At 41.4% G+C, this 68,616-nt stretch overlaps 2 protein-coding genes across 6 annotated transcripts; both read left to right on the forward strand.

Moving 5' to 3' along the window:
- The first annotated feature begins 3,162 nt into the window (after positions 1–3,162).
- Positions 3,163–22,759, forward strand: SPP1 (secreted phosphoprotein 1). 4 transcript variants are annotated; one of them, XM_075090379.1, is made up of 8 exons: positions 3,163–3,298; positions 4,371–4,465; positions 19,584–19,650; positions 19,755–19,805; positions 20,709–20,813; positions 20,965–21,009; positions 21,274–21,525; positions 22,014–22,759. In XM_075090379.1, the coding sequence occupies exons 3-8, from the start codon at positions 19,597–19,599 to the stop codon at positions 22,419–22,421; spliced, it is 915 nt and encodes a 304-aa protein (XP_074946480.1). In that variant the 5' UTR covers positions 3,163–3,298; positions 4,371–4,465; positions 19,584–19,596; the 3' UTR covers positions 22,422–22,759. The 4 variants fall into 4 exon arrangements, with proteins under 4 accessions (XP_074946480.1, XP_074946481.1, XP_074946479.1 ...); XM_075090380.1 differs by lacking the exon at positions 4,371–4,465; XM_075090378.1 differs by lacking the exons at positions 3,163–3,298; positions 4,371–4,465 and adding an exon at positions 18,133–18,349.
- Positions 22,760–23,165: 406 nt separating this feature from the next.
- On the forward strand, positions 23,166–51,083 carry PKD2 (polycystin 2, transient receptor potential cation channel). Of its 2 annotated transcripts, none has more exons than XM_075090382.1 (15): positions 23,166–23,611; positions 30,208–30,321; positions 33,166–33,299; positions 33,671–33,921; positions 34,654–34,878; positions 35,421–35,649; positions 37,727–37,936; positions 39,059–39,240; positions 40,289–40,409; positions 42,900–42,998; positions 44,014–44,135; positions 45,339–45,456; positions 45,729–45,892; positions 46,728–46,875; positions 47,898–51,083. In XM_075090382.1, exons 1-15 carry the CDS (start codon positions 23,209–23,211, stop codon positions 48,129–48,131), a joined length of 2,754 nt encoding a protein of 917 aa, XP_074946483.1. In that variant the 5' UTR covers positions 23,166–23,208; the 3' UTR covers positions 48,132–51,083. The 2 variants fall into 2 exon arrangements, with proteins under 2 accessions (XP_074946483.1, XP_074946484.1); XM_075090383.1 differs by having other exon boundaries at positions 23,167–23,611; positions 37,727–37,897.
- Positions 51,084–68,616: the final 17,533 nt, after the last annotated feature.

Raw genomic sequence — 68,616 nt, forward strand, 5'->3', positions numbered from 1 at the left:
TTCACCTCTTGGATGTTTCTCCTGCTAGAGAAGCCTGCTGTCTGCAGGTCCTGCATGCATAGCTGGTTTACACTCCTCCCCCACCACAAAAAAATTGATCCAAGGACAATTTCTGGGCATGAAAAGTACACGTTTAAGGTAACCTGGATGGAGGGCAGTCATACTTGGCTTGCTTTGTGAATAAACATCAGGGGTGTGTAATGTGATAGCATGCATACTTGGCTCCAGATGGGTTGTTTATCTATAGCATGTTGTTTTGGGGTGTGTTCTGGATCAGAAATCTGCAGGTTTGTTTTTGTACCAGCGACTCAACCACTGAACTGCTTAACCTCCTCTGCAGTCAGTGCCTCAGAAAAGCCAAGCATGAGCAACTCAGACTGTATGAAAACATGAGCTGCAGACTGGCCTGAAAGCCAAAAGAAAGCTGTAATTTACTGGAAGGGAAGGTCCTCTTTAAATTTACAGAAAAGAGCATATATAGAAGTCTAACAAAAGCATGTAATGATTGTCTGGGAGGGACCAGGGATGCTGCTGTAGGAAGTGATGATGTGGATCAGCTGTCACATGTTAAACACTGTTTTGGTCAGGTCATGATCTCACAACCTTGCTGAGGAGCATCTCTTCCTACTTCTGCCACCTGCCTTACCCCACCCGTAGCCAAAAGCTATGCACAGAGTAGTTAGCATTGCTGGCCACAACATACTGCATTGACATGCCTGCAGCCACTAATTCCTGCATTAAACACCTGACTTTTCTCTGAGCTGCAGAGCATACTTTGGGAATATATATTAAATACATATGTTTTTTAGCTGGAGTGTTAACTCTTGAAGGCCAAAGATTTAGCAGTGCAAAGCACCACTGTAAAAAGTATCTTGCTCAACTGAAAGTAAAGAGGGGGTTGAATCTGTAGGGCTGGAAAAAGAGACTTGGCTAGAAAGGGGATGCTTATGCTTGGGCAGGATCAGTCACATAGCTGGCTTTTCACTCTTTCCTGTTTAATGTACACATTCAGTTACTCTAATAGAAAATAATGGCAGCAAAGTGCTGATCATTGCTGTGTCCTGAGCAAAGTTGGGCTGGTCTGCCTCCCTGCAGGCAGGCAAGGGCAGCTGGGGGCACCCAAGAGGGTTGGCAGGAGGTGGTGCGTCCCCAAGAGACTGTGCAGAAATGAGGTGATGCTCCAGCACAGGGTTTGCTGGCATATGGCAGAGGAGCTGGAGGGAGGGTGCTGGTGTGTGTGGAAAACACCTTGGGAGAAATCAGATAAAATAGTCACTGTTGGCAGTGTATTTGAGTGGAGTCCTGCTGACAGTGTATGTCATTCGGTGATGGTGGGGACATCTGTAGGTAAGCTATAGAAATTCAGCATACTGTGTGAGCACCAAGATTTGTGCCACAAACGGCAGTGAAGTTTACACTCTAAATTTTCTCATGCGGATCACACCAAGCTCTGTGGCAGAACTTGCAGGTTGATTCCCTGAGGATAGTATACAATTAAGTGATTAGGCTCATGAAAGCAGAGCTGATACGGGAGTGTATATGCTGATGGACCTGCCCCAGCAGGGACCATTGCCACAGACTTGGACAGAAGCCTGTGTAGTACTGGTGGGGACAGGATGGTTTGGGCCACGCTCTTTCCCTCTGCTTCAGCTCTGCCTTTTGGCGTTGATTCCTCTTTGTCATTTTGCTTTCTATCCCCTGCCTTTCCAGATCAGTTTCCTCAGCTACCTGTGCTTCAAATGTTCTCCCCTGCCAGCCTGCTGACTTTTCTCCTCTGTTTGCATTTTTTCCCTTAGGCCTTTTTTCCACTCCTGTTTCTCCAGCCTTGTCTTTTCTGATATGCATTTCCACTGTAGTGCTTCATTTCTCCCTGCTCTGTTCTCTGTCAGGGCTTGTGTCCTCTGCTCCATCCAGAGTAAACTGGTGCTGGCTTCCTGCTCCAACTGTCCAAAATCCCCAGCCAAACAGAAGTCAGGGGATTCCTTAGTGAAATTCCATATATATTGGTTTTGTGATAGTCTCCTGCTTATTCAGGTGGTTCTATGCTTCCAAGCTTCATTTTCTGCTTTTTGAAATGAGCCAAAATAGGAGTGAAAGGAAGATGCTATGGGGGACACTCAAGAGGCCCAGTACTACTGTGGCCTGGCAGACCTCATTGGAGTCTCATTTGTTACCTGGAAAATCTTTGCCTTTATTCCTGTTTGTTATTAACGTGTCTGAATCAAGATCATTAGTTCAGAGGAATGGTTCTTGCTCTGAAATGGTCACCTGTAAAAAAGTAAATAACTGTTATACTGGTGATGAGAGAAGTTGGATGTTGAAGCTGTGTATGTTAGTTTGCACAGGTCCTGTCTCCACTTAGCAGAGGGAGGCTTGTGCTGCAGATGATAAGGGACATCTCAGGCTGGCTTTTCCTGCATGGGCTTGCTGGGTTTCACAGACAGCTCCCATGCAAGGAAGTTAAGGTATTATGAATGTAAATTACGAACAGGCAGGTATACTGCTCTCCAAGCTAATTGCCTGAAGCAAAGTTGCTTGAGGTGGGTCACAAGCAGCTGTTGGTTCCAGCACTTTGTTTGGACCCAGTGACTGCCCTGTTGCCTCCTGGCTTGTGTGGGTTTCTTTTGGTTGCTGGAAACTAGCCCTGACACACAGCTGGGGGCAAGGTGGGATTTGCTGTGCAAGAACTGGGGAACAGCTGCTGCTCTCAGCACTTCCCAGCAATGAGTAAGTCATCCTGGAAATGGATGGCAGGAACCTCTGCCTTCCTCTTGGGGGAAAAAGTGATCTCTGTCCCCCCAGGTGTTCTCTCCTTTGTCAGCAGTGATGGCTGTGGTGGGTACAGAATGTGTTTAAGGCAAGATGCTGTTCTAATGTCTAAGGTCTAACGTGTCCTCGCCCTCTCCCTGAGCTTCAGTTCCCTGTTGCCACCCTGCACAGCCCTTCTCTGTAAGCCCTGGATGCTTCCACCCCACCCCCGTGCTGTTCTGCCTGCCTTTACTGGTGTGCCCTACAAAAGGGGCTATTGTGGAGGTATGCTTGAGGGAGGTAGTTAATTTTTAGCTTCTTATTTGCTGGGCCAGGAGTAAGATTTTAACAGGGACTGTGCTAGACCAGAGCTGTTTTGCTATTGCTTAAGTAGTGCTGCCTGGCTCTGGGCCACTTAAAACAAAAGGCCAGACCCCAGAAAAGAGCATTGCTACAGTCAATGGAAAAACAAAACTGGGCCTTTTCTCTATGCGGCTCAAATGCTGCCCAGGCCTGGAGTTTCAGAACTAGAGAAGCGTCCCCCAAATTGGTAGGTGGAGGCGTGTGTTGGGGTAGGGGCTTGTGTTTCTCAACTCAGGGATGTGGAGGGGAACTGGGGGTGTGTTTGTGTCATCCAGCAGAGTTTTGCTGTGAGGGAGGAGCTTTCATCATCTTTGCTGCAGCCTGTGGCCACTGCATCTGCTTCTTGGGTGGGGAAGCTGAGGTGCTGATGCCCCAGGGACTGAGCTCTGTGGCCAGGCACTGTCCTGGGTTGTGCTATCTGGGTAGTCTGCTCTGGCACACTTAAAGGGAGGGGAAGGTACTAGCGGGGTTTGGCAGTAGCAGGCTATGCATAGTACTTCATCCCTGAAAGTCCTGTTTGTTTAAAGGCATGAATGCAGTCTGAGAGTTCATGACTAACTAGAAAATGAGATTAAGTTAGCAAGGTATGCATTAGGATGCCAGTGAGATTAAATCTCTGGATTTTTTTAATGACAGCAATAAAATACTTCTGCCTCATGGTACAAAAGCCTCACCAGTAGCTGATGTTAGCCTTGTTTTTTCAACTGTTTAAAAAGCATGCTGTAAGGGACAAAGTCACTAGTATCCAACTTCTTGTCAGGGTCTTACTCAGGACACTGTAAAAGTGAAAGCAAGGGGGCCCCTTCACAGGGATGCTGGGCTCAGGAGGCATTGCTATGCAGGGCTCTCACATGGACTTGCTCTGTCAGGCTGTTTTCAAAACAGCTATTCTGCTTCTCAGAGTTTGCAGAAGACTTCCAATAGCCAGGAGGACCATGGAAAAGCTTTTAAAGTGCTCAGAGATATAGGAGGTGCAAAGGCAGAGGTCAAAAGATAACCTCTTTGAGAAGAGATAAAGCCCTGAGGCTGTAAATGGCTCAGCATGGGACAGTGGGTCTGTGCAGGTGACAACCCAAGTACCTAGAGCAGCTACTGCGAGTGCTTTTCCAGGAGATGAGAAACAAGGGGGGGGCAGGCAGGAAGGTATTTTACTTGTTTCTTTCTCTTTGATCCTCCACTGTCACTAGCCAGTCCCTTGGTGTGACTATATCAGAAAGGGAACAGTGATGTTGCATGTTTCTTACCCTTTCTGCATGTAGGATCTGTATTTCCAGAGCCTGCCACAGGCTGTGACCCCTAGCAAGGGCGGGTGACCAGTCAGCATGCCAGGCAAGCAAGGAAAGTTTTGCTCAAGGTATGTGCATGGCATGCTCTTTTTGCCACCCCTTCTTGCAGAAACCATAAAAGAATTAATTTGTGGTGTAGGTAGCAAAGTGCTGGTATAATTCAGTTCAGTTCATACACAAGTACCTACTGATAGCTACTTGTGTTTTCCTGACACAGCTGGATATTCATTGTCTGTGTGCTTGAAAGAGACTTTTACTTGGGGTTGTTATTGTCTTGTAATGGTGTGCTGTCATTAAACCCCCAGGAAGGCAAAGCTTGTACTGGAGAGATGCTCTGTGGCTGGTGTGAGCATCTTTGTCTTTCTTTAGAGTAAAGCACTGCTCAGCCTGGAGCCTGTTCTCATTAAAGACAGCAACAGAGAGCTTTATTCCCCTTCGCTGCAAGAATTGGCACACTTACCTTGCTGATATGACATATAAAACACGATTCATAGACCACCAGCCTGACACAGGACGGCTGCTGGAAAAATCCCAGTTTAAAAGCTTCAGGTGTTACTGAAACAAAGCAGTCTGACACCTCTGGAGTTGCTCAGAATTTATTTGCATTTCTTTGATACACAAAGGGGCAATTTGGACCTCGGCTTCTCCTGAAGATCAGGTTGTTTCTGCAAAGCCTGCAGGTGTACCAGGTGTTTGGTCTGGGAGTTGTGTACCTGCGATAGGTTTCAAGAAAACAGCCTGTGGATGGGGGTCATGAGCAAGCAGAGTTCCTCACATGCTATGCACGAGGCAGAGCCCTTACACTGGCATATGCATGCAATGGTTGGCTTAAACCACCTCCCCACAAGTTGACTAGCTCTGTGATTTGCCTGACAAATTTTATGTGCCTTTCTCTTCTTGGTTTTGCTCAAAAAACCCCCAAGTCTCTGTACACCCTGACAGGCCATGGGATGACATGCTTGTGATTGTGACCCTGCAGCAATCCCGGTGATCACTGTCAGCATCAGATTAATTCTAAATCCATGCCCATGCTGTGCCCAGCACACCCACCCTCCTCGGACCTGCTTGCCTGTGTTATCCCCCAGGCCAGGCAAGGACTACCTGGGCCACCAGGACCCTGGGTGTTACAGATGCATCCTCTGCTGTCAGCACCCTGCTTGAGTCAGTGCAAAATGCAGCAGGACCTTGAAGCCTTGCTGAGTAATGGGGCTGGCTTAGGATTTGGTGCCTCACATGTGTGGCTAAGGAAGGAAGTGACTTACATGCTTGTGATTGGATTTTCCTTGCAGGTTTGTGCTGGCAGGAAAGGGTGAAATGCATCTGATGTCTCAAGCTGTGTGCAGCTTGCCCAGCCTTTGGTGGCCAGAATTGGGGTAGATAGGAGAGCAGCTGCTCACAGCAGCACCCTGATGGTGTTTTGGGAGGGTAGGGGTATGCACTGGCTGCGGAGATAAACAGTCTCAGCATCTATCCTTGGCATGTGCTCCTGATGCAAGACTAGACCTGTCACAGGCTCCACAAACAGAGCTAGAAGAGTAATCTGGTACTTAAATGCTTACTGGAAGTGTCAGGTCTCTGGGAAAACCCTTGCTGAGCCATAGAATCACACACAGAATCACGGGTTGGAAGGGACCTCAGGGATCATCTAGTCCAACCTTTCTGGGAAGAGCAGAGTCTAGACAAGATGGCCCAGCACCCTGTCCAGACAACTCTTGAAGGTGTCCAACATGGCCAAGTCAACCGCTTCCCTGGGGAGATTATTCCAATGGGTGACTGTCCTCACTGTGAAAAATTTTCCTCTGGTGTCCAATCGGAATCTCCCCAAGAGCAACTTGTGTCCATTCCCCCTTGTCTTCTCCATGTGACTCCATGTAAAAAGGGAGTCTCCATCTTCTTTGCAGCTACCCCTTAAGTACTGGTACATGGTGATGAGATCCCCTCTGAGCCTCCTTTTCTCAAGGCTGAACAAACCCAGTTCTCCCAGCCTATCCTCGTATGGCAGCTTCCCAGTCCTCTGATCATCCTGGTGGCCTTTCTCTGGACCCCTTCCAACCTGTCCACATCCTTTTTGTATAGAGGGGACCATCAATGCTGTGTTGTGACAGAGTAAGTCACCACACCAAATGGGCCAAAGTATTTTAAAACAAGGTATGTTGGCTCAAAGATTTATAGTAATGACTATTGAGCCCAGGTACTAACAAGTTCAGTAAGTGTTATACATACTTATACTAGTGAGGCTTTCCACTGACAGAATGTAATTTTTCATTTTTGTTTAATGATTGACCTTGTTTGGAGAGCAGGGGAAAGTAAACCATTTGTTATTTCAGTCTTCTGCTTCTGTCTTGGATTATATGTTTTGCATGAGAGGACGTATTGCAGGGTATTACCCATCTGTGTAAAATGACCTCCGGCCAGGACGTGCCTTACCACTGCTATCCTAGGATGTGACCATGCAGCCACGTCATGCTGCACTCCACTTCTCCCCACAACTCATGGGGCTTAGCTATGCACATGTTTAAATGGCTTGCCACCTCAAGACCAATAGCAAATACCCAGTAAAACATGAAAATAGTCCCATGTTTGGTCATGTTCTTCCATGGTTAGGAAATGCTTTTGCAGAGGAAAGTTTGACTCATTTCTTTGAAGGAATGTTCCACAGTTTTGTATGTATAAGAAAGTCTATGTATCAGGTCTGTCAGAACTGAGTATTTCTATGTAAGTTTTAATATTACTTGAGATTGGAACAGGGTTTGGCATGTCAAACAGGATCACAAAGCATGTGCATGTTGTGGCATATGTTCAAACTTTGGAAAACTGCATTTATAGATTGAGGGAAACTAGTTGCTTTTGGCAAGCTAACCATCATTATAGGTTACGGCAGCTCTTCCCAGACCACTGGCTTAAACAGGAAGGGAGAGAGACATCTGCCCTGTCTTCAGTTTGACAAACCAAACTTGTCACAGTATTTTGAAATGCACAAACCATTGCCCAGAATAACCCCATTCTTGTGCTTTGGTTTATATTTACAATTATACTTTGCAACAGGAAGAAAACTATGTTAATTACATTTCGCAGAAGAAACATTTCTCCCATGCTTTCCTAGAATGTTCTGTAGGAGGGTTACTATGTTGAAATAAAAAAATAAATAAACCAATAGCTGTTTTCATTGGAGAACCTAATTTCTGCCTTGCTGCTTATCAGAGTAGGGCCTATATTGATTAAGAGATTTCCTGGAGACTAATAGCTGAATAACCTGCACAAAGAATTGCTCCTGCTGGGCACAGGCCCTGCATGATGACAATGTACAGAAGTGTTGGTAGAATCAGCATGACAGTTGCTGACCCTACCAGGTCCTCCCTGAGAAGGAGCATGTGGGCACCTTGCACAGAGCGGTTTGGTTACATCATGCTGAGTAACCTGAAAAGCTGTGACATTGCTTCCTATGCAGAGGTGTCAGACACGAAAGATCCTCCCCCTGGGGATTTCTCTCACACTTCTGCTTTAATTCCATTGAATCCAGAAAAGCTATTCCCCTGGATTTCTATGACAAAAACTTGCAGTAGGATAAAAAGACAGTGGACAACAGGGAGTTTGTACGGCTTTGAGAGAGGAATGGAGAGGTACTGTCATTGGTCACTGCCAGAACTAATTTCCAGGTTTTCAATACCTGTGTGTTTCTGATGCCTTTCCAACAGTGCCTCAGCTACTTTGACCATCTTGCTGTCTTTCAGAGTTGATCACTGAGAGGAAAAAAAATCTTATTTCCAGAAAGCCAGGAGATGTGCATGCAGCCTAAGGGAACTGGGGGAGCTCCTATTTCCCTAGAGGGCACAGACCTGTTTGCCATACAGTAAAGCACAGGCTTACTGAGCTGCAAAGTCTGAAACTGGAGTAGGATGAGAAGCCAGTGCTCTGGCAAGGCTTTCTCAGCTGTGAGCAGAAGGGTGCTGGAAAAACTTCACCAGTATTGCCATAAGGGTTATCTCTGTTAAAACCAGAATATAACTTGTTAATACCAGTACTGAAGAGGCTGGAATACAACTGATAAACACAGCAGCCTTGCTCACAATTATTCACAGCTGAATTGTGTTAATGGCATGAATAACCTCTTGACCACAAAAAACAATGGGAAAACCTGTGCATGATTTAATTCTTAGAGTTACAGATGTAGTGTAGGGCAGTGTAGTTAGCGCTCATCAATGTGAATTTATGGAAAATGGCTTTAACACAGAATAACCCCAGTTCAGGAGGAATAACTGCATTTGCTGTAGGCAAATGTAAGCTGTTAGGCTCAGTAGGCTCTAGAGTTGCTCCTTCAGTCTGATTTGTGCAGGGGCTCAAAGTAGAAGATGGTCTGTTTTAGCTTTAAAAATCCACAAATCCTCACCCTCTGTTGCATATCATCTGTACACTGGGGTAATTGACTCTCTTTGTCTGTCTGTATTAAAAATTCAGACCTGGAGAAGTTGTTGGCTTTCCAGGAAAGATCATCTGGATATTGACCTGGACCCCTTGGACAGCCCAAACAGCAGCTCCAACATGTAACAAGGGAGCACACAGGATTGCTTTCACCCCTGCTAATTGCTATTCAGGGATGGGACAGGGAAGGAAAGCAGGTCAAGCAGACAGGCTAATTGTCGGGAGGCTGTATCGCGGTGAAGCAGGAGCAGCCCTGATCTCTTAAGCTTCAATTTGCAGTGTCTGTGTAGCCCACATAATAAAAAAAGCTACTGTCTTTCCCTGTCTCCAATGCACAATCTGTGTATGTGTGAACATAGCTGCTTTCCACTGAAGTCTATGAGGAAGACTTCCTGTTGAAGAGATATTTAAAGCCTAGAGCCGGAGAATGCAATTACTTGGCCAGGTTTTTTTTACTTTTTTCTTTTTTCTTTTTATTTTGCCTCTGTATTGTTCTTGCTTTCCATGATGACAATGATGGAAAATCAATGCGTTAAGAGAAATGCTAGGATAATTGTGAGTTCAGAGTGAGATTTTTTAGTATGTCTCAGGCATCTATGCCTTGTCTAATGTATGGGCAGTATCAAGCCAGAGCATCAATAAAAAAATTGGCAAATTATTATTGCATTAAGTCTTATAGTTAAAAAAGGGGGTAACAATATTTAATAGTTTTTACCCAATAACTCTATGATCAATAAGAGAAATCTTGTGTCCATACAGTAGCTTGGCAAGATAAAAGCCGTAATGAATATTATTTTTGCTGAAAATTAAAGTCACATGCTATAACATGAGCGTGGGAAGGGCAGGTATGGTAGACGTGAAGTTAAATGAAAGGCTACTTAAAAAAAAAATCTTGCCATGTAGTTTACATTTCTTAACACTTTGATGCTACTGGTTTTTTAGTTATCATTGGAAAGTCTACATTATGCCTACCATCTTAGGACCTCAGACAAGACAGCAAGCATGCCTTGTGACTTGCCTGTAAAAGCGGTAGAGTTATATCCCAGCGATGACTCTCCTGGCACTGGCCAAAAAAAGCCATAGCAAGTGTCTTCTAGAGAAGCGTTTTTTTTTTTTTTTAAGGAGTCATTTATCTAAGCAGCTTTGCTAGCTGAATGCTGACCTGCAGCCAACTCTGCTTTTTGCTGTAGCCACCACACTATTTATTTTCCTCTGTTTAGCACACCCAGGGAGATGAGTAGTGTCGCTGAGTTGATATGCAGTTGCCTGCACTATTAGGGTAGTTCAGGAGTGGGAAGTGTCAGCAATGCAGGCAGCAGCATGGTCCTGCAGGGCTCAGACAGACAGATTCCTGTGGGCTGTGACTGTGTTGGTGCCAATGAAGGTGAAGTGCCAGAGTTTCTGTAGCGCTTCATTCAGGGACTGGGTGCCATAATAAATGCTTTTCAGCAGTCTGCTGAGGGCATAGAGTTATCTGTTGACAACCTGCCTCCTTAGATCTGGAATTTCCAGTCTGGCTCAGGCCATGTGTCTGCCCTGTTACTGCCCTGCTGCCTGAGGTGAGACTGACACAGTCCTAGCAAGCAGTTGTGCTTCCTCATTTTTGTCTAATCAATTGCTTAGATGAGATTTAGCCTGTGTTTCAACATCAGTTATTTTGGGTATAGCAGATCAAGTTTCCCCATACAGAACGGATGTTGCTTCCCAAAATTGCTTGTCATACTCTGTGTTCATATTTTCCATGGATGAGAAGTCATTTGACTTCTCTGTGATAAATAAGACTCAGTGAGCAAAAAGCAGTTCTGGCTTATTATTTTTTGACTGATAATATTCTCCCTAATGCAAAAAGCCCTGATGCTGCATATGCTCCTCAAGAGTTAGTTGACTCATCAGCTGCCCCCTCTTATTGTTTACTTCAGAGCCTGCTGATTACCCAGTTTCTTAGGCTTTCCTTTCCACTAGTTAATGTATAGCTGCAGTTTGCTTCCTGCTTTGCATCCGTATGCCAACCACAGTTTGCCATTTATTCTGCCAAATTTATAGCTACATGCTCAACTAATAATCTGTCTATGTAGCCAGTATGAATTATGTGCAAAATGTTATTTCCTAAATCTGGATGTGATTATCTCTCAACTGTGTATTTCAAAAAAAGCATCTCCCTTCCAAAGAGAGCTGGTAAGCAAGAGAGCAGGGGCTTGCCAAAAGTTTTAGTGCTGCTGTGCTCCTGTACCTAGCAGGCTGTCTGTCCTCCTGGCTTGCCAAGTTCACTGTGCCTCTGCACAGTTCCCTCATATCACAGGCTGCTGGGCTCCTAGTCCTCAGTGCTGGGCAGGGTCAGGGACTCACTGGTCCCTGGGAGTAAGGAAGGGCACCTGCCCCATGTGCATGAGCTGCCAGTTCAGCAGATAGTATACAGCTACTTTCCAAAACAAAACATTTTTGCATTCCAGTCCCACTAAAATGGAGGCTGTGAAGGAAAACTGACTGAATGAGAGAGGAGTGGGGTGGGATGGGGTACGTTTCTAATGAAAATAAACCTTTTTTTTTTTTTCCCAGACACTTGTATTTCCTATCATCTGAACTATTCAGTATATCAATTTATCCTATTTACTTGACAAATCATATCATTAGGAAAATTAACATCTCCTTTGACTTGCTGATCATAATACATGTCAAATGTGAGTCACTACTTCCCATTCAATCAAAAAAACCCTAATTTTTTAAAATTGAAAGGATTAATACAATTTTAATATGCAAAACACATGGAGAAATTGCCGTGTTTGAGTGATATTCTCTATTGGCACACTGATTGCTAGTTGTACAAGAGGTGGCTACCCCAATACCAATTAAGATGAAGTATCCTGACATGCAGGAGAGGTCCTGGCTTTCCAAGCCAGAGCCAAAATGATCCATTGCTGCAGTGAAGCTTGGTTCCTGCAGAGTTTCTGCCTGGATGGGCTTTGAGGGAAAACAACCTCATCACCTCTGAGCTTGAGCAAGCTGTGCGGAATCTCTCTGACTCAGTCAGGACAGCAGAGGCCTTGACCCTAGCCTGCTGGTTTTTGGTTACCCCCCCAAAATCAAATCAGCTTCTCGGCCAAACAACTTCCTCCAAAAATCCAGTCCCCAGCTCTTTAATTTCCCTTCATCAGGTCACAGATGGGTTTTTCCTCCCACTCCACCGGCAGGGGCTCCACACCCCAGTGCACAGTGCCTGGGAGGTATTTGCTTTCATACTGACTCAGTTCTGCATCTGTCCTACCTCAGACCACAGCAGCCCCTAGACTGAGAGTTAAGAAAACTGCTGACAACAAAACCTGAAGCTATGTGAAATCTGAAGGATTTCTGGTGTGTAGCACAGTCTGGGTCTGAGGTCAGGTTTACTGACAGGGTCACAACCCATCCTAGCAGTCCTGCATTGCTTGTACAGCATGTGTTTCACCTTCCCCAGACCTTCTGAAGATAGAAAAGTAAGGGCAGGCTGCAGAAAAAGATGCCTTGTGTACAGATAACCACAGATATGCAGGCTGCGATCCTGCCTTGTGTAATGCCTGGCACATCTCCAGATTATGTTTTGCGCTGGCCCCTTCCAGGAGGCACTCATAAAGCATGCCTTGTAAAAGTTTTGTCTCTCAGAGCGGTAGCAACCTTTTTTTGGACTCTCTGCTCCTCATGCTGTGAGCCTTGTGTGGTTGTGTGTAGAAACACGACGTGAGCTCAACACAGTGTATGTGGAATGCAAAATCAAGGCTCCTGTACAATAAGGATTACCAGGGCACAGTTAGGACTTTCCCTCTGTCATGCAATGTAGGGTTGCAGTGCTCATCTCAGTCATGCACAGAAGCAGTGTGCAAGGTGACTGCAGAGGAAGACTTGGACCATCATTTTCCCTGTCCACCTCTTCTCCGTCATGCGGTACTGTAATCTGTTCTGTTTCTTGCAGCGAGGGGGTGGCTTTCGCACTTTGCCAGTGGGGCTTAGTGAAGATGTAAGTGGAGAGGTGCAGGGTGTTCAGAATCATTCCTGTGGTGCCCTGCCAGAAGTCCCTGTACTAGGTGGAACCGGCATCTTGTGACTTTCCAACAGTTTCACAATGTAGAGCAGGAAGATGCTGTTCTTTCCATACCCATTTTGCATATTCAGACGTTTCCATTAGTGTCCTTTCTTGCTGGGAGGAGAAAATTTTGCAGTAGGATAGGAAACAGGGAACTAATATAGCAAGGGGGAGAGAGGGGGAAACAACTTGTCACAAAGTTTTTGCAATGCCTGTCCAAAAAGCAATTGTCTGTGAAACTATTTCCTACCATCAAATTCCCCTCGGTACTCAGACTGTAAGTCCCAAGCTGCCAAACTGATGGTTACTTTCTTATAAACATAGAGAGGATTTAGGCACAGACACCTTGTGTGCTTTCCTTCATCCTGGGGCGTTATCTCTGCAGCAGTGTTTAGGCTTCAGAGCCAGCATCTTAAGAGAGCGGACTGAGCTCATCTCCCATTTAGATGCTGAAAATCTCATTCTCCTGTTCTCAGACAATGGCTTTTTGAGGGTTACGTACATCACAAAAGGGTACAGTCATGAAAACATGATGTACACCATATATAATATACTTTTGTTGGTTGCTTTTGTTTCTGGTAGTAATTCAGACTATTAATGTGTTTATTAAATTTTCCAACTGAAAAAAATGCAATTCTTTTTCTGTCAATTCAGAGCTGAAACACAGCCACTTTTGTGGCTGGAATATCTGTGCCAGCACTGGAATATCTGGTGTTTTGCTCTTCGCACTGGTAACTATGATGACCTGAAAATAACATAATATTTCTGTGCTGGTTTAATTCCTGCTGCTCCATGGACTTCAGTATTAAAATTCATTAATTTCAACAGGAAAAAAGATCCAGAATATGTGGGTTTTTTTTCTAGCTGGCTGCAAAAGCCAAGGAAGAAATGTCAGTAGGGGTCCATTTTAGGAAGCTGGACTGTATGCTGTAGTAGGAGCAGTCACTCTGCTCTGTGAGAGCTGGGATCTGACTGAGGCTGTTCAGCCTCCAGGATTTGTGGGCCACAGCTGTATGGCAGTTTCTCAAATATTTATTCTTTCCAAAGCTGTTCCTCGCATTTGAAAATGTGAACAGGTAGCAGCTAGTCTCAGAATTCAGGGGAGACAAGCAAGCGGCCTCACTTTATGCAGAGGGAGATAACGACAGACCAAAAGACTGTGCTACCTGTCAAACACTGGTACCTTAGAAGGTATATAAGCTGCCGCTTATGGCAGGGTTGTTTTCCAGAAAGTCTGTTCTGCCCCAATTAATCATCTACTGCAGTCCTAGATCGGTGTTGTGCCTAGTTCTGCAACACCCCCCTATGCCCCTTCTCCAGGAATGGCTAGGGCCGACTAGGGGAAGTAAGATATCATAACCCCCTTATTGCCTGAATGAACATTAAACAGAGCTCCCCTTGCCAACTAGTCATCTGCGCTGCATTGCAGATCAGAAGTGGCAGGGAGACTGGAAGGTCATGGACCCCACATTGCTCTGAACTGCCCTGTCACTCCACAAGAGGTTTTCATTGGGAGAAACTTGCTGTTGCTTGTTTGATTGCTGCTCTGCTTTGGAAATGCTGTACTTGGCGCAAAGCAAAAGATATACAGCTGTGCTGCACAGCATGCGTTATCAGGGTGCCCTGCTCACACACTCAAGGAGCAAATCTCTCTTGTAATTTCTTTTTCGAGCAGGTCTGACATCTGTATCCCTTCTGCATACCAAGTACTCTCCTGGGCCTGGACACAAATGCTATGGTGGTCTGTATAGTCTATTCAAGAGGCAGAAGGTTTTTTGAAGCCTACTGACAGCTGAATGTAAGCTTTAACTGTGAAAACTTAAGGGCTGTTGGGGATATATTGGCTGACATGCTGAGTTTCCAAGGTACTTTTCAGGAGCATTTTACAGTAGCAATGCAAGAAAGTTTTGGGTTTTATCTGTTTTTCACAGAAACCACCATTTACTAAGTCCGCTTTTCTTTGGGACATTCTAGTTGTAAAACAGTTGTTTCCAAGAACACTGCCAAGCTGGGATTTCCTGGGGCTTTTACTTGATAACATTCTTAATGCTGCTGAAAATATTGATATCTCTCTCCCAGTCTCAGTCTTTGCCACCCACAAGATGCTGTTCTGGTCTCCCCTGAACTTGCTTTTTTGTGAACAAATCTAAACAAACGCCAGCTCCCCTGAAAGATTGGGAATTACAGGTCGCAGGCAGGCTGGGATTTCCTGGACCGGCCAGAGATATTGCTGGGCATCGTGCTGATGTCTCAGCTCAGGGTCTTAGGTACGTGTTGGAGGTTGCACAGGGAGGCACTGATAGTGCTTCTCAATGGCATGAAACATCAGCCTAACCACATATTCCTAATCCAGCCCAAGATGGAAAAAATTGTGGTCAAAAGCTTTGTTTGACAGGACAGCCAAGTAGTAAATGTCACCTGTGTGCAACAAATTACAGCCTGTCACCGTCATGCTTTGCACAGACCCTGACAGCTCCTGAAATCTGGAACCATGTACCCTCCCACTCATACAAATTCGAGCAAGTTTCTTCTGCTGTGCTGCTGCCATCCAAGTGCTCTCTCCAGAATTAGGCATTTTAATGTGGGAAGTGAAAACGGTGAAAGTTCCCCCCCTTTCTGCCCTGCTTGTTCCTTATCTCTGAAAGGATGAGAAGCATTATCTCCTACCAAGGCAAAGGATTTCTCAGCTAGATGAAATGATTTACAGGATGAATAACCACATAATGATGGGCATGAGACAAGTGCTAAATTTACTACAGCTCTGTACTGGCTGATCTTGCATAAAATGAAGCCATTTAGTAATAACTGTCGCTTCACGTCCTGCTTCTGGATTACTGCAAAACATCGGTTCCTTAGTTCTTACAAAATCAAACATATAGCTTTGGCAACTGTACTCAGAAACACTGTCATCTTCCAGCACGCTGGAAATATCAGTTGTTTGCCAGAAACAATTCCCTGGGGGTCACATAGCATCTCTGCTGGGAGACAAGTGTTCCAGGCACTTGCAAAACGTTTGTTTTGAAAAGCCACAGTGAAAATTGACCTGTACAGGAAGGTCTTTAACAAACTGCAGAAGACACTGTACAGATAACTGCTGCTGAATTTGGTGAAACAGGTTGTTTACAAGCCCTGACATACTATGTATTTTCCTGAAAGTCTGATAGACAGTAATATGCCATTATGCAAATTGCAGGTGCCGGGAGGTTCTTGTTTTGGCCAGACAACAGCTCTGGAGGATTTTTCGGTATAATGTTGCTTTTCAGTTCTGTGTCTCTTGATGAATGGTTGGTGGAGAAAGTAGGGTTTTGCAGACTTAAAAGTTGATCCAGTGTATGTGGACAGGAGAGCAGGACCCAGTATACCCAGTCCCACATTCAGTGGTGTGAGCCACTGAGCTTTGCTCTCAGTTTCTCTGTCAGATGGACGTAGTTTTTTCTTAACATCCAGGGAAGCTGCAAGATGCACTGTTCGTTCATTTTGGTGTTTGGGATCAAAGATACTCAGCTACCTAAGGGCCTGGTTTGAGGTTCCTTGGAGTCAACAACAGGGGCCTTTTGAAGCAGTCCTCATTACTAAATAATAGCGATGTATTAAAATCTGGGTGTTGTTAGCTACTACATAATGCTCGACCTGAAACTTCTAAATAGCACCCACTTACAGCTTGAGTCCTGCATCTGTATTCAAGGGCTTCAGTAAACTGCCTGGTTTCCAGAAGCGCTGAGCTGCAGATATGATGGGAGATGATAAAAGCTTTCTAAATCTGCAGATCACACTGCTGAAATCCTAGTTACTGAAGGCTTTGTTGCTTGAAAAGTCTTTCCTGAGTTAGTAAATAATAATGATCATGTAACTCTGAAAATAAAAGCTAGGATAGTCCTCATTCAGGTGGATGCATATATGGGTTTATGGACATGCAGAACTATTAATGATATGCTATCTTTTTATACAGTTCTCTTCCTAGGATATTAGACTACTCTATTAAGCAGACTAAGTTAAACTCCTAGCTGTTGCTGCTCTCAGCTCAAAACCATAGTTAGATAGGCCTGTGAGATGATGTGATTGCTGACCTAACTTGGGTATGCTGCTCATGGTGTTTATAAATATACCACAGAAGTGTTAGTAAGCACAGGATAGCAACATGTTAGTAACATGGATTGGGACAACAAGGCATCTGTTTTGTTGCTGCTTGACTAAGGACACATCAGGCATTGGCTGGGTATCAGAAATGAGGAGAAAAATAAATATTTTGAAACAGAAATAAATATTCTGCCTTCTAAAAGGGCTCTTTGGAACATTTTCCTGTGTTTGAATGACACCTCATTGTCATTTTAAAGAAACACCAAATAGAAGATCGTCTGAGAGTCTTACAGCACAATGCAGATGAGGCAGAATCTATCCACAGCTATGGCCATCCAAGCGAGGCATTGCCAGAATAGATCTGTCGTCCATCAGCAGGGCTGATGCATTGCTCCGTAGCAGACATGGAATTTCATCCCATGATGTCCTTTGCTTCCCAATGCTAGTCATGGCACTCCTCATATTGCAGCTGCTTTTTTTTTTTCCTTTTTCATTTTTTTAAGCTTGAAAAATGTCTGGCATCTGGTCCCTTAAAAGGACTCTTGAGCAGGTTTGGTGCAGCAGACAGCTGTAGCAGGTGACTCAACCTGAGTCACTGAGAGAGTGAACGAAACTAGAAAGGATCCAGAAGGGATACAAATTAAGAGAAATAGAGTGAGACTTTCTGATAATGGTGCACAAAACCTTTTTATTTAGACTATCAGTGGCTCCTGTATACCTTTACAAACAAGTTTCTGGACGCAGAATGCCTATTGAGACAGTGTTTTGTTTGGGCTTTTTTTTTCTTTTTTAACCCAGTTCAGACTGAAAAGTCAAAAGGCCATACTCTGTACCCTGTCTTTACTGTTCCCATTGCAACATGTGTACCCTCAAGACTAAATCTACAACTTTGTGGAAGCACTAACACCTTTTTGGGGATTTTGTGTTCAGATCTCTTCCTGCACATGTGATGCATTCTTAGCCCCTACAGAACAGGGCATGAAAGGTTTCTGGGAAACTGGGGCTCTGTCTTTTCACAAGAGGGCAGACATGCCCTGAAGTCCTCCTACATGATACCAAATGCTGTGCATTCAACAGACCTGCTGGTTAATGATCTTGCCCATAAGTAATGTTTTAACCATAGAGTAGAATTTGTTTGCTTCAAAAGCCACAAAGCCAAAGAGGAAGTGTAGGAGAACGTGGGCAGGACGGTGGCCAGGAGCCTCATGACCTCATCTTTTTCCGCCACAAGGGGATTGGTGGCCATGCCTGGGACAGGGTTTAAATTCCCCGAGGTTAGAGATGTCAGGCAGTTGGGGACAAGGGGAGAAAGCCAGAGCTGCTGGGATCCACTGCCTGGAGGTGCTGCTGGGACCCACTAAAAGCACCCTCGTCACAGCTGACTCTTCCAGCACCAGAAAAGGTATTCTTTTTTTTTTTTGCTTTTTTACCTGACATGTGCCATTCTGCCTGCAGCTTTAGTCACGCCAGCATTGGGCAGGGGATCTTTGAAAAGTGCTTCACTGGACAGGGACATTTGATGTTTCTCTGTGGAAAAAGGTGTCTTTTTATAAAAGCAAGGTTGCTTTAGCAATGCAAGGTATTATACATAATCATAGGTTTAGACCTGTGTGCTAACAGATGTCAGAAGGAGGTTACTGAAAACTCTGCCACTGAATGAAGTGCTGGAAACTCAAAGCTTCCTCCCTCATGTAACTGCTGCCTGGCAGTGTCCCTGTTTTTCCTGGCAGGCTTACAGTTCATGCTGCACACTACCGAATGGATGGGACATGCACCCTTCTCTGTGTAACTCTTGAAATTGCAATACCTCTAACAGAGTTTCCTGTCTCACGGCCAGCCTTAATAATGTATTTTAAATATGCTCTTTTCTTTAAATGTGCTTTTCTTTCCTGCTATGAGTTTTAAATGTGTCTTATTCATCAGTAAATCAGTTTAATTTCTCAGGGATGTTCCTTATCCTGAGAACTGGTCTGTCAGGACCAAAAGCTCAGCACTTTCCTAATTTCAGTAGGAATCACTTATTTATTAAATTGTTAAAACTGCAATGTGAGCAGATATTTCACTTCATCTCTTGCCTGGAAGCACAGGTTATTCTGTTGAAACTTCTGGAGGGAGAAATAAAGGTCTATCAATAAAAGCTGTTTATGTTCACATAAACTGAGTTTACTCACTGTGACTTCAATTAATAACCCTGAAAACTAGTTTTAAAATAACTAAAAAGAGAATCCAAGCTGAGTTTGTCCTGTCCTCTGACAACATGATGTTAAACGAACAAAGATAAACCAAAGCTGATCTTTACAGCACTTTGTTTCTCGCAAAGGTTTTCACTTGCCAGTGCAAGTCAATAGATAACAGGAGTCTGCTCGCTTTCTCAGTGTGGCTATTCTCACCACTGCTCAGCATTTCTCAGCACCTGGTTTTAAAATTCTTGTAGCTTTTGAGTTGCTAAATCATCACAAAACCAGCTGGGTGTGGGGTAGTGATGGAGGACAGAGGAAAAAGATTGTCATGGGCAGGTTGAATCCTTAGCAGAGAGCTGGTCTTCGCATGGTAAAGTACACGAGGAGAAAGAAAAAGTGTATGGCATTTTTGTGGTACTTTACCTTTTTGACTCACCATTCCAAAATATTTTCTAGGTAAAACCTCACAATGAAGGTGGCAGTTCTGTGTTTATGCCTTATCAGCATCACCGCTGCATGGCCAGTGAGTAAATCACAAATACATATCAGCAATCACTTGCATGTTTTCTTTGCGTATTAGCAAGAAATTAATACTGACAAATGCTTTTTCTCTTTTCTCCCTTCAAGGTGAGTAAATCAAAGCAGCATGCCATTTCTGCCAGCTCCGAAGAAAAATATGTAAGCTCCTTTTGTCTTTCTATTAATTTTCTTTAATTTTTTTTTGTTTTTGTTTGTTTGTTTTTTCCTCTAATACACATTGTTTGATACCTCTTTTATAATTGTGGCTGCTTGCAGAACATATCCTCACCTGGCTGTTATGAGACAGTTTTCAGGTAGCCAAAGCTGAAAGCCACTGATGTCCGTAGACTTTTGCCATGTTAGGCATCCTGGCTGGACTTTCATTAGTTGTATCTCTGGTCCAGCACTGGAAACCTTTTTTTTCTTAATGAAAAATGTGTAAGCTGTCAGTTAAAAAGAGAAAAAGACTGTAGCATGGCACAAATACTACAACCCACATTCAGTAGCGTGGATCAGATAACAATATTTGGTGTTGGAAGAGCACTTTGATCTGACTCCTATGATTTTTTTTGAGTAGTGTGAGTGAACAGTATGTGTCTTGTATATAGCTTTTTGATTGATACTCCATCACCAGCTACTACCCATGTAAAATCAATTCTTTGCTCTGAGAATCAGCTACTCATTTAGTTTAGAGTATTCATGATGTGGGAGACAAATAATTCTTGGGAAAAGGACCTGAGAATTTGCAGAAATTATGTTCATTAGGTATAACTCCAAATTTCAATCAGTAAAAATCAGCCGGAGAAACTGCTCTGAAATTTTCCAGGCTCTGCCAGTGAGAGGGGCACATCTTGTCTATTATATTTTTTGGGTATAATGTTCATCTGGGATCACAGCTTGTTCTCAGCCCTCTTCCTACTGCAATGAATTGCTGAGGACACATCCTGTACATATTGCAGATGCCACATCTGCTTGAAAACAGGCTGTGATGAAGGCAGCTTTGCCTGCTCCTGTATGCTCCTTTGTGGATTAAAACCCCGTTTTATTTTTTTTCTCTTTAAGGACTCCAAGGACCATCATTCAAACAGGTATCACCACCACCATGTGAATTCTCAGTCTTGGGAGAGTCTGCAGCACCCACAGAATGACCTGGCATCACCTCAGCAGGTATGGGTAACTAACTGGAAGAGAAAGCAGAGCATCTTTCAGTGCCAGGATTTGCAAGTTAGGATTAAGTGCTTAAAGAACAGTCACCATGCTGATCAGCTCTACTGTATATGCCTTTGTGTGCTAATAGTGAGTTTTATGTTGCTTTCAGACTCTTTACTCTTCAGAAGAAAGCATGGATGTCCCAGTAAAACCGGTAAGTGTTTTGAAGAGCAAAATGTCAGGTGACTGCTGCAGGGCAGCCAGTGTGTAGCAGAACTCATTTTCCTCAATCAAATACAGTTCTTGTGGTAACATCTCTCCCTAAATAAAACAAAGCTTCAGGCAGGGTGAGGTGAATTCAGAGCAATTTTTGCATGTAGCTCCTCAACAGTGCATAAGCCCCGGGTGAGCAGGACAGATTCCAGTCTGCACACCTCACACATGTTCATTTGCCTGATCCATAATAAATGTTTTCCAGCAGTTTCCTGATGTGTCAAGCAAGAGCCATGAAAATGGGGATGATGACGATGATGATAATGATTCTGATGACACGGATGAATCTGATGAAGTTGCCACAAGTTTCCCCACAGACATTCCAGTAACTGTACCCTTCCCTCCTTCCCCTTTCACCCGGGGAGACAATGCTGGCAGAGGCGACAGTGTGGCCTACAGGGTGAGGGCAAAAGTCACAGTGGTGAAGTCTAGCAAACCCCACAAAGCTGCAAAAAAGGTAAATAGTGCTGAGTGGTGGTACCAGGTTTTTGGAAGAGGGTAGTGAACTTGAAAATGGACACATTATTTTATGGGAGTCAGTTTTGAAAAGGACTGGTTGGGGGAAAGCAGGTATAAGTGAAGGAATGTGTTTCCTTTCTCTGGATACCCCAAATCAGGGGGTATCAATGGCCTTGGCACATTGACAGCCCTCTGGCCAGAGTGTAGCCTGCTGCTGCAAGCTATGCAATACTGCAATTTTCACTATCGTCATGTACTTGCACACATGAAATCTGAGGCCAGGATCAAACGTGAGTGTCTTATAATGTGAAAGGTTTATGTAATTCCATAAAAGACCACAGTGTCTCCAGGTAGAGAGGTATCATGAAGGCTTTGAGTGTCCCTGCAGCCAACGCAGCTTGTTTTGGTGCAGTACGGCAGCACCTGTTAACGGATCAGTTCCTCAGGAGTGACAATGGCTCTTTTTTGTTTTGTTCTCTAACACAGCTCATTGTGTATGATGCTACCGAGGAGGATGAGAGTGCCCTGGATGTAGACAGCCAGCAAGCAGGGCTCTCCCAGGAGGAACCTGCTGCCCACCGTTCTCTGAGGAAGCATCCTATTAGTGGGGAATGGGCTGACAAAAGCCGCAGGCAGGACAGCAACGAGCTAGATAGCAAGCATCGTGACCAGAGCATGGAAAATGACAGCCGACAGAAATTCGATAGCCATGAGGCAGAAGGAGATGATAGCAAGGCTGGTGTCAGAGAGGGCAGCCACCAGAGCATGGAAAGCAGGGAGAGCCAGGTCCACGTTTCAGCTGAGATCCCTGACGATAACAGCAATCAAACATTGGAGAGTGCTGAGGATGCTCAAGATCATCACAGCATCGAAAATAACGAAGTCACCCTTTAAAGGGAAACAAATGTAATGTTTCCCCTCTTTTTCAATCCCTACCTAAGGGGAGGGGGGAGTAGCTTCATTTTGGGTAACTGTTTGTAAATGTAGAGTGCATGGTCACTTTTCGGGTTTGGGGTAGCTTCTTTACCCGGTGGCCTCCCCTCGGCTGCCAGCAGCCCTCCGCACTGCACATCGTGCTGGCCTCACGGGATGCAGTCGCCAGCGCTGCGGGGAAGCAAGACAAACGCTGTCGGACGCACAGGGTGAGCGTTACCTCTCTGGCATGCTGCTCCCTGTACTGCCAGCCTGTATTTTGCTGTAACTGTATTAAAATAAAAACACAAAACCCTGTACCTCTGGGCTGCATTACTGCTTGCTGGGTCGAGGCAGGGGGGAATTTTAATACCTCTCCTTAAAGCTATGTGAAATAGCTGTTCCCTATTACGTGGATTAAACCCCGGCGCGGGGCCTCCTTCTGCTTTTACCGAGGGTGAGCGGCGAGCTGGCCCAACATACCCGCCGGCACCCGCACCGCTACTTCGGAGGCGCCCCACGGCTTCCCGCCTCACGGCCTGACTCGGGCCTCCGAGCCCCGGCGGGGGCGGGGGCGCGCAGCCTAACGGCAGCCCCAGCCGCCGGGCCTCGCTGTGAGGGCGCCGGCCGGGGGGGAGGGGGGCAGGCTCCGGCCGGCAGGCAGGGCTACTACATCTCCCTCCCTACCCCGGGCTTTCCGGGCTGGCGCCGGAGGGCGGGCAAGGGGTGGAGGCGGCGGCGCCCCGCCCCGGGCGGCGGCGGCGGGCTGATGGCGGGCCGCGGGGGCTGCCGGCGCGGGCGGGAGCAGCTGGAGCTGGAGCGGCTGGGTGAGGCGGCGCGGGCCGGCTCCTGCCCGCCGTCGCCGCCGCTCTCCGCCTGCTCGCGGCAGGCCTGGAGCCGGGACAACCCGGGCTTCGAGCCCGAGGAGGAGGTGGAGGCGGCGACGGCAGGGCCGGTGCTGGAGATGGACGTGGAGTGGGGCAGCCCGGCGGCCGGCGCTTCGTCGTCGTTAGGCAGCGGCGCGGCGGGTCAGAGTGGCGGCGGGCGGCGGCAGCGGCGGCTCCCCTCGGGGCGCGGCGGGGCGGAGGCGCCGAGCCGCCACCCGGTGCCGCCCGACGGCGCCGCACCCCACCGAGCGGCCTGGGCCAAGCGCCTGGCGCGGCGACTGCGAGGTGAGAGCCCGTGCCCCGCTCCCCGCCGCCTTCCTGCCGGGCTGGGCTCCGAGGCTTGCTCGGCTCCCTTCCTGCGGATCGCTGCCGAGAGGAGCGTTCATGAGTTGTTTGTAGTCCCTTTTGCCTTTTCTTCCACCCACCCCTTTGCTACCTGTCCTCTTTCTCCTTTATACGTGTTCTCTTCCACTCTCCCGTCTGTCCATCCGTACTTGCCCATGTCTGTGTCCCCACCTTTTCATGCACATCCATCTTCTGATCTCTGTCCTGGTTACGCCCCCCCAGCACAGACAGATGCACGCACACCTCTCTTGTCCTTTCCTCTGGAGCACAGAGCTCTCTGCACCCCAGGTCTTAGTCCTGGATGCTGTCAGTGTAAGAGTAGGTTTTGCATACATGCGGCTTTTCTGACCGGAAACCAGGTCTTTGGAGGGTTGGAGCAGAATACTTGTTTTTCCCTTTCAGCATCCTACAAAAGAGGTGGTTAGGATGGCATTTGTGGGATTGTTCGGAGGGTGTTTTTTTTAGTTTTTGCTTTTCTGTAATATTGTGCAGTGCCTTGGAGCTGCCCTCAGTTGTTGAGAGCTCCCTGTTGATGGCTGGTGACTAGGGGCATAATTTGAAGCACAAGCGGGAGCACATCAAATGAGCATTTGGAGTGTTGTTCTAAGCTTACTGCATTAACTCTGTGCTGAGCTGGTCCTGTACAGGGTTGATTTGACACAGCAGAGAAAATGGTGGCTCAGAAGTTCTTTGGATTCAAGGTTGTCTGAGGACCCACCCCCTTTTCAGAGAAGCTTAAGATGTCAGCATCAAATCGTTAGGATTTTAAGCATAAGAAATGTCAGAAAAAATCTTTATAGTTATAAAGCTGCAGGAAAATTAAACCATATTTAGAAAATACTATAAATATTTGAAATATAGAGAGAATGTTAGAAAATATTCTTCTTTTAGAGGAAGAAACCTAGTGTTGGCAGTGTTAGGTTTATGGTTGGACGCAATGGTCTTAAGGGTCTTTTCCAACCTAAATGATTCTATGATTCTAAAATCAGAATTTTCTGAAGTGATAAGATAGTACTGTTACTGGCTGGCACAGCATCAGCAGAGGTGTCAAAACAAACATGATTTTAAGCAGGGACTTGTAAATTAGGCTATTGTATGTCCTGTATGTCTTCACTTTGATTTTCACGTGCATTCAAAAGTCATTTGCTGTAATTGTTTCTCTGACTTCAGCTGTCTTGCACCAAAACAAATCCCTCGTGATCATTGCAGTGTTTTACTTGGATGCAAATCAGACTTGTAGAGATTGTGGAATAGAGCATGTTTTCTTTTCAGCAGATTTTACTGGGAGAGTGTTCAATGAACTAAGTCATTTCATCACAAGAGACCAGAGTGGCCAGGAAAAAATATCAATTATAATTATGTGCTATGCATGAACTAGCACTGCTCTGTTTGGAGTCTTCAATGGAGTGTTTCTTTTAGTCTGTTGCTGAGGTATGTAAATACTTAGGAAAGGAGCTGCTTCACGTGGAGAAAGTTAAGTCCTTTTATAAAAATTCTTATCTAAGTAGACTGTTCAGACGCTCCCTTCGTACTAGTTGATGCTAAGAAGGAACCTCCTTGTATGTGCTTTTAACAGTGGTGAAAAATAGTGGTGTTTGAATGTGAGGCAAGCGTGAGAGTGACTTGTGATGACCTGGCATAAGTTGCTACTTTTCATCTCTGTCATGATTTCTGCAGTAATACTCAAAACAGATTATCCACACTAGGTGGATAATCTTGATGCTGGTTTCTGAGCCTTTCTGAACCTGAAGGCAGAGCTTAATAAGAACACGTGATGTATAAGGTCAGAGTATTCGCAGATGGAAAGAAAGACCATCAGGCAGACATCTTTCCCCCTGCCATGAGATACCATTCTAACAAAGGTTTTGTAAAATGCTTTGTTGAATCATCTATAGTTCATCTGCATCTAGAGCTTAGGCTTGGTTTTGTGTGGAGAAATGTTGCTTATTTTTAGTATGCTTTTTTCTAACAGTTTTTTTTTTAAGCCTATATACGTATTTTCACCTTGTTCAGCTAAGCGAGCAGACAAGCCAAGAGGAATTGGTTTTTGGTGAAGCTGCATCCTGTGCTGGGCAGAATGTGTACAGCTGAGCCTTCAGCTTCAGGATCAGGCAGATGATGCCAGAGATGTTCTGGCCCTGCTCTGATAGACAGATCCCTTGCCTCTCCTGCTGCTTAAAAGCAATGTATCTTAAGCTAGAATAACCATTTGGGGAGCTGATGCACGTCGTAATTTGAACTTTTAATTTCTGCTTTCAGGCTGAAAGATGAGGACCACCTTTGACATGGTAACATTGCATCCTTTCGATTGGTGTGGTTCTCTTTACTGGCTGTGAGCCTATTAATGAAGTGTGCGCTGTGTGGAGGGTGGTGCAAAGTTACACGTTCTTGCTGTGCAAGGAAACAAAGAAATATTTTCAATAATGGCCGTGGACCAAGCTGCCTCTTGCTGTTCGAGACAGTCAATATACACTGGTAGTATTCTATTTTTAGCTGTAAAATGAAAAGACTTGGTTTCATGTTCTAGGAATGTTCAGAGTGGGTTTATCCCTGTGTTACTGTCCACAGTTTCTGTTGATTTCTGACCTGCCTACATTTTGCGTTTATAGGCAAGTGTAGACAGATGCCTTTCTGGCTCTTTCATGCAAATGTTGTCATTAATTCATAGGCACAGTAAATGGCTAGGTGTGACTTCCATGCTGCGGAGGTAGTGCAGGGTGCTGTACTTGTCTGCTGCGTAGGTTAACTAACCTTCTTTGAAGAATGTGATTGCTGCAGGCTACACAGTGAAAGGGCTGATTTCAAGCCTGAAATTAACATAGGGCACTTGAAGGATAACGGAGGTTTTAATACTGGAAAGAGCGCTCACTAGTTCTTCTGACGTTTCATGGATAACCATGAGGATCTTTGAAGACTGGAAGAAGGCATACTCAGTTTTGTTTCAAGACAACTAGAGTAAAGTAAGCATAGATTTATTTAATGAAATTCCATTTTGCTAGACAGAATTCAACAAGAGGGATTAATCTTTTGGCTATCAAAAGTGATTGCGTTACCATGGCTAAACAAGTTGCCGCTCATTGACTGAGGACTATTGAATGACAGCTTACACTTTTCTCATTGTCAGTCCTGAAATAAAAACTCAGGATTTAAGGTAACGGGATTGTGGTAACTGAAACTATCGGAGGGACTGTAACAGGAGTTACTAAGCAAACAGAAAGTCAGCTACTTTGGACTATCTGTATTTTAGGTTATTCTCTTTGTGGATTCTTTTCAGATTCTAATGTGAGCCTCTCAAGTAGCTTTAGTCCGTCTAGTTTTGCAGACCTCTTCAGCAAACATCTCAGATGCTGAGGGGAGAGGAGGGAATGACTCTTCAGCTCTCTTAAGGAGAAAGTAGTCAAAAGTTTAGATGGGTAAGAGCAAAATCCATTTCCAGAGCCAGGCTGGAAAGGTAATCTGCCCCTCAGAGCTGTACTTGGTCACCCAGTGCTACTGTCTCCCTGTGTGTGCCAGTACTAAGGTGTGTATGTGAGGTATTTCTTGAAAGATTTTCTTAGTTACTGTTAAATGGAAGTATCAAATATAATTTCCAGTCACTCATTAACTGTTACATTCATGAAGAACACATCATGACATTTTTACTGAGTGGAATTAGTGCAGGCTCCGATTGTACCTTACTAAGGAATGTGAACTAAGGATTGTGAGGCTGTGTTTTGTTGTTTTGGGACAAAGCATCTTTGCCTCAGACTTCTTAACTTTCTTCTCCTTTCCCTAGCCCCATTCTTTCCCCAGCATCTGAATTTCTGTGTAGGCAGATCAGTTAGTGCTGTGTGTCTGGGCTTGAGCGCTTTCAGAACTGAAGACATTTGCATAAATCTGAGTTACTTTATATGCATTCTGTACCTTATAAACTTGGCTTCGTGATTATGTAGGCATATGTGTATTTATAAGTACATATACATTATATATATTACATGTATATGTATTTATTACAACATTTTACATATGTAAAGATTTTAATTTCCTGTGTTACCTAACAAGCTAGACTTTTTATTGTAAGATGAAATTTAATCTATTTTTTCATTTGCATTTGGTCATTATTTTTTGACAACTCTTCTGAGTCCGTATACTCTTTGGGTAAGCTGTTTGGGTTACAGAATGAATATGAGAGAATTGTGAGTTGCAAATTTGTTTGATAAATGAAAGAGTACATAGATTCTGTCAAAAAGTTAATAGCAAATTTATATAAGGAATGAACTGAAAATGATTAATCGAGGCTAGAAACAAAACGTTTTTGGAGCTTTCAGTAGATATCAACTTAAATCCAGCGCTGCTTACCACCACTGTTCTTGATGCATCTAAACCAACATTCTAATAAGGCAAAAAGAGGAATAACGTACGTATCCTGTAAAAACGTGGCAACTAATGAAGGCTTCACGCTAGCTGGTGGGCAAATCTAGAGTTCGTTTAACACAAAGATCGTTGTATGATCTCTGGTGCTGGGTGGTGGTTGGTTTTTTTGTTGTTTTTTTTTCCCCTTCACATGTAACTTTCTGTTCCTTACTGACTCCTAACAATATTCTAATATGACAGAATTTGAGCTTGCAAGCATTCTGCTCACCACATTTCTTATTGGTGAGTAATGTGCTGACAGCTGGGACTCAGCTCACTTGCCAGCTTAGCTCACTGGCTGTTCCAGCCTTTTCTTCCTCTCTTCCGTAATGTTTTCCTGCTTTTATTATGAGGGTTGCTAGTGCAACGTAGTGCTGTGTTAGAGGCTGAATTTGTTGAGTTCTTCGTTATTAATGACTCTGTAAATGTTGTTGTTTTTTATTTCTGTCTTCAAGAATGACCTAATGGTGAGGATTTGGCATTCTGTTTAGTAAAGCTGCAGTCTTTATGTGTAAATTTTCAGACTTAGCCTTAAAGAGCAGCTTTGGAAAAGCTCTTGTTTTGGGGGCTGACACTAGTGAAGGTTCTAAGTTGCTAATTAAGCAGTGTGAAGAGAGAGTAATGCTGAGAGTGTTAGTGCTTGCTGTGCCTGTGCAAGAGAAATTTCCTGGTTGACTCTGTGGTTAGGTCACAACTTAAAAATGTGGTAGCTGAAAGGCTTCTAAAAACATCTAACACGTTATTTTTTTCTGACTAAACCTTGTATTTGCAGGTAGAGGGAAGAGCTTCCTTATTTCCATGTCTCTGTTGGCTGTTAGCAACTGGAGTTCTGCAGCAGGGAGATGAGCCCTTTGTCTTAGTCTTACAGCAGTAGTTGCAAAGCAACTGAAGTCTCACTTCAGTGTCAGCTTTATAACCTGTTTTGGCTATCCTTTGTTGCTGTTCCATTTGACTTCAAATTACTGTGGTATGTTTGATGGATCCAAGACTTTTTTCCTGGGGAGTTTCAGGTTACTTCATTTCCGTCTACTGGGAACATAAAGGATGTTTTAACAGGTTGGCCATTTAAAATACCTGAAAAGCAAAAGGGTGGAAGTTGGGTGCACTTCTGTTAAGAGTGAGTTTTTATTTTTATATGCTTTCTCTCCCATCATAAACTAAGGTCAAATCACCTTGCTTTATTTAGGCTTAAATGAAGAGAAGTTCCTTGAAAGTAGCAGTTCTGATCTGAGCATCAGCAGCTGTTCCCAGCTTTTTTTCTGTTCTGTATTAGGCACAGGAAATAAATATGGTGGTTACTAACTGCTTTCTGTTCTCAGATGGTTGTTTCTTTTAGTGACTCAATTTAAAGATCCTTTTGCTTTTCTGTTACCCTTTTGGAAGGGATCACCAAAGTTCAATAATTCTCTTACGCTGTATTCTTGAGAATGTCAAGTATAACATGAAGCAGAAATAGTTCAGATCGTGCAGTTGCCCAGTTTGGCAGCTAGAGAGCAGTTGCTCATTTAGGCCGCTGCTAATGTTGCAATGGTGACTGTTGTGCAGGGAAAGAAATCCTGAGAAATACCCACCAAGATCCCTGCTGTGTCTCTGTTGGAAATGCCTTGCCTATTTGGGAGAGGAAGGTTACGATTTGTTTTCTTTAAAAATGTTTGACTGACATATCCTTCTTTCAAGAAGAAAGTTAGTTAAGACTACTAATGAAGATTTGATACTGAACATGCATTTTCATTCATCTAACAATGCTTTTTGTATTTAAAAAAACCCCTAAAACACTGCACTGTGTTTCTTGAAGGATGACTATCCGCATCTTTGTATGCTTGCAACTGTTTTCATACCATGTGGCTTTAAGTGACAACATTTCTGGCAAATCTTCAGCAGATTCTGTTAGAGTTCTGCTGAGCTGTTATTAAATTATTATGGTATCTTATGAATAGCTAATACTGCCTTGGGCCCCATTCAGCCTATGGAAGGGTAACCAAAGAAGTTCTTCTTGCTTGAACTTACGTAAGTTTAAAATCCATAGAAGAACCTGCAGCAGATGTGACATAGGTTAAACTTTCAAAACCACTTAACTTATTTTGTCATTTGTGTATCTAGTATAAGACATCTGTGTATATCATTATATATGTTTTCTTTTTAAGGTCTGTGGGGGACAAGACTCATGGAAGAAAGCAACACCAGCAGAGAGCGATATCTGAAAAGTGTTTTACGGGAGTTGGTTACGTACATGATTTTCCTTGTGGTCTTGTGTGTCCGTAAGTACCGTTCAGCATTAGTACAGAACTGGATGCACTATCTGCTTGCTATCTTTGATTCCAGGATGAAGGTTGTTTCAGTGATGTGGGAGGAGAATTAATGGGCAAGTGTGTAGGCAAATATTTGGAAGTAAATCTTTCTCTTGTTTCTGTGTTTGGATTGTTGCTTGAGATTGAAAATAGTGCAACTTTCTGTGCCTTAACAAGTTTTGAGCCTTTAAGCAAGATGATAATATATTTATACTTTGTTTTCAAGGAGCATTTTTTTAATGTAGCTGTAGATGTGCAATGTACACCACATTGCAGTGTAATGCTTCTTCTGCTACGCATTTTGAAATCACTGAATGGAACTGTTAAATGTAAAAAGTAGGAGTTAGTCATCTAGGACAAAAAGTTCAATTAAATCACCGAGTTTCAAATTTATCACCAAGCTTATGTACAGATCATTCTGATAATAACAGTTCTTGATAGTAGCTGGAAAAGCAGAGATAATGCTAGCTGCTTAGAAATATCTGATAACATATGTTTGCATGATGCTGGACATTTTAAACACATCTGCAGCCTATATATACTCAAGTGTATATGGATCACAGCTGGAGACTTCCATGATTTAAGTGTTTAGTTTGTTTTGTTGTGTATGATATGAAGTGTTGTAACAATACAGAACACAGAACAGAGTAACATTCAACCTACTTTTTTTTTTAATTCTTTTTTATTTGGCTTTTAAGTGCATGACTCCTTTGAGGTAGGTGCTCTAGAGTCAACACTGAAGATAGTATTAGCAGATTCTACTAAATACAGACCTAGTACAGAAGTGAGGAGCTTGATGGATCTCCAGCCTCATACAGAATATTCCTGGATCCAAATGCAATTTCAGAAAGCAGCCTGAACCGAGTTTGTTGTTCTTTTCTTAGGGTGAAGAACCTTAGCGACCCTGGAGTACAGAAAGTACAGGATGTTTAGCACAGGCCTTACACAGCACCATGAACAGCTGTGGCCAGTATAATATAACAGTTCTGAGAGCAGTGTTCTTTTCTGGCCTTGGGACCTTGAAGCCCTTATACAGTTCTATTTCAAGATTTCTAGGGGGTTTTAAGTTAATAGTCAAAACAAAGCATGTTCATATATTTTCATAAAAATTAGCAAGACAATCCAAAGTGGAACTTCCTATGGAGTAGTGAAATAGATGTTTTATTTGGTTACTAGGGAGAATAACAATGAAATCTCTATGCATTAAGTTAGTATATCTTCGGAAGGCCAATATTTTTCAAGCCTCCAATTTTTATTGTGGGCAGTTCTGTTCTAAATGCCTGAAATGTCAGTGACACTTCACTTGTCATTTATGATCAGTTGGAATAGGACAGGGTGATGTTTTTATTTTTTATGAGAGAGAATCTTGGAGTAAAAAAGAAATGCAAAACTGTATTGGTAGTCTGGCTCTGAGAGCTAGTCTGCCTTGCTTCACTGAGCAGAATTACTAAAAAAACCCCAAACTATACTGTTGACACAACTGTTCTGGTGTTGTACTGCAAGCATGGTTATATCCTAAATATCATGGTTTTTTTCTTTCCCAAGTATTTTAAGAATGCTTAGTGCTGATTTATGGATAAAGTAGTGTAAGACTGCTTGTGGCTTGTATGCTGTACCATCAGGAGAGATGCAGCAGTGAGGGATCTGAATTAAAATAAAGTGAAATTGGTCTCAGCGGGAAGAGTTTGACTGCAGGCTGTTCACAAATCATTTTGCTATAGAAGAAGATTCTTGGTAATAATAAAAGAAAAGTATAGCGTATTAAATATCTACAGATATTGCTAACTCATTAGTATTTTTTCAAGTACTATCCTTTCTCATTTTACACGTAAGCAATAACTATGGGGCAGACTGGTGTGTGGTTTGGCATGCCGTAGGAGAGAGCTTTCCAGTGCAGGCTAGACGCTATGGCCATTTCTTGTGCTCTTGTATTTTTGTGAGTGATACATTCCATGTATCACAGCAGAAGTCTATTAAAAATAGTTGCTCTCCAGTTGCTAAAGAAAACAGATTTTCTTCCCTGTGACAAAATATTTTTATAAAATTGTCGAAACTGGTGGAGATTGTTCAGTGTAGACTTAATATTTCAGGCTTCTCTGAGTTTTAGCCATAAAATGGTTTTAAGTATTTGTAGGCAGTATCAGTGCCAGAGACTATTCTGTCAAGCCATCTTGGCTTTGTACATAATTTTATAATTTATGCTCTGTGGTCTTCAGCCAAGTGCTTGGCCCGGTGTGAGAAGCAGTAACACACAGTCATTTATTTTCTGTGGGGAGATTCTCTTAGAAGCACTGCACATCTTGGGTGAAGTTTCATTATCTAATCGTAGGTGGCTAATGTCGTTCACAGTGCCCTGCGATGTCCTGGTTATCTGCTCAAGCAGGGCATAGTTCTCCTGAGGTCTTGTGCCATACCCGCCAGTTCTCTATGTATGGCTTGGATAGCACAAGTCACCTAAAAAGGCACTAGCTGCCTCTCTTCAGGCTCCTGAATTGTGCCTTTGTTTTTATTGAAGTTGGCTTTTGTTTGAGAATAGGATGAGGTGTGGGAAGGAGAACTGAGTATTTTAAACTGATTGATCAGTTTATTCTTCACTGCTTTTTGTATTTTAATCACAGTTGACAGACAAATGCTGCTTGTGTGGAGTTTGTTTTGTTCTGAAGCTTAAACTTTTCAGTGCAAAATCTGTATCAACATGACCTGATGTATTCAAAACTAAAAAAGCAAAGTACTGAGCTTTTTTCCCCCCTTTCTTTTTTTCTCTTCTCTTTCCCCCACCCCTTTACCTCTCACTCCTTACCAAATCTTTTGCAGTGACTTATGGGACAGTGAGTTCCAGTATGTACTACTACACAAGGGTTATGTCGCAGCTCTTCCTGGAAACACCTGTATCAAAAATGGAGAAAACTGATTTCAAAACTTTGTCCACGATGGATGACTTCTGGAAGGTAATCTAAAACCAGTTTTTTATATCTCTGTTGCTGTGATTTGCTTGTCCTGTCATGGCCTGTAAATTTAGCCTGCAGAATCCTTTCTAATGTGGTGGGGGTTGTACATGAAGGTCTCTGCGCACAGTGTCGAAGCTGTGGAACAAAGTAGACCTTTCATATGTGAAAGTTTAGAACCTAGGTAATGCTAATGGGGCAGGGTAGGGCAATGTTGTGGCACGTCTTTGGAGGACAGGTAACAGTAAGTGACTTACTGTAAGAAAGGCCTTATGTCACAAAAATTATCAACGGCAATTTTAACACATCCAGGGAATGCAGATCTATAAAAACAGTGCTGGCAACATGCAAACTAAAATTGTCTTCCTCCCCAGTTTACAGAAGGCCCTTTGCTGGATGGTCTTTACTGGGAGATGTGGTACAACAACAAAACCATGGCAGAAAACAAAAGCTTCATTTATTATGAGAACCTGCTCCTAGGGGTGCCTCGCATTCGGCAGCTGAAAGTGAGAAATGGTTCATGCTCAATACCTGAAGATTTAAGGGATGAAATCAAAGACTGCTATGACGTCTACTCTGTGGCTAATGAAGATACCGCTCCTTTTGGACTTCGAAATGGAACAGCGTATGTAGTAATCCCATAGACATGGGGGTTTTTTTTCTGACCTGGGTTATACTGAATTGAACACTAAGTCACTTGGCAGAGGCAACTCTGCATTTGCTGTATGTTCTGTCCATTAAGCCAGGTAAATCCAGAGCAGCTGCCAGTTCTGCTTGTGGAGAAACCTTGCCAGACTTGGAAAGGGCTGTGGTCTTGATATGCTTTTTAGGTGCTGTCATTGTGCCATTCGTAGCTGTTACACATGGGAGACACGCTGTGGTCTGAGTGCAGCACTGCAATTCATGAGCACCTCTTCTGTAATTCCAGATTGTATTACTGCAGCAGGTTTCACTGAGTTGTCTTTCCTGGCTAAACATGGGAATAGCCCTGCGTCTCTTAGAGGACAATGTTTGTGGAATTGTAAAAGGTTTTGGAGGTGCAACATAACTTTGTAAATGCTGATTTTCTTTCTTTCCCTGAGGATAGAAATTCTGTGTGAGAGGATTGATGTGTTCTCTTTTCACAGTTAATATACTTGTGACCCATCTTTCTATCTTAATTTTGTTGTGTTAGTCAAAGGAACTTTGTAAGCTCTTTCTCCAGGGTACAAGCATCAAAACTTTCTACAAGTACATCTTTAATGAGCTTTAAGTAACTGATACTTTTTTTGGTCAGGTTTTGTTGGTGTCTGTTTTGTTAATTATAAGTTGAAAGTAGGAAGACTAATGTGCACTGTTTCACTTACTTCTGAACTAGCTGGACGTACACCAATGAGAAGGATTTGAATGGGAGCAGCCACTGGGGCTTGATTGCCACATACAGTGGAGCTGGTTATTACCAAGACCTCTCAAGGACCAGGGAAGTGACAGCTGTGCAGATTGCTAGCCTTAAGAAGAACCTGTGGCTGGACAGAGGGACCAGAGCAGCTTTCATTGACTTCTCAGTATACAATGCAAACATCAATCTATTCTGTGTTGTCAGGTATGAACAGAACCATGCCAGTGTTCAAACTGGACAGTGTATTTTGTAGACTTGGGAGGGTTTTCTTGTAATTGCCTTGAGGACATGGGTAAGTGTATGTTTTGTATAAAAGAGACAGACAACTAAAGTGCCATGCCTCCCTGTCAAAGAAGTGAGACTCCACATGGAGGCTGCACTCACCATCTGGAGGCAGTTCAGATTCTCCTGATGCCACAGTGGCTTGGGTGCAGTTTGCAGACGACTTCTCTATTAGGTTCAAACAGCATGAAACACACGCAGGTGAAAACAGGTCTTTCGTCTCTGTTTTCTCTCTGTTCCTGAAATGCTTTGGGTTTTAGTCAAAATTGAGAGCAGTCAGTTTTGCACTGGACAGGTGTACACTGTATACAGGTTGTGTAGTGTCTTCTCTGAATCATATGTGGGCTTTTGCTTGTTTCTATTATTTAAGTAATTACATAAATAAAACCACGGATCTTTTCGTAGTGCTTTTCATCAACGCAGTTTAAATGAAATATTTTTTCTTTGCCTTTTTTTAAATGCAGGTTGTTAGTGGAGTTTCCAGCAACTGGAGGCCTTGTTACATCTTGGCAGTTTCAGCCAGTGAGGCTGATTCACTACATCTCCACTTTTGATTTTTTCCTGGCAGCCTGTGAAATGGCATTTTGTCTTTTTGTTCTTTATTATATGGTGGAGGAGATCTTAGAAATTCACATTCATAGACTGCACTACTTCAGAAGTCTCTGGAATTGCCTTGATATCCTTATCATTGTGGTAAGTAATCTTTGTAATAAGACTAAAATTGCTTTCTGGAATGCACTTTGTGGGAGACATTAATGACACAGTATTCCTGTTGTGTTTTTAAGGGATAGGACCATCATTGGGAAGGATACTTAGACTGTTGGGCTATTCAGTCTGAATAAGACAATTTTTTTCTGTGTAGTAATGTTGGTGTGTTTTGCAAACTTGTCTGTTCTGTCTTCAGTGGTTTCAATCTTCGTGTCCTGGTGAAACATTTAGAGTATTTGTCCAGTATGTTTTTTCACAGTTTTTGTCTATAAAGGCATAGCTATTACGGGAGGTGAGAAAATCTCCCTCATTTGTTTCTACATATCTGATATAGACTATTGCAGTGGCTTTCAGGTAAGAAAATAATCTGCTTTAAAGCAGTGATTTGTATTTGGAGGAATGGGACTGGGATTTGAATGTGTTTGCAAAGAACCACAAAGAGATTTAATGTATTAAAGTACTCACCAGCTAATACCAAGTTTGAAGTGTCTCAAAATTGTGAAGTGCTAGCAGCTGTCAGGGCTGCTTTCTTGGTTAAGTGGACAGCGTTGCACATCAGTAATCTTGGTGTTGCAGAAAATCGGAGCTTTGAATTTAAAGCTACATAATGTAATTCTCTCCGGACTTATAACAAACTGTGCTCACCAAAAGTATAAAAAGCCAGCAGTGCTGAAACTGTTCCAGTCCTACGCTTGTTTTGTATCTTCAGGCTTGGATGAATCAAAGGTTTAAGTCAGTGTCTGTAATCTAGAGAAATCATTCTTGCATCACAGTGCTTTCGCAGAATCACACAGAATCCCAGGTTGGAAGGGACCTCAGGGATCATCTAGTCCAACCTTTCTGGGAAGAGCAGAGTCTAGACAAGATGGCCCAGCACCCTGTCCAGACAACTCTTGAAGGTGTCCAACATGGCCAAGTCAACCACTTCCCTGGGGAGATTATTCCAATGGTTGACTGTCCTCAGTGTGAAAAATTTCCCTCTGGTGTCCAATTGAAATCTCCCCAAGAGCAATTTGTGTCCATTCTCCTTTGTAAATGAAGGACCATTTAGGAGGATGCTTACGTGAACTGTGTGCTGTTTGTTATTTTAATGGCGGGGGCAGGATAAGATGCTTTGGTGTTAGTGTATTCAAGTGTGAGTGTAAAATTCAGTTCACACAAAGCTTCAAATTCTGTGTTTATACCTGGTCTGAGGGACATAATTTAAATTTAGGATTATGTACTTTATGGCTCTGTATACACAGTGAAGTGTTCACTTACACTTATAAAAAGCACATTTGCAGAGGTCAAAGCAAGAACCTTACCTGTATGGTAAAACTACAGTTTCTCTGCTGTTGCTTGTTCTGGTCAATACTGGTCAGTCTGTAGTCTGGAGAAACTCTACTACCTTTTGGCTACTGCTGTCTTTCTGCTCTTTACTCTTTTTCACCTTTGTCGTTTTGAGTTGTCCTCTTTCTTTCCTTGTATTTCTTTCTCTCTGACAGCTTCATTTTTCTGAGCCCACTGTCATCTTGTTCTTCAACTGTGGCAAGCAAAATATTTTAAAATCTTACTCACAGACTATTTGTCTGTAGTCTAGGACTATAATGGTTTTGTTGTGGAATGCATTTCCTGATATGTCCAGAAACTCTAATTTGGATCTGACCTCAAACAACAGCCGCTGGGCTGTTGAGTGAAAGGTGGTGAAGCCTGAGTGAAAGGTGGTGAAGCCTGGCCCCCTCCAGCACCCACAAGTGCCTGGCCCTAAGGACTAATACGATCAGGGACTGACGGGGTTGACCCTGAAGAACTGCGAGAAGCTTGTATCAGTGAACTTTGGGTTTTTTTCTTCCTAGGCTCTGTGCAATCCTAGGTGTTACTCTGCTGTTTGAAACTTTAGCTTTGTAGTCAGGACATGTTGAAAACAACATATTTGCTTTTACTTAAGGCTCACATTATGGTAGTGCTATAAATAACATGAAGTTCCTCAAATCTTAACTTTATCTGATGTATGTGGCTAAAAGAAATTGTTTTAAAACCCTAGTTCACCTTTCGTATGTTTGTGTGTTTCTTTTGTACTTAGCTCTCTGTGGTAGCTATAGGAATTAGCATCTATAGGACATCAACTGTTGATATGGCCCTGAAGAAGCTGCTGGAAGATCAGAACTCATTCCCCAATTTTGAACCTTTAGCCTATTGGCAAATGCAATTCAACAACGTTGCTGCAGTCACTGTGTTTTTTGTCTGGATTAAGGTAACTCTAAGACACACATCTTCATGCTACCATCAGAATGTAAGCAGTATTCTGAGTTTCATGTGATATGTTATTTTAGGAGAAAAAGGACTAAAACTCAAATTGGTCATTTGAAAGTCAGAGCACGGAGGTAACTTCTTGCAGATTAAAAGCAAGGTTGTAAATTGCTACTGGTTTAGTCAGCCCTTGTTTAAGTCTAGAAGGTGTAGTCAGTGCTAGTGCTTTGTCACAGCAGACACGTGAAGAAATGTTTTATTATTCCTGAATTGATACGTCAGTAATTCTTACTGGGTATTGGTTTTTCCTAACCTAGTTCAACTCTGCCCATTTTATGTATTCAAAACTTCGGAATTGTTAGAAGCGTTGGTAAAGCTACCCCAATTCATTTGAAAACCAGATATGTTACTTTAGTTAAACTTAATTGCTCTGTTTTACTGCCTCCTTTCTAGTGATACTTCTTTTCATGCCCATACTCATTTTCCTGTCCTCTGTGTGTATAAAGCTGCAGAGGAACATTTAGTTAATAAACTGTCTAATGGGGGAAAATATGAGACCAATGATAAGTGAATTTCTGCTCTGATACAGAAAACTGATCCTTCAGTTTATCAAGCAAGTTAGCTAATCTCTTACTGTTTTATAAGGCAAAGTTGCATCTAATTTTTGCATCATGGTTTAAGAAATAAAGTGGTTCATTGTAAGAAATAACTGCAGAGTAACAGAATAATGCATGTTGGAGGGGACCATGGGAAGTCTCTAGACCAGGCACCTGCTCAGAGCAAAGTCAGCAGTGAGATCTTCTTTTCTCGCATTTTACTACTTCATAGCTAACATCTTCATTGGAGATAAAGATAAATAAACAGGCTTTTGGAAACGTTTCGGTAACGCTGCTCTGAAGCCAGGGAGCCTAATAGAGCAGTGAAAAAACAGGCAAACAAAACCCCACACCCAAACAAGAAGTTGGTGTCCTCACAGAATTTTCTTCACATTTCAAGCCTCAGTGTTTTTAGGAAGTGATGTATTTCTAAATGGAAATTAACTGACTTTGTCTCCAGGCAAATTCAGTAAGACATCTCACGTGTAAAAGGCTGGAGAGTGATTGATTTAAAGAATTGTTTTCTTCCTTGTGTTTACAGTTGTTGGTTTTTGTTTTTCTTTTAACAGCTTTTCAAATTTGTTAACTTCAACAGAACAATGAGTCAGTTATCCACTACCATGTCTCGCTGTGTCAAAGATGTCATCGGCTTTGCTATTATGTTTTTTATTATTTTCTTAGCATATGCTCAGTTGGCCTATCTTGTCTTTGGCACTCAAATAGACGACTTCAGCACTTTCCAGGACTGCATGTAAGTACATGAATAAAAAATGCGAAGAATTTCTCAGTACATTGGTAAATGGATTTGGTTGCCTCATCAGAGACCAAACAAATCCTATGACATCCATCTAAACAGATAAGCTGCAGACATATCACTGTTGATGGAGCTTAGTAGCAAATGCATTTTTTTTTTTAATAACAATTTAAGTTCATAAACTCTTTGCTATGAGCTAAAAATGGCAGGTTTTGGTTGGTGAAAGTGGCACTGTTTTTATAACAGTTGGTCAAATTCCTAGCAGGACTCTGTCTTCAGCAGTTTAAGCATATAATCATTCGTTACGTTTGCAATGCTTACTGAAATGTTGTATGCATAATAATGCTGTGTTCCTGATAGTATGTGTAGTTGGTTGACTCACAAATGGAGTCCATCTTACACAGCCAACTGGTAAATTTGTATCTGCACGAATCCAGAAGAGAGATAGAGCTTTATATAGGGTTGTTAATCAGTTTTTCCTGTATTGATTTGGGATGTCATAATCTGATTCTAACTGAAGTAATTACCAGGTCGTTCAGTTACATATTTCCCCCTGCCTGTTTACGTTCGGGCAGTGTTGCAAAAAGTTTCCTGTACAGAAGTCAGGAACTTGAAATACACTGGTAGTGCTGTACAGTGCTGAGCTTCTTCCAGCCTTGGCACTGTACTGACAGCTTGAGAGGGTTGAGGTTGTATGTATGCAAGAGGCAGAAGGGATAGGAGAGGGACGGGAGTGGGTCTTAAAGCTTCACAAAGGCAATCAGTCATTTGCTTTCCTCCCTGTTGCCCCCACTATCAGTTGTGACTGAAAGCCAGAAGTAACCACGCTAGTTTTGTTTTGTGTGTGTGACATCTGACTGTGAGTTTGGTTTTGCCTAGAGGTGGGCTTGAGGAATTGACTATTGCAGTGTCTGATAAAGTATTACAGTAGTGCAGACCTCTCTGCTGCCCATCAGTCACACTGTTAGGGTAAAACAGATTGAGAATTCTTGCGCAGCTCCAAAAGTGTTTTTTTTCAACTCCTGGATGTGTTTTGTTTTTTAAGATTTACTCAGTTCCGCATCATTTTGGGAGACTTCAACTTCACAGAGGTTGAAGAAGCTAATCGAATTTTGGGACCAATTTATTTCACTACATTTGTGTTCTTTATGTTCTTCATTCTTTTGGTAGGTACACTTTTGTTTATGCGGGGTGGGTAGGTGGCCATTTTTGCATCTTTTGTTCTTTGATTCCTACTGCTACTTGGGGCTTCTTTTGATAATGGTGATTGTGCAGTCCATGTAGGGGCCTGAAGGTTACATGGCTGCTCACTACACTCAATTTTTTTTTCTTCATTTAAAATAGATTTGCATTGTACATTTCTTGTCATTCTCATGTAGTGCTTCTCATTGTGTTTTTTTTAATTTGTATTTTTTTATTATTATAAAGAATTTTTATTTCTAAAATTTGAACAGTGCCTGGTTGGCATATGCAGCAAGCCCATATCTTTTGGTGAAAAGTAGTGGTAATGTTCAATACAGGCTCTTAGTTTATGAAGTGCTCTACTGCGTGGCTGGCTGTGTTTACAACAGCCTAGATCATGCATACAACACACAGCTTGTCTGCTAGACGAGCTTAATTCATCAGCAGTGCAGCAACTTTCAGATGTGCAGGTTGGCCTGCAAAGGCCTCTTTTTCTATCCTCTTTTCCTTCTCCAGGGCAGAGTTGGGCCCTGCCTTTCTCATCTTCCCAGTGCAGATTACCTGTACACTTTTGACAAATAGTATTATAAGAAGCTCAGCTTATCTGAGAGGCAGTATGTAGACATGATTGTCTGACAAATCAATTCAAACAATGAATATATTGTGAGTACTCATCTTTTGTATACCCTCTGTTAACAGTAGTATTGAATCCATATTACAGTCTTACTAATAATTTATATAACAAAAAGTGAAGGGAAGAGAGCTCTCTTAGAAACCTGTGAGACCAAATAAATTCCTTTTTTCTTTTTTTTTTTTCCCTTAATTCTAGATGTCAGTATAAGTGAAGAGCCCCAGTATCTTTTACCTGGATGTAGTTTTCAGTTAGTCTGGTACTAACAATAATATATAGTCATTTTGTTTCTGATTATATCACCAGACAGAAGCTGTTATGTGAGCAAGAAATACTCAGATTGTTCCCCAAACTGTGCATCTTTTGGTGATTTGATAAGGTGGCAAGCATTAAGGTGGGATTTTACTAACATTAAAATGGTGCAGCAGTCCTGTATCATAATAACTTTTAGAGTTATTTAATGATCCTGTAATTAATGAGGCTTTTTATTATTCTTTGAGATGAGGAGAAATGGCATTCAGATATTATTTGTGGGAGAAGGCTTCATCTTGGGTACTCACTAGTAAGGAAGTGGAGAATTTTTTTTCAGTGAGATGGACCAGTATTCAATCGGAAAATAACATATGGATCACTCTCGCCAAAGAAGCACATGAAGCGGGTTTCATATTTGCTTTGAAGCACCTTGCAAAATCCATAGGAGCAAGGCTAGTGTCCAGCAAGGGAAAGAAATATTTTTTTAAGGGGTAGCAGAGAAGCACTGGAGTGTGAAGGCACAGAAGGTTATCCAAAATACTTGCTATAATTTGTGTGCTTATTGATACCTGCACATCCTGTCATATGGTTGGAGTGAAATGTTGTAAGCTCCTTGAGACCAGTTCGAGACCTGGAAACTAAGTTAGGGAAGATGGGTAGAAAGCACCAGCTCTTAATGTTGGGCAGCTGAAAGCAAAATAGACAGTAGGCAAGTTACCTTTTATTTCTCTGGTGTTGGGCAAGAATGCATAAAGATACAGTGTTGGAAGATTGTTGTCCTAAAGCATTTTTTTAAGTCCATGAGGAAATAGAAGTTAACACTGCATTTCTGCACGAGAGTGGCACATAGAATGGCCGGTAAACTGAGTGATTCTTCTTGGACTTGAATGCCCCGCTTGCGATTCAGTCATATTTACTCCATGTTCAGCAGGACCTTTTCAGTAATGACAGCATGGCTCAAGTAAATTGTATGCTTGGCACAGGGCTAGTGAGACCAATTTTTTCTCTTTTGTTGGAAGAAGCGACCAAACTCTTTTCAGAGTTGGTGGCATACATGCCAAGTGTCTGATTTTCAGCTTTTTTGTTTTTATCTTTAGTCTGAAATGCAAGCAGAGCTGTAACTAGAAAAGAACCTTGTGTTTGTGGTGGTTATTGTAGGATGAATAGTTAAGTTGGTTCCTCAGGCATTTTTGTTGCCAGCTGTGTTGCCCAGATTAATTCTCTGTCGTTATCTGTACAGTTTGGCCTTGCAGGTAGGAGGCCACACTTAAATATATAATGTTAAACAGGCTTGGTTTATTGCCACTGCTGTGTGTAGGCATGAACCCTTTCTGGAAAGTTATTTTCCAGTTATGTTGGTAACCAGTAGTCCTGATTAAAAGTTGTTACACTGCAGTGCATCACATTTCAATATCTCAGGCTCTTGATGTTAGTGCTTTTTAAACAGCCCACCATTTTCTCTTGCACATTTTTAAAAAACTTTATGTATAGGTCTGCACATGAAGGCCATTAGGAGCAGTAGGGCTCAGACTTGTTGAAATTTTTAAGCGCTTTAAGCTTAAGGGCTTTTTTTATTTTTTCTCATGAACAGAACATGTTTTTGGCCATTATCAATGATACCTACTCCGAAGTCAAGTCAGATATGGCACAACAGAAGGCAGAAATGGAACTGTCTGACCTTATCAGAAAGGTGAAAGTAACGTTTTGTTTTGTTTGATTGACATCTCATTCCTCACATCCAAACTTACACTGTAAAATGCTATATAAACCATACAAAGTAAAGCTGGCAGCTGATGAAAATACACATCTCTTAGGTAAAATAAATTAATCTGAGCTGCGTGTAAATTAAACAAATGAAAACTTCCCATCACAAAGTATTCTAGTCATCTGAGACTTTGTATTGAATGATCAGCCTACTGACTATGACACAGGATTTGCGTGTCTAGGTAAATACAGAAATATTGAGCTGATGAAGCTAAACTGCTGTTTGGTTTGGTCACAGAATTCAGAATTACCTCCTTTCAGGCAGTAGGATGAGGCAAGTCTTGGATAATGTGTTGGGAGCTCCCAAGGGCAGCTGCCTGTAAGGTTGTTGAATACAAAGGTAAGAGTTTGACCTGAATCACCATTTTTGAGAAACATGTGCACGTGCATGTACTCGGGCACGGATGCAATGTTGTACCGTGGTCAGAAATGTCTAAATGCATACTCAAAGTGACCAGAAACTCAGAGTTTTAAACTTGGAAACTGGTTATTAAAACAGAGCAGAGAAAAATGAAAAGTGCTACTTCGTTGTGATGAGGCCTTTTTTCAAAAGTCATTCCTACAACTGAAGAATGAGAGAGAAACAAAATGACTGCAGAAAGTTGTACCTGTTTTGTCAGCATTATTTAAAACTGTCACTTAACTGTCAGTAACTGCCAAAGGTGTCTTATTGGGACAAAATACGCTATTCCTACTGACCTGCAGTGCAAATTGAATGATGAAAGCCTTACCTCTAACTGCAAAGGTATTTGTATGTTGCCCATTTAAATGCTGAAATAAAAGGTGGATAAATTGGAGGAAAAGACAAATTCTTGCAGGGCTTTTGGAACACACTGAATGATAGTGTACACTAACTGATTTTTATAATGAAAAAGGTTATTAAAAATCAAGTGTTAACATTTCATGACAAGTCAACCATGAAACTTCACTTTTTCTTTTAGGGCTACAATAAAGCCATGATCAAACTTAAACTGAAGAAAACTACTGTTGATGACATTTCAGAAAGTCTGAGACAAGGTGGGGGAAAACTAAATTTTGATGAACTCCGGCAAGATCTAAAAGGGTAAGGAAACTGTTACTTCTTATCTTGAATAGTAACCACAGAGACATGTCATGTTAAGTCTTTGATGTGAGTTTCTCTCACTAAGAGTATGCTAATGTGAATAAAGAGAACACAGCAGAGTGGGTAACAAAGCGTGTGCTTTTCCTGTATCTGGTGGGAGGTGTACAGGTAAACAATCTTTGCATATGGGTCTGCCAGAATTGCACATAGGAATATTCCAACTGTGGCATGGAACTGTGGAAGAGAGGAGTGGGAAATGAATGGTCAGTTTGAGGTGGAAGAGAAGCCTTAACTAAGGAGGTCTGCTGAGTTCTGGCCCCTGGAGTCTGCACTATAGCTGGTGTTGCTGCAGTGGGGTGGCGTCCCATACCGGAGGAAGGATTTGGCACTCTGGGGCCCAACCTCCTTCAGTTGCTCTATTGTGGGGGAGAAAGGGTCTGAGGAAGCAGAAATCTAAGGCCTTTGAGGAAATGGTAATGTTTCTATAGGAGCCACTGCAGGAGTTTGTGAACAGGCTGGAGTTTAAGGAAAGGGAGCAGATCAAGGAGGTATAAAAGGGATGGTTTTGAAGAAGCAGGGTGCAGTCTAGGGCAGATTTAACTAATGAAAGGTAAGGGCTGAGGTTTTTGTTATCACTGTTGTGAATTTATAGTCAGTCGTGTCTTTGGCTTCAGGATGAAAGTCTGTTTGGAATGAAGTGTTAGTTCCAAGTACTTGAAGTTCGTTCAGTGTGTGTGCCAACACAGGCAGGATGCAGGAACAACCACAAAACCATGGACGAAATGCAGAGTAAATTTATTTTTGTTACCTTGCCAATTGGGGAATCCCCAAAGCAGCAGTGCAGAGCTCGGTCCTTGCTAGAGGATCACTTGAACCTGCTGTTTTTGCCTGTATATCAGGGATTTGCACAGGCATAGTTTACCCCTGTGCTTTGACCTTTCCCACAGCAGGGCGGGAATCTCAAGCATGTTCAATAGGGTGCCTCTGAGTCCATCACAGGCCTACGCTACCTAAACACAGATGTTCTACTTGTCCAATGCACAAGGCCAAACTACCATTAGTATGACTTAAGTGTTTTTTGACACCCTGGCTGCAAGTCACTTGAGAGTGTTTACAGTCCTCCTTGCCATTCTTCTGTTATTTCCCCACATTCAGCATCTGAAAAATTGAAACTAAGGGAACTGGTTTTTACTGTGTTTTCAGAAAGGGGCACACAGATGCAGAGATTGAAGCAATATTTACCAAATATGACCAGGATGGGGACCAGGAATTGACAGAGCATGAACATCAGCAGATGAGAGATGACCTGGAGAAAGAGAGGGTGAGCTCAATGTTAGGAGTGGTATGCCACCAGCGCCATCTGCCAGTCTTCTCCCCATGCTGGTTTGCTGCTACAGAAGAATCCTCTTGTTTCCCTTCACATTTGCTGTCATCCCTGGTTGTCTAAGCAGAACTGGCAAACTGAGCAAAACTAGCAAAAAGGCAAGGGGGAGCTGAGGGAGGGCAGGAGGTCTTTGACCTTGACACCCCCATCCCCCACGTACAGTGAAAGTCTCTATATCTTCTCTGTCTGTGGCTTGTGTTTTCACGAAGGAGGATCTGGACCTAGATAGGAGCTCTCTGCCACGTCCTCTGAGCAGCCGCAGCTTCCCCCGGAGCTTGGATGACTCTGAGGAGGATGAGGATGAAGACAGCGGACACAGCTCCAGGAGGAGGGGCAGCAGCTCTAGTGGGGTTTCCTATGAAGAGTTCCAAGTGTAAGTTTATCCTTCTGAGGGGGAGAAATCTGCATGGTGTTTGAGGTTGGTTGGTTGGGGTTTTTTTGGGGGATGTGTGTTTGGTTTTTTGTTGTTGTAGTTGTTATTGCAGTTGGTTTTGTCCTTGTGGGTTTTCTTCTTTCAGTTATATAGTAATCTCTCTTATAACTCTGAATATTAATCACATTATTTGTAAAAGTAAATGTTATGTTTTTAAGGTGCTTACGTGGCTTTTAGTAGCTTCCAAGTAATATCTGAACAGAAAGTACTTTAGAGAGGCTCATGGGAATCAGAAAACCAAATCAAAACAAACAAACAAAAAAACCCCATCAAAAACCCTGTGGTCCTTAAAACCTGGTCATTGAAAAGACAGAGAAAATGGTCATGCTACAAGTAATGCCAGAAGACTTTTCTGGGTTTTTTAGTACTAAAACCTCGAGGTTGTTTTAGGTTCAGTGAGAACTGCAGCTGTAGATTTTAATAAGGTTAAGTTCCTTGTGAGTGTGTATTTTGCCTAAAATGATAGATCTCCATATTAATTAATTATAGCAACACTAGCTGAATGAAGAATGTGAGTAACTAGAGCCAAAAAATTTAGATGAGCATGCCCTGAAAGCAGGGAAAAGAGTGGAATATGTGTCTTTTCCCCAGCTGCTATACCCCTTTGCTTTTGTGTACCTTGTCCCTTCCTGGACAGTAGGCCTCATTTGTGGAAAGTCAGATGCATGCTTGGATGAAAATGCTGTCTCATCCTTATCTGCTCTATGTGTTGACATGCTAGAATCATACTGACTCGGAAATGTCAGTTACTGAAGCTCACTCTTGTTGCCCTCAGGCTCATGAGGAGGGTTGATCGCATGGAGCATTCTATTGGCAGTATTGTCTCCAAGATTGATGCTGTTATTGTGAAGCTCGAAGCAATGGAGAGAGCCAAACTAAAAAGGAGAGATGTGTTGGGAAGATTGTTAGATGGAGTGACAGAGGTAAGAAACCTGCTTTCTTCTTCTGGTCACAACCTGCATGGCCTGCTTACTGTTAGCATTTCTTCCTACTGCTTGGCTTAGGAGGGTTGAGGGAGTGGTGGTAAAGATGAGGTGGGTGCTTTGACAGTGTCCCGAGTGATTTCAGTTTTGTGTTAGGAAAAAATGAAATGTTAGGGACATGACGCAAGTTTCAGATATGACAACCCATCTTATAGCAGGCCTGCGTCATGCTGAGGCAACAGAGCACCTGAACTGGACAGCAGTGGTCTTCGCTAGGTGCTGAAGCAGCTTGTTCATCCCTTGGTGTCTGTTGGGATTAATACAAAGCTTTTTATGAACTAGTCTGTTACAGTCTGAGGGATCCAGCCCAGCAGGCCCCTGCAGCCTACTCTTCTCCCATGTTGCTTCTGGGATTGTGTGTGGCAGGTGGAAACAAGTCACTTCTGTCACCAGGGTTATCTAGCTTCTATTGCCTTCCTTCCCACCTTCTCTTTCTTGAGAGCCCTTTAGAAGTGGCCAGTGGGACAAACATGTTATTTTTGTGGATGCTAAAATCTGTCAGCTTCCTGATGGGGCAAGAACAGCCGGAGCAGAGCTGTTAAGGGGTGGGCGAGATGGACTGTCTTGGTGGGTTATGTAGGTCAGACTTTTAGCTGCCCTGTCACAGATCATAGAATCATTAAGATATGGTGTTCCTGGCTGTTACAGCTGTTCCAGCTAATAATTCTGCTTGATTCTTCAGATGGAGCTTCCTTGTGGGTGTGCTCCCCTCAGTTTATTTTACATATCTGGGGGTGGATCTAAATATTAGAAACTGTAATACAAATTGTGCTTTCATAAATAAGGTGATAACCTGGGCGTCACATCACTGGAAAGAAAACAATTTACTGCACTAATTGTGTTTTTCCACTAGCCTGTGGAAATACTTAAGTGGTATAAGAATTTCCAGTGTTTTTATAGGGTTTTGCTTAGACTGCAGTTTGAAAGTTATGTTTCCAGCTTGTGTCTTTTAATCTGTTTAGGATGAAAGACTGGGTCGTGACAATGACATCCACAGGGAACAAATGGAGCGACTTGTGCGAGAGGAGTTGGAACGATGGGAATCGGATGATACGGCATCCCAAATGAGCCATCGGTTGGGAACACCACTTGGTCTGAACGGCCAGCCTCGTTCCAGGAACTCTCGGCCATCTTCCTCCCAGTCAGATGGTATTGATGGGGGAGGAGGAAATGGGGGGAATAACATCCATGTGTAGGATTAACTTTGTAGGTGATTTTAAATGTTTCAGGTCAGTATTAAGCCAGCAAATACACTACTCCACTGTTTTGGAGCACAAGATGATCATCCTGATCAGACCACTGGTGGGCAAAACTAAATATTCTCTTCCTAAGGCATTTTCAGACCTATGTAAGCTACATGTCATGTTCAAGTTACCAACAGTGAGACTGTCAGCCTTGGAAACAAAAATGTGGGAGGCAGAATGGAAACCAGCTGTGTCACAATCTACCTGGACAGAATTCTGGTTCCATATATGTATTATGGGGAACACTTTCATGAGGGCAGCAAGCTTCAGACAAAATAATGTGCTGTGGCTAAAATGAAAGGCTGTGAGTTTTCTGCTTTCTATTGGAAAATATGGTTTTTATATGCTTTTAAAAGCAATTTTTAAAAGAAGATGGCATCAGTTTATTGTCTCACTCATAACTGACGCTTTTCAAAGAGGTAAAACAGCACCCTTTTTATTTTGAGTTTCTACCTATTTTTCTGAGTCATTCTTGGTGTACTAAGATTTTAATTAACTTAAAATGTTTGATTTTTACTGTTTTTGAGAAATACTGTATTTCTTTGAAGAAAGTGCACTTATTTTGTATAACTGTAAATCACATTATTCCATAATAGAAACTGTACACATTACACATTTTTGCATTCCAGAAGTAATATTTGAGAACTGCCTCTTCACGCTCAACTAACGTAATAATTTTTAGCTTTGTTGCAAAGTGCCCACTCTTTAATACTGTGTTTTCATAATCTAAGTGTTCCTGGGCTAAACGTTCCACAGGTGCCTAGGTAAATATGGTTACTTTGCAGAAAATGTATTATTGAAAAACACTAACTCTCCCTTGGGTGTGACAGGGAAGGGGACAGAGAAGGTGCTGACAGTTGGGAAAATCTGACCTCGTGCTCTGTCACATTCTGGTCACATCTCTACTATGTAGTCTGTATTCACATTTAACAGAACTCCGTGTAAAAATTGTTAGGTACATTTCTACATATGCTTTTCTGCTGAGGTGCAACACATGATTCCTTTGGAAAGGTGTCTGTAGTATAATCACTGATTTTTAGTATTTCATTTCCTCTGCTTTCTGTGTCATAGAAGCTTTGTTTTTGAAGGGAGATGCAACACTGAAATTACGTTGGTTTCCTACTGAAAGCATTGAGGCATAGTGTGTGTAGTTTCGCTTAGCAACAGATTTCCATATGTGCAATGCTGGTTTAGGAGGGGGGGTGTCAATTCCGTGTCTTTCCTGAAGATGGCGGTTGTCTTGTATTTAAAGATTTAGAGTTGGCATAAAGGAAAATGGAAAGCTACATAATGAAACACATCTTAGCTATTAGTAGGGTATATAGAGGAAAAAAATCCTATTTAACAAAGTGTAAGTAGCATGTATATGCTATGTTGGTGCTTTTTATTTCAAAAAGCAATTGTTGCCAGGGGTTAGCATCTCATTCTTGTAGTAGTACTGCTTAGGCAAAGCATGCATCTTGTGTGTTCTTAAAACTGCGTTGCCTGGATGTACAATGACTCAGAATGCCTTCCCTCTAACCAGAGAACTTGCTAAAACTAAATAGACTTCATGCCTTTCCCTATTTTTAAGTTTATGAGAAACCATATGCACAGAAACTTAATATCAGGTGGAGAAGGAAGAAGTTCAGCGTGGAGGTCAGAATTTCTTGGTAGGTTTGGCTAGAGAACAGAAAGACATAGGAAAACAGGTTGTGATTCCTGTGAAGTATTTTTTCTTTCTGTGGGTTATTTTGTCTTGTACTAGGAAGAAATTCATACTCTTTCACAAGAGACCCTGTCAGCTTCCTAAAACAGCACACAGCACAGAGGTTAGGGCATTTGTGTGAAATGAGAGACGCTCAGACTAAGCTCTGTCTTGTCTTGATGGAAAGTGTTTTGACCTTAGAACCTGAAGAAAACTTCTCTGTGTTGAACTGGCATTTCTGGCCTTAAACAAACAAAAAAACCAAAAACCACTAGCTGTTCACATGGCCAACTTGTATGCAAGGAAAATAGAAAATACAATACAAAGCACCTTTAATACACATAGCCTTGTCTTTATATCTAAAATGTGTAGCGTGTTGGTATGTGGCATGATTTACAGCTTAAACTTTGAGGCATGCTAACTAATTACATGTGTGTAACATGTAATTGATATTGGGTTTCTAGGGCCAAGTGTTACCTAAATGCTAAGATAGCATTTAAATAATCATGTACTTAGAATCAATTACTTTGGCCAAATGATCCAACTTGAGTTGTCCAGCAATCAGCTGGAACCTTACTAAGAATACCTTGTATTAAGGTTTGTGCCGGTGGCCTCTAAAGCACGTGGCATGCTGAGGTTTGTGGCAGCAGGGACTGGGGAGTGCGCAGAAGCGATCTAGTGGTCATCTGCTGGTGAGGCAGGGCCTTCCTGGGGCGAAAGCAAGCAAAACTAAACCTATCAGTATGGTTTTAAATAGGTGTCCTGTAAAAATGTGTCTTTCAAAGTGTAAGTTCAATCCTGCAGTTCATCTTTCATTTGTAGAATATGTTTATTATGAAAAGGAAAATGTTTGCATTCATAGCTGTATTTGTTGAGGTATATATCTGTAACGTGTCGTTACTTAATAACAAACTTCATCTTGAAGTGCAGTAAGTTTTCATGGGGTACCTGTGTGTGTTGACAGTGGGCCTTCCAGTAGGAGCATGGCCACTCGACGAATGTTACAAACATTTTATTATTTCATTTTTCAACTTTAGATTATAATATCATTTCTCACTTATTATAAAAGTAAGGGTTTTGCATAGTAATGTACAATGTTTGGTCTTATTGGGAAGCTGTTAATTATGCAAGTCTTCTACAATGATCAAGAACATATTGATCTGTAAAACTGCGCACTTTACTTCCTAATAAACATTTTATATAATCTACAGAGCAAATGTTGTGCCATATGCTTTGTTCGTTTATAACAGACACTAAGAATCCTGTTTTATTTGTGTGTGTTACTTCTATCTCATAACTTATTCTCAGATTACCTGAGAGTGTAAAAAGGGAGTACAGGGTGTAAATGAACAGAGAGGACTGGGCTGACCCTGCTGCTTCGTTACCCAAACAGTACATTTTTTTTTAACACTTTATTTCACATTTGTGGTTGTGCAAATACACAGGTCTATTTTCTGCTATTTCAGGTAGCAGCTCTGACTGCTAGTAGCTCTGTCCCTTTATTACTTCACAGCTGCTGTGTAAGAAAACTTCTCCCTTCTCTTTCTCTATTCCCTTTTCCTTTTTCCCTTTGTTTCCGGGAATCCTACAGTGTCTGGAGGGTTGAATGGTCCTTGGAAATCCAGGCTCACCTATAAGCCCCCTAGTTCTGTCTGGGCAGCTGTCTCACCACATCAAAAGTATACCATATTAATGAAAATTGAATGCTTAATGTAAATTCATCTTAGTCCTCAATGAAATGCATCCATACTGAGCTAGTAAGTGTATTAAGCCTTTAGTCAGTGTGCTATAAAAGTCACAGTGCATGGGAAGTGGGAACCTTTTTGTTATTTAATACTGTGTGTATTCTGTAGTTTTGCTGACTTTTGAAAATTTCTTCAGGAAGTGCAGTTTGAGACGCACGTTTGGAATAAGAGCCACATAATTCTTCCATAGGCTTCATTTGGATGCATTGCATATTCAAATACTCTTCTCCAGTGAACCTAACAAGAAGAAAACATGAGAAAAAGGGAAGAAAGTTAACATTATGATAAAACACCTGCAAGCAATTGTTACTTGTATATTTAGGCACCAATGGGGCTTTTTGAGTTCCCTGCTTATATGGAACGTGCAGTGTGAGCAAAGAGAATAACAATTGGAGGTGGAGGAGTCTTCCTCCAGAGTCTGTTCTGCAAGCACTTCTTCAGGAGAAGGTTTGTGCTGTTTGTGTCCCTGGCCCCTCCTCATACAGCATCTCTGGCACTGCAGGGGGCCCCAGGGCAGTGACAGCACCCTAGGACGGGTTGTTGGCAGGAAGACACATAAGCAGCGCTGCCTTCAAGAGGGAAGGCAGAGATGAACGTTTCAGAGATGCTTACGTCGCGTCAGTCTCTTTTTCCAAACTGAGCTGCTGAAATTCTGATGCTTGCAAACCCTTCTTCCCTTTCTGCACACAAACTGAATTGATGCAGAAGCAGCGTTGTCTTCTGTTTTGCTAAAAATGTTTTTTAGTAGTAACTCAGATTGTGCCCCGTTTTTACCCAAAAGACACCGTGGAAGGCTGGAAGAAAGAGTGGGTTCCTAATTGCTAGCAAACAAATGATGAAGTGTTATTCCTAAAGTGTGCCCAATAGAAGAAAACATTACTGCTATATACCCCTTCAGCAAGAGTTTAGTTCATGCTCTGGGTCTTCCAGAAAAGATACTACGTCATATTTCAAAAGAAAATCATTCGCAAAGCCAACCAGTCTTCTACAGTGGAGAAATGCAAAAAAGCTGTCAGAAACATTTTTCCCTTTGTGCAATCTTAACAAAAATAGCAGCTTGGGTTCCGTCTTGTTTCCAGGAAGGTAGGAGTGCAAGATTTCTGATTTCACAATACATCTGCGTACCTCCTGTGCCATAAAGGTCCTTCCAGGTTTTAAGCACTGATCGCGCAAAATAGGTATTGAAAGGCAGAGGGACAGCTTAATGGTTCGGGTGGTAGACTGACATTCAAAATAGTTGTCTCTTTTATATGTCTTACCCTGATGCACAAACACACAAATTCCACTGGTCCCAGCTTGGTTCAAAGGACTGTTGCAAACACGCTGGTGCTTCAGCATCAGTAATGCTAAAACAGCAGTGGGATCATAAGCAAATTTTCCTCAGATGGGAGATTTCTGGCAGCAGTTCTGCTTTGGTTCTACTCTAAGGAATACTCAGGGAGGCTGAAACTGCATCCCAGGAAGCAAAGAGCAGGCCTGAAGGCAGCCAGCTTGTGCCTTTTGTAACAGACTTGAATTTGGACTTACTGTGAGAGTAGCTTTACTGCAAGCCAGGTGTTCAGGTATTTTGGAGCAGGCCTACCAGCAGTAGGATGCTAGGAAGAGTGCAAGAAGTTTTTCTGAGACTCAGGGACTATACTGGGTTTGTGTGGCTATCAAGAAGTTATTAGTGATAAGTGCAATACTTAGATTGCCAATGGACTGACGGTGACAATTCGTATCAGCCACAGTTTTGCTGGTGACATTTTGACAAAAGTTAAGACCAGTAAATTCATTTGCAAAGCCTTGAAATGAGTAAAAAAACGATTAGCAGATAGTCATAGGGACTAAATGCTCATTGCAAGACTATTCATGAAAAAAAATCAATCAAAATAAATATTAAACTGTTATAGAGCTAGAATTTGTTTAGCTGCTGTCCAGATTTTGAAGCTTCTACTCTTGGAAAAAAAAATTGTTCCACTGAGAGGAGTTGAGCTTTGTTTTCAGGTAAGTCACATTTAAGGTATTTTCAAAATACTCTTAACAGCGCCTTGACTGCCAGAAATGACTCTGTGTGCCTGCACAGGCTGCTGCTTTTCACTGTTGCATGGAGAATGGTATGATGAAAACTCCGAGAAACACTTGAAACAAAAAAAGCGCTCCTTTCAGGCTAAACTTGCAATTACCGGTTCATTCCGATGTCTGAAGTAAGCACACTTTTGTACTGCTATCAGCTTTTCCTGCAGCTGAGATGGGCTCTGTAAGACCAAGTTCCCCAGCTCCCCAGTTACAGACAGCTGTGCGCCGAGAGATGCAGTTGTGAGAAACCTTAAGCCGCAGGAAAGCAGACCTGGCAAGCCCAGAGACACTCAGAATTTAGCTGTGAGCCACCAGCGGCCACCGCTGCAGACCCAGAGAAACAGCCGACTCCAGCAAGCACCATGGCTGGGGCTTCCTGGGCAGTCTCCTTCCCCAGCTGGCGCACCCAGCCCCTTCACTCCCTCCCAGCCATCTCCTGATGCAGGAGGAGACAGCCCCAGATCTGAAAAGCTCTCTATTGTATAGAAAAGGCATGCAACTGAGCTTTGAATACTGTTACTGTAACCAGAGCGATAGAATTAACCAACCATGGATGTTGCTATACTCCTTGTACAGCCCTATCCAACTGGACATTAAGTCTGGGGGCATGGAGTATACCAATCAGTGTATTCTTTGATCTGTATTTTTGTCCCTAGGTAATCATTAATGTGAACGAAACAATAGACAATGTGCTTCTGTCAGAGAAGGATGACAAAATGTAGTTTCGTGTAGTGGACTGAGAAAACTGGCCAGGATTGCCGGGACTGAGAGCCAATAGGGTAAAAGGTAATTCCGACAGGGGAGATCACGACCACCAACTCACGGACCACCGACCCAAGTAACACCACCTACTCAAAAGAGAACAATAGAAGAGGACAACTGAGTCTGCGCAGTAATCTAAATATGGAACGAGCAAGTTTGTACCAATCAGGAGAAAGGACAATAATGAATATGAATGAATACGTAAATTTTTGTTCTATAAATTGGATGAGAAAGGTGTGTAAGGTATGCACGCTAGGAGGAGCGATCCCCCGTGCATCCGGCACCGTGAATAAAGAATGCCTGCTCTTTAATACTAAATTACTGTTAAAGAGTTGTTTCTGATTTTACCGCGTTTTTCGGTAACATTACTGTAAAGATACTAGCTGTGCCTGGCCAATTAGTCCTGCTAAGCCAGGTAAATGTCAAGAGGAGATTTATTTAGCAGGAATTCCTTCCCAATATGATCCATTTCATTGTAGCAACACTTATCAAGGACCAAGGACGATTTACTGAGGTATGGTTTTAGAAATTGCGCCCAGATAATTTGCCTAAAATTTGTGATGCTTCTCCCCCTTTTTCTAAATAGGCAGCAAGTCCCCTTGCAAGAACTATTCCCCTTTCCATTTCGGAAAAATTATTGCTTTGTCATTGCAACCTCCAGAAAGCAGGGAAGAAATCCTTGTACGAGTCATACATTTCTCCTGGTAAGAAACTTCTGTTTTTCTCAATGTTCTTATGATGTTAGAGCTGTATAATAAGGGCCAGTTGGGTTTCCTGGCTTGGTCATTTAGAACAATTAAGTGAAGAAACAGGTTTGGCAAGGCTTTTAACTGTCTAACTGGCTGTTAATTCATGCCCAGCAGCAATAGGAGGGACATTCAGACTGGGAGAGAAAAAGCATCTATGTTATGTTCAGAAGTCTTTTCCCTTTTTTTGATAGCTAGCAGTGAGATGACTGTAAGCTCTATCTGACAGAAGGAGAGCTCGTTAAAAAAAGGAGGGAGATATTTAGATTGGAAGAAGTTGTTTATGTCTGTAAGAACCATAAACATGCAGACACAGATTATTTAGAAAATAGAAGTGTGTCACACAGAAGATCAAGGGGAGCAACTCCAGGAGTCTGTGTTAGCATTGCTGTTTTTCACACTATCAGACTGTACTCTTTGGTCCTGTGCTATACCGTTTGTGTAAAAATACACATCTAAATGCAAAGTGAGTGACTGTCCTTTACTGAATATTCAAGAGACAGCAAATTGGTGTTTAAGAAAATAGCATTTACCAGTTAATGTTAGAAAACCATTGTCTTTTTTTTCCCCAAATTAAATTATGATCTCTTTTGGAAGATTATTCTAATAAAATGTGCAGAAAACTTAGCACTATTAGACTGTAGCAAGGAATACTGAATTTTTTATCCAGGAAAGAAAAACTTGAGTAATTGTAATATTTAGCAGAATTGCAGAGAAAACCTGCAAACAGAAAATATGTAACTACAGATCCATAACAGGGATCGTTTGAAGAAAGTTGACTCACCTTGGACTGATGCCAGTGAGTGTCCAGAAACAATTTTTGTCATGTTACCTGAGGTGCCTATCTGCAGTCATACAGAGCAGGGTATTGCATCCTAAGCACTTGACTCTGTGTAGACCAACGGAAACACAATCAGTGCCTTACAGGAGGCAGGTGGCTACTTCATAATACTGGAAAGTAAGGGAATAATTGCAGTGTTGTATTCTTTGAAGAAGAAGGGTGCCTAGAATATTGGCAAGGCCGCTTTCTTGAAAATGAAATTATCTGCTTAGACAGCATGACTCCAAACCGTGTGAAGGCAAAGATTATTTCTCTCAAAATATGAAGGAAATACATGAGACTAGAGAAGCACAGTTTATTTATTTTAACAGGCTAGGTGATGTTTGTATTTCTGCAGGAGGAATGTAGTCAAACACAGGGACAAGAACTGATAGAAAGTGTCTGGGTCTATGAACACATTTTGACCTGCCTGTTCTTGGCTTCATGCACTGTATGGGTTAATCAGTCTGCCTGCTGACTTCTTTCACCTGTGTTTTGTGATTATTTAAATTTCACGTAATGTTTTTATCTTTTTGGATAAGGATGGTTTTCAACAGTATGGCAGCACTTCAGAAATTGCACAGCCTTTCTGACATGGTTGTGAAGTGTTTTCATCAAAGACCTAAGTATAAAATAACAGAGCCTGGAGAGGCAATAACTAGGCCTGAGCATCAAATGTAAGTTTTCTTCCCTGCAAGGCACCTCTACCCTTTCAACATGCTCTTTTTCAAGTATTATAGGCACCAGGTTTGCAGGGTAGTAACTGTGACAGCATTGTCAGACATTGTTCCAAATAATATTGTAAACATTCTGCAAATTTTCAGGAGGTCGCACTGAGTTGTTTTAAAGTGTATGTTAGAAATTATTTTTTCAAGTAATCTAACTGTATGTCATATCAATGATAAAGGGGAAGAAACTGAAAAATCTTTTAGCACTCATAATCATAAAAACAAAGTGTTTGTCAGGAGATTAGCAATACTCACGGCATTTTGTCCAGTTGCTTTTGCTAGAGCCATCAAACCAGCTGTATAGGTGCTAGGATGACAGTAATCACCATGGTGAAGAAGGCTGTAACTTCAGCTTCTTGAAACCTTTAAAAAAAAGGCATATTAGTTGGTCTTTCACCAGGCCAGAGCTTTCTGGTTTGGCTGGCAGTGTTCATGTTTTTCTTCTTGTTTACACTCAAAAAATTCTTTGTAATTGAAGCTTGTTGACAGAAAAAATAAAAATGGGAGGAAGAGTGCTCCTGTGTAAGAAACAGTAATTAGAATAGTGTGTGGTTGCCCAAAACTGTCTGCTGGATAGGTAAGGATTATATTGATGCATTTTACTTTTGCAGAGTACTTGTGAAATAATTTATCCATGAGAAGATGATGCTTGGCAAAGACCTGCTGTGTATTAAATCACCCAGCATCTTAGAGAACAAATTAGCAGCCACTCTGTAATATCCACATGCCTACTTATGACTAGAACCCAAAAATAATATGTTTGGATCATATTTTAGTAGTAAGTATACTATATACATAAGGACAGTGATCCTCAACCAGTATAAATCCTAAAACATTTTTAAAATTACAGTTACTACATTAAAAACTTGTTAAAAGAACTGCTGAGACTGATCTTACCAGGTAAGCATAAAAATTAATTTATATTCCAATACTGCTTAATAAATACATTGGGACTAAATCACCCAGTTCAGTCAATTAGTATATCTCATAGCCTTTCCATGCCTCAAACTCTGTTGCTTTTGCACTTTTGAAACTGTGTATTTGTTTTCATTCCTGCTTCTTTTAGCCACCTGTTGAGGCACTATATTTCCTTTTTACAATTTGTAATTGCCCTTGTAACCTTCTGTGGAATGCCTTGAAAAGAAGCAATTTCAATCACTTTTTCAAGCCAAGAGTTTGTTGATACAGAATCTGAAAATCACAGAAAAGACTGGGTTGGAAGGGACCCATGGTTTAGGAATTCTGAAGAACTGTACAGAGATGCTTTTCCTCAACAAGGGTGGTTTGGACTTATTAATGTTTTAGACTCTAGAGCATATTACATTCATTCAGTTGAATAAAGGTTTCATTGATCTGTCATTTCCAGAAACTGTGTAACTTCTGGTTTAGATATCTGTGCATCTCCATTGTCTGACTCTTCCTCTTGTCTTTCAGCTTTGATAGTAGTCCATACACTGTGTATTTCAAAACACTTGCCTGACAATAGCTAGTGGAGACTACCTGCTGCCCTTGAATTTATCCGTTTCCACGTGTAAAGAAACTGTGTCATTTTGAGGTTTTAATCTGTAACTATTTAGTCTCTGTGATGAAGAGAAAAGAATACTTTTTTTTTAAATGTTGCTGTGATATTTGTGATATTTTCTTTATTCTATAGTGGATGTATTAATTACCTTTATTGGCTGTCAACATCAAGTGTCTACCTGACATAAATTCTTTGTGGTTTTTGTGATATATTCTTTTTTTAATCCTTCCTCTGTGCTGGAACAAGCTCCTGAATTGCGAATCTCTTTATTGATTTGTTTTTTGGACAAGCATACACTCACTGGTAATAAGAAAGAATAAAGCACTGATTCTAAAGAAAGAACAATTAAAAGCCAAAAATTAGTTGTGCAGGTTTTTTTTAGTTGCTGAGGCAGAAGATATTGCAGTGGACCATGTTTACAGTAGAATAAAATACCAGAGGTAACTGTACTAGTAATAAAAAAAGATCTTTTTGTCTTGCAGTAAAAATGTGTGTCTATCCTGAAACCAGTCAGAGGCAAGCTAAGTAGTTCTGTACCTTGTGTTCAGATTTGGCTTCAGTGGCTTACACACTTTCTCACACTCCAAATTCCTTGTGGAATTGGTTCATTCTCTGCCTCAGTAGGATACTCCTTTACAAGTACAGCTCCCTCGATGACTCCCGGAAAACCCAAATTAAACAAATGTCTTTCCTCACAGGTAACGGATATATAGTCTACAAGGTTTTTATAGTATCAACCAGCACAGAAGTCAAGAAAAAAGATGACATTTCTTATGCAGCCCAAAGCAGCCAGCATGTAGCGACTTACATGTTGCTACGTCTAAGTCCGTAGCAAGAACTACCAAGTTACTTAGGCACTTCTTAAATCTTTGCTTGAGCGAATACAATTGTAAAGCCTATGTACACTGTGAAAAATAACAGGCCCAATTCCTGAGTCAGTGTAACTCATAAGCCTTTTAGACATGTCATCTGAAAAGTCAATAGTGTATATATCATGTATCTCATACAGCTGGCCTCAGCCCATCAATCCAGTCTGTTCAGATCCCTCTGCAAAGCCTTCCTACCCTTGAGCAGATCAACACTCCTGCCCAGCTTGGTGTCATTGACAAACTTACTGAGGGTGCACTTGATCCCCTCATCCAGATCATCGATAAAGACATTTAACAGAACCAGCCCCAGTATTGAGCCCTGGGGAACACCTCATGTGACTGGCCGACAACTGCATTTAACTCTGTTCACCACAACTCTCGGGGCTCAGCCATCCAGCCAGTTTTTTTACCCAGGAAAGACTACACCTGTCTAAGCCATGAGCTGCCAATTTTTCCAGGAGAATGCTGTGGGGAACAGTGTCAAAGGCTTTGCTAAAATCCAGGTAGCCTTTCCCTCATCCACTAGGCGAGCCACCTTGTCACAGAAGACATCAGGCTAGTCAGCCAGGATGTGCCTTTCATAAACCCACGCTGACTCGGCCTGATCGCATGGTTGTACTCCACAAGCCATGTGATGGCACTCAAGATGATCTGCTCCATAACCTTCCCCAGTACCGAAGTCAGGCTGACGGGCCTATAGTTTCCCTGATCTGCTTTCTGTCCCTTCTTGTAGATGGGCGTCACATTTGCTAACCTCCAGTCAACTGGGACCTCCCCAGTTAGCCACGACTGCTGATAAACAATTGAAAGTGGCTTGGTGAGCACTTCTGCCAGCTCCCTTAGTACCCTTGGGTGGATCCCATCCAGCCCCATGGACTTGTGTGTGTAAGTGGTGTAGCAGGCTGCTAAACCATTTACCCTCGGATTATGGGGGCTTCATTCTGCTCCCTGTCCCTGTCTTCCAGCTCAGGGGGCTAGGCACCCTGAGAGTAACTGGTCTTACTATTAAAGACAGGCAAAGAAGGCATTTAGTACCTCAGCCCTTTTCCTCATCCTTGTGTCCAAAGAAAGTCAACAAAGCTGGTGAAGGGTCTAGAGCACAATTCTTGTGAGAAGCGGCTGAGGGAACTGGGGTTGTTTAGCCTGGAGAAGAGGAGGCTGAGGAGAGACCTTAACACTCTCTACAACTACCTGAAAGGAGGCTGTAGCGAGGTGGGGGTCTGTCTCTTCTCCCAAGTAACAAGTGATAAGACAAGAGGAATTGGCCTCAAGTTGTGTCAGGGGACGTTTAGATTGGGTATTAGGAAAAAATTCTTCACTGAAAGTGCTGCCAAGTATTGGAACAGCCTGCCCAGAGAGGTAGTGGAGTCACCATCCCTGGAGGTATTTGAAAGATGTGTGGATGTGACACTTAAGGACATGATTTAGTGGTGCACTTGGCAGTGCTAGGTAAACAGTTGGATTTGATGATCTTAAAGTTCTTTTCCAACATAAACAATTCTATGATTCTATGTAGTTGTCCAACTACATGTAAATATTTTACAGAATCAGCTAAATAACTTGGTAACATCAGTTTTGAAAACAAGGCAGCAATTCTGAAAATGAAATTTGCTTTCTATAGTGTCTAGCCTTCTGCTTGCTTCACCAATAGCCATTCAAATGGTTCTGCTGCCAGGCTTACTAACCTGTTTCAAATTTCACTAGAATAATTCTTTATTGCAGCAAACTTGCTCTAACAATTGATATTATTAATTATTAAACACATTTTAGTTACTGAGAAGTAGCTAAAAAAGTAATAATTTTTTTCTGTCAAAGAAAATATCTTTTTGAAAGCTATAATAACCACAATATGAGACAAATATAAATACAAATAGAAACTAACAAACAATAAAAAGGGATTTATGAAATTCCAAATATTTTCAGCCTTAGAGGTTAATTAATAGCATAACAGTTTCATCTTAAGGTCAGTCACTCTTCAATGAGTCTTATGGACACAGATGATTTGCATAGTCTGTGAAGGTTATTTGTCGCTATTTCATTATTTGTAATTAGGACAAAGTGCTTTCAAATTGATAAGCCTCCTTCCTTTGTAACAAAACAAAAAAGGTGCACAGGAAGCCTTGTTAGGCACTTTGGTTTCTGTACCAAAAATATTTTGAAGTTTCATGTATTTCCTAAGTTTTAAGAATTAAAATTGTGATAACTCAGTCTGAACTTCTACACAGCATTAACCATAGGTTACAACATGTTAAATCCTTAACAAAGCTTGCTAATGCATTATAAATAAAATGTAGTTGTTTCAGAACCATCTCCAAACTTGATGTGTAAATTTCAGAGCAGTGGGAAATTAATTACTTGGATAGTTATTATAGTTAGTTTCCATTTTTGTTATTATTTTTTTAAACTCTGCTTACTTCCAAATTAGATACCAGTTATTTCAGTTTTGTCAGTGGCCTTCTGCATATTAAAAGCTCTTGATTAATAGGAGTTTTCTCCTTAGGCTGCCATCAGCACTTAGGTTGCCTTTTACTTTTTTCCTCCTCTTAATAAATAAATATAGAGCTTTTTTCAGGCTTCTTCAAGGTAAGGCATTTGGTACCTGTGTAAGTTTTAAACATTCTTCCCAAAACATGAACACTTGAATTAGATGATGTATGCTAACACTGACTAACAGTTCCATTTTTGGGATACTGTAACGTAAATTCACAGTAAATTTCTTCTGTAAATGGTCTTAAGGATTACCGAGTGAGTGGCAAGACTAGATTCCTATGGAATCAAATGATAATTCTGTTAAGAACTTTGTATCAAATCTTTCACTTGTAATCTATTTAGTAGGTGCTGTAATTGCATCTAGTCTTTAACAGCAACAAGGCCTGTGATGGAAGCGAGAATTCTGACACAAGTCTTAGTATATTGAACCCATCTTTATTGATAAATGCATATATTTGTCAAATAATATTTTGAAGTCACTTGAAAAGATGCAGTTTTCAATTTAAAAAGACCTGAATTGGATGTCTTTCCTAGAATTATTCATTACTTTGAAAACTGGACTTCAGTCAATTACTTGTTGTAAAATAAGTCAAAGAGGAGGAAGTTTCTTCCCAGGTAGCACTGGGGCAGCATGCTTGGAACTGTTAGCTGTATCTAGCCCGTTTAATATCTGTTCTTACCTGTTATGTACCAATAACATTGAGTGCTTGCTAGTAACAGAGTTTATGGCTGGGAGATTCTACAAATAGAAAATTTGTAATTTAGGCAATGAACGAAAAGAATGCTCATATCAAGCAAGTCATAAATGAGTACCTCACATGACATAAGCAGGTATTTTGGGGTAAAACACTTCCCACTAGATCCCTGGTTTGCTGAGGAGGAACAAGGGTTAGTAAAAACAAAACCCCTCTGCTATTTAGTAGCTTAATGCTATTAATTACAGCAAATGGAGCATTCATTACAAGGAACAAGGAATTATTTTCAGTTACCAGCATTGAAAATTTAAAAACCTTACTTTCTGTACTAAAAGCAATAAAATTTAAAAGCAGTATCTTATAAGATTATTGTTATCATAAAGCTTCCTGCAAACTAATCAATTCAGACAAATTATAGTACCTCTTTAGAAAGTAACAACCGTCAGCTTGTGATTTATTTTAAATTATTTTAAAGTAGCTCTGCTGGAGGATTTAAAAGAAAAATCTTCAACCAGATTGAATAGTTTCACATAAAACCTAAACATAAGTAAGTCTTTTAAAGTTTCCTAGAGCCCAGATTAAATCACTTACTGTTAAATGTAAGCAAACCGAAAAAGGAATTTTCATACACAAAACCACATTTTCAATCAAGTTAGTGATATAATCAGAATGATTAAATTCTGCACATCACAATTGTTTGAGACTAAGTTCAAATGACAAAAATCAGGCAATTCTGTCATTTTTAAGCCTGAGCAATACACGCGTCTTAACACTATAAACTACTTGATCCATGGTACCCTATCACTAAGATTCTGCCAAAAGGAGCAAATGTCAGGGATAATTCAGCTCCTAAGCCAGTTGCAGTGGAAAGCAGGGATCATTTCAAGACCAATTTGGAGCAGATTAATGAAGAAAGGCTTAATGTGCCTTTCAAAGAATGCTTGTAAAATCCATCCCTAATGAGGGTGGGGAGATAGAAAAGATTGTGAGAAACAGTGAGGACCATTAACCTTGGGGTATTAAGAGATCCTTGAGAGTCTAATTCTTGTCACAAGGTCAAGCTTTTACAAAGCAATTGTTAAGGATCTCCATAGTATCAACATACAGACACACACACACATGCTCAAAGCCTTTTAACCTCAGGGATTCTGGACTCATTTCCCTTCTCCTACCAATCACTTCCTCCTGCTTCTCACCCCCGCCCTGCTTTCCTTGTTCATAAAGGTACATGGTATAGTACCTATAGAGATGATGTTTCTCCTGGCTTGTGCAGGCAATCTAATTGTACTAGTCAGTGCCCAAACCAAATGGGAGAACTGAATTTTTATTTACAAATATTCCACTTCAATGGAAATGAAATCATACAGGCAGTAGGTTAACTGCAGATGTAAACTCTGCAGAGGGAAATAGAGTTAAGTATTGGACAGAGAGGAAGAAACATTTGTTCCGCATAAGTACATTTTTATAGATGGCAACCTGCTAAAATGAGTAGTATAAAGTAAGAAAAGTGAGTTTCTTGGTAAAAACTATCTGTGCAATACTGTGTCAAAGTCTGTTCAAAATGTGAGTAGTTTAACTTAATTTCATTATATCCTTTCTAAGGTGCCACTGCTGTACACTGAAATTTATTTTATTTTCAAATTGGAACACAATTCATGTGATCACATTTATAACTCTTTAAATGTTGAAATGTTAAGGACCAGCTACAACTACTAGGGCTGTAGTATTCTACAGTTTTAGATTCTGGGCTTATGGATTTTTTTTCTCTCCAATGACAGCTTCTCTAATTCCACTTTCATTTCTGTGTAGTGCAAGGACCTGGAGTATTTTTTCTGTCATTCTCTTCGCAACCACCACATCACTGTTATCTCCTCACTGTTTCCTTCTGCTTTAAAAGGAGAAATGTGTAAGTAAACTAAAGGTACAGAACACTTTCTGCCAATTTTTGTACTCTGAAGCTTTCATTTTCCCCAGCAGCACCACACCTTACTATCAAAGCAATACAGATCAGCAAGAATCCTGAATTCATATGTATCAAAATGTTAAGTTTAGAACATACTGTAATTGTCCAAAAGCTCGGATCCTTTAATTTACTTACAAGTAACATCCCAGCTCTAAATGTTTTGGAGAGATAAAATCTGAATTTAAATTGAAGATCAATCAAATCTTTAAATACAAAACACAGTTCAAAGAATTGAACAGATTTATATTTTATGATCAGAATTTTACCACCAAGAAAGATGGTGCATTCTCGGAGATACATGTTTCGGCATCAAACCACAAATTCTAATTCCATTCTCAAGAAAACAGTCACAATGCAAGATTGTACTCCTGAGAGCACTGTTACCTTTTATGTTTCGCATTTCTGTAACCTTCTGCACAAAGGAAGGAATCAAAGGAGAAACTCATACTGGGGCAATTTTATGAGACAGAGGCTTAAATGAGGCAGGAATAAGGAACTCATAAAGCCATGTTACCTTATCTCTGTGCCTCAGTGGCCTGTAATTATTGCAACTATCAAGGAAGCTGCTCAGGTACGAAATGGTTTTTATTTAAGACAGCACATATTTCTCTTGGGTATCCTCTCTAATGATGTTGGTCATAGTTGATAGGATGAACACTCTGATTCAGCTTTCAAAATTTAATAAAGGACTTCTTATGTTCAGGATGTGAAGAAGTTCCTCTGGGTTCTTTAGGAGGTTAAAATACAGTATTATGTTACAGTCTCAGCAACTCTGAGTGAAGCAGTCAAGCCTTAATTTTATCTACATTACTCATGGATGCAAGCTGTGAAATATAAGTTTGAATATCTGCTTCAGTTTAATTCTTTTGATAATGGCTGACCCAATTCTTGAATTAGTCATCATGTCTTAATAAATTGAAATATTGTGCAGTATTTCAGTGGAATACTAGGATAGCGAGGTAAAGATTTTTTTTCAAAATTTTTAATAAAAATGTTGAGGTTTTGAAAAGAATGTGATACAGAATGTAAAAAAATTCAAATCTCAAATGCAAGTTTTTTCTTTATTAATGAGAAAGCAGAGGCTGACATGCTGGAATGCTTTTAAGCAGAGAGGAGAAATCTTCAGAAATAATTCCATAACAGGTCTGATCTCTTTATGTATGATACCCACCTGCTGTGACAGTTTGTTTACATCTGTCTATATAAATCTCACACAGACTTTTAGAAGTATCCTCTAAATTTGCATTAAAACTAATCTATCCTTAGAACTTTCTAACCAAATACTGATTATTATAATTCTATTTGAAGATTACCATCTTGCAAATAACGTATTGTTGTTGCTTATCCTCAAGCTGTGAAATGTTCTTTTGTTAAAAAGGAACCATCTTGTCATACTGGAAGGACTGTCATTTGTGCATTTTTCAATGCCACAGCAGTTGAGTCTTCAGCAGAAATACTCAGAAAAAAATCAGGATTGATGTATGGCTCACATTTGTCACCTGCAAAAAACTGAAACAATACTGGGCATCAAAAATGACTAAGGTAAGATTTAATAAAAAGGTACAGAATGCTCTGAAAAGTCTTAAAAGAGCAGTAACACAGTTACTATCGATAACAAACCAAAAAAGCCCCAGCACTGCCGGCAATAGCAAAGGGCCAGAGTCTTCAGGTCAGGATCAGATCTAAAGTTCATAAATAGTTTCAGCATGTTGGTTCATTCCATTAGAAAGATGGAAAGTTAGAAAGATGACAGTTCAGTTATTACAAAGTTCATATATGAACGGAGATTATCTGCTCCCTGTATTTTTCAAAAAGTAATATTAAAATAGGCCATTGATTCGGGAACTGAACTATCAATACAATCAATAACATACCTGCATATATCTGTTCCCTATAGCTGCAACTCACTTTGGCCGTTAATTCTATCTAGGGCCCTATTAAACCTTGAAGGTGGAGGCAGGGCATTCTGACTGCAAAGCACTATTCACTGGCTCTTTCTTACCCCAGGAATCAGTGATCAAGTACCAGAATATTTAGGTAAATGATTTCCTGAAAACCATTTCATAATAGAGCTGGAGTATCTGAATTAAATGAACAAAAAGTATGTTGTCATTTAAATCCAGGGTACTGTCGCATTTTAATGCTCATAAGCTGCATAGGAAGCTCGTCTTGGGGATAGGAGTGTTACACAGCAGTGTAACATCTCAAACCCTACTGTAAAAGGGAGCTACAGCTCATTTAAGCAATATTTATCTTCTATAACCACATGGGCTCTAATGAAAATGTACTTTTTTTTTCTTTACAAACACAGTCACCGTAGTGCAAGGTGAAAGGTTTAAGTCTGTTTTAGTTCATTTTAGCCTGTCACTGTGACCAGAACCCCCAATTTCTGAAAGCTCACCAATTTATCCAAAGTACTGTAAAGCATTATGAGCAGGGCCTGCTATCAAACACTGCATATGGAATACTGAGGCTGAGGAATGGAAATGATTGTCCTTCCTTGCCTCAACACCCTGAATGTAAAAGAAAAAACAGAACTGGCACTCATCTTCTGCATTTATCCTTCCCCCCCGGCTTCTGTGAGAAATTGAGCTGTCAATAACTAATAACACGCATGCGTTCGAATCCGAGTAGTATGAATCCTGCTGATCCTTTCCAAGTTTAAATAGCTTTTATGAAATATATTGCCATTGACTTTAAATGTTTATGTAAAATCTGAGCAAAAGAGTAGGTTAGGATTTAGTGCTTACATTATATTTCTTGAGGATAAATTCTTCTCCTGGAAAGTAACTAAATAAAATCTGTTGATAGTTTGATTGCTAAAATAACATTATAAATATTGTCCCAGGAAAGACCTGTAGAAAATACTGCTTAGTCTCAGTTTTTTTTCCTTTCCAGCAATATTTGGGATCTCTTTATTAAAAAAAATCATATATATTATTTACAAAATATAATTATGTAAACGAAGTAGGTAAAAATAGAGATTGGCTAAGTCCTAAAAACAAAGCAGAGAGAAAGCTGGGTAGGGTCACATCTCACAGAACAAGGTAATACTATGATTCTTCTCCCAAATCTCAAACAGAAAAGACACTTTGAAGAAAAAGCAAATAAGCAACAACTTCAAGATATATCTAACCCAGTGAGGCTGTCCTAAATGATGTGTTGTTAAAGCCTAAACCAAATCCTTTCCACGGAATTATGGGATGGGAGATAGGACAACAATTTAATGTACATAAATTATCCACATATCAGTACTTGGAAATATATTCAATATATATTCGTATATTGATACTGATACATGGAAACTAGTATACAGAGGTTTTATCGCAGTAAGTTTGATACCTGAAATCTTCATGCAAATCCACATGAAATGACTCAGTTCTTTTTAATGCAGAATATGTCCCTTAGGGGACATAAGCAGCAAAGGCATTTATCTACCTCTACTGTATATCTGGAGGGACAGTTATCAAAATGTTTCTGGAGAGCCCATGTGCATCCTCCCCTGCAACCAAAATATCTAAGAGCTTAAGAAGGAACAAAACCATTCTGAAAGGAATCTGGAGAAGTAAACGAAACAAAGTAAAAGCAAAGTAAAAATTGGCTTGTCTATCTAGTTAACATAGATACTTCCATCTTCTGTGCCAAGTATAAAGCGGAATTCTCTCCAAATTAAAAATTTATTCAGTCACTAAGTACAGCTGGAACAGCCATTTTGAGAAACCTGGTTTTCATTTTGCCAATCTCTTCTAACTTTGTACCATCTTGCAAAAGTCTTGAACTTAAATTTATACCACAAACAATATTTCTGCTCTACAAATCATGTCACCAAACATCCAAGTGCCTAATCGGAGACATTCCATGAAGATGGAATGTACATGTCCCAGATTCTGGCCTTGAACAGGAGCAAGGCAGAATGCTTAGGGTTTTTACATCTATTTGGACATAGCATCATCGTATAGTCATATGCTGAGTGCTGACATGTCCTTAGATGGTAAGTGCAGCTGATGTGGAACAAATCTTTTGCTTGAATGCTTAGGAATATTTGCCATGCCGGTACATCCCAAGATTGCGTTAAGGCTGCGTCTCATAATCCCACTGCAAATCAAAACCAAAATTAGTCTATTTGTATATTCATATTGTTAATTTGAATCTCTGTCCATTTTGATCTATTATAAAATTAAAATCTCTCAAGAACTAGTAAAAGGCCTGAGTACTACAAAACCATGATTTAGTTTGTATTTGTTTCTAATTGTTAGAGTTACATATTTGAGTACATGAGGTCAGACTTATAGCTCGGTCATACCAGTGTAAATATAGAGAATTTGTCTGTTATTGTAGTTTTAAAGTGACCA

Source organism: Phalacrocorax aristotelis, chromosome 4 (genome assembly GCF_949628215.1).
Source record: "Phalacrocorax aristotelis chromosome 4, bGulAri2.1, whole genome shotgun sequence".
Taxonomy (NCBI): domain Eukaryota; kingdom Metazoa; phylum Chordata; class Aves; order Suliformes; family Phalacrocoracidae; genus Phalacrocorax; species Phalacrocorax aristotelis.

Bases quoted from the DNA above. Each gene is read 5' to 3' on its own strand.
- PKD2 (XM_075090382.1), top strand. From the start codon at position 23,209: ATGGCGGGCCGCGGGGGCTGCCGGCGCGGGCGGGAGCAGCTGGAGCTG. The intron at 30,322-33,165 runs GTAAGTACCGTT...AATCTTTTGCAG, and splicing joins CCTTGTGGTCTTGTGTGTCC to TGACTTATGGGACAGTGAGT. The intron at 34,879-35,420 runs GTATGAACAGAA...TTTTAAATGCAG, and splicing joins AATCTATTCTGTGTTGTCAG to GTTGTTAGTGGAGTTTCCAG.
- SPP1 (XM_075090379.1), top strand. From the start codon at position 19,597: ATGAAGGTGGCAGTTCTGTGTTTATGCCTTATCAGCATCACCGCTGCA. The intron at 19,651-19,754 runs GTGAGTAAATCA...TCTCCCTTCAAG, and splicing joins GCATCACCGCTGCATGGCCA to GTGAGTAAATCAAAGCAGCA. The intron at 21,010-21,273 runs GTAAGTGTTTTG...AATGTTTTCCAG, and splicing joins TGGATGTCCCAGTAAAACCG to CAGTTTCCTGATGTGTCAAG.